At 37.5% G+C, this 72,089-nt stretch overlaps 3 protein-coding genes across 3 annotated transcripts; 2 read left to right on the top strand and 1 right to left on the bottom strand.

Annotated features, from left to right (window-relative positions):
* The first annotated feature begins 33,607 nt into the window (after positions 1–33,607).
* On the top strand, positions 33,608–40,186 carry LOC143594485 (chaperone protein ClpB4, mitochondrial-like). Its single transcript, XM_077073793.1, has 10 exons — positions 33,608–33,889; positions 35,095–35,313; positions 35,394–35,628; positions 35,719–35,914; positions 36,006–36,060; positions 36,836–36,986; positions 37,109–37,417; positions 37,504–37,769; positions 37,853–38,782; positions 39,703–40,186. The coding sequence occupies exons 1-10, from the start codon at positions 33,608–33,610 to the stop codon at positions 39,991–39,993; spliced, it is 2,934 nt and encodes a 977-aa protein (XP_076929908.1). The 3' UTR covers positions 39,994–40,186.
* Positions 40,187–53,522: 13,336 nt separating this feature from the next.
* Positions 53,523–55,075, top strand: LOC143594483 (U-box domain-containing protein 45-like). The gene is made up of 2 exons (XM_077073790.1): positions 53,523–53,854; positions 54,025–55,075. The coding sequence occupies exons 1-2, from the start codon at positions 53,523–53,525 to the stop codon at positions 54,944–54,946; spliced, it is 1,254 nt and encodes a 417-aa protein (XP_076929905.1). The 3' UTR covers positions 54,947–55,075.
* Positions 55,076–61,351: 6,276 nt separating this feature from the next.
* LOC143594484 (phospholipase D zeta 1-like) lies at positions 61,352–66,712 on the bottom strand. The gene is made up of 19 exons (XM_077073792.1): positions 66,527–66,712; positions 66,201–66,302; positions 65,729–65,853; positions 65,498–65,639; positions 65,244–65,414; positions 64,939–65,112; positions 64,622–64,864; positions 64,419–64,535; positions 64,202–64,341; positions 63,976–64,125; positions 63,742–63,898; positions 63,214–63,660; positions 63,018–63,128; positions 62,592–62,936; positions 62,402–62,503; positions 62,183–62,314; positions 62,044–62,109; positions 61,795–61,856; positions 61,352–61,698 (listed from the first exon to the last, which is right to left on the bottom strand). Exons 1-19 carry the CDS (start codon positions 66,683–66,685, stop codon positions 61,449–61,451), a joined length of 3,195 nt encoding a protein of 1,064 aa, XP_076929907.1. The 5' UTR covers positions 66,686–66,712; the 3' UTR covers positions 61,352–61,448.
* Positions 66,713–72,089: the final 5,377 nt, after the last annotated feature.

Raw genomic sequence — 72,089 nt, 5'->3', positions numbered from 1 at the left:
TTAAACTAAAAACAAAACTTTAATAAAAATCGGGTTTTAACCAAATGCGAGAAACGACTACCTAGGTAACGGAATCCTACTAGTTAAATTAATAGCTAACGAACTTGACTTGGTTGAAAAACAATATCTAAAAAAATATGACACTAAAGACAACTAAAGTATGCTAGATCGCCTCCCGGCCTCACCAACGACACTCTAGAACTCTAATGACATGTGAAGGTCAATTGTCAAAGGTTTGGATCACCTCCCGGTCTTACCTTACCTAAAAATACTATGGTACCCCAAAATCCAAATAACCTCCCGGTCTCTTCGAATACAATATATTAATATAAAGGGGGTATTTTTAATTAATTTGAACACGACTTGTATCACAATAATCTAAAGGGACCTAGGCTAACTCACTCCCATGTAATTAGTACCCAAACCCGCAAAAGACAAAGATGACACAACACTAAATTGCCTCCCGGCCTCTCTAGAGATAGAATAATAAAATCTAATCCGCTCTCTATAATTACTCCTACGATTTTTTCAACCATAAATCGCAAACAAGTTGAAGACACAAAGTAGACAACCTAATCAAGCATCTAACAATCACCAATGCCTATCAAACATAGGTGCAATAATTATTAAAGCAAAAATCGGATTCAATTATGCATATATATCGTGAACAAACCAATTAAAAACTTCACCATAACACTAAATCAACCAACGTCAAATAAAAATTCGTCAAACCATCAATATAACATAGTGCTCAACCAAAACCTAGGTAGTTAAAAATATTTAGCTACTCATAAAAAAGTATGACACAAAAATAATATACAAGTTACGGTTCATGACAAATAAAAATAATAATCTAGTAGGATACCTAGTTCCTTGTTTTCTTCAAAACTCAATCAACACAGTAATAATTGAGACCAATTGCTGGCAAGCTTCCGTTGACTTTTTTTTCTTTCTTTTCTTCGCGGCTCCTGCTTCTGTCTTTTTTTCTTGATTGGCGCCTCCGTATGATATCTCTAGGGTTTTTTTTTTCTTGTTTTTCTTTTTCGTTTTATTAATTCTCCCACCGACATAGAAAGCCCACCATTTAGTTTCGTGTAAGCCTTAAACTTTTTTTTTCTCAGCCCACATAATTATTAACTCACCATAAATTTCTTTGATCCAATCAAAATATCTTGTTTGCTAAAAAATACTCCACCACCGATCACAACATAATCTGCTAAAAGAATTGTGGTTAATAACAATTTAATAATTTATTTATGGTGCAAATAGTTTAAGCATTATTAAATCATTTTCTCAATTTCTAATTTAAACCTGTTTCTTATTATTTTATTAAAAAAAATAAAAATATATATTATTTATAACAAGTTTAAATTGTGGTACGTCAACAATTATACCGATGCATAAAGTATGTGTAATGCACCTATCAACCAAATGATCACTTAAAATAAATCGATATTACTCGTTTTAACTCATCGTCTTTTGAGACCCTATAAACCCACATATGAATCAATTAGGAGAAAATATCATAAAAGCCTAGCTCAAAATACTTGAAAGTATAGGAATATTTATACAATATTATAAATATTTTTCGACCACATCACTAAGCCTCGTCCTCACCAATTTCAATTACAATAGCCCCCGGGGCCTTATATTTACCAAAACCACCCTTAGGTAATCCCGAGAATAAAGAATTCCCAAATTACCCCCGGAAGTGCTAGGTGAGACGAATATGCGCGTTTATGAGTTGTTTAGGCACTTAACATCCAACTCAACCCTGTGTGGACCAAATTTGAAAAAATCACAGCCTACTAGCCCACACGACACTACACGAGTTAGATGTGTTGGTAACTCGCAAGCACAACGCACCAACTATCAACTAAACGCGAATTCACGTTGTACCTACCCGTTTGAGTAACCGACAACTAATTCAGCCCCAATGCTTAAAAAAAATTATTTTTCCACAGCCCATATATCAAACCGAAGCTACACAAACTGAATTGGTTGTTAATTCCTTCAAACCTCGCGCTAAACGCAACAATTTAACAATCTAGACAACCGAGCACTAGTTTTCAATTTATCAATTGATCAATCAAACGAGCTTCATAGCTCACGATACTAAAGTATAACATATATGACATACCTAGGAAGATGACGGAGCAAAACCTCACCTTAAACAGCCCCGACAAGAACACAATTGGACAGCCACCGGTTAAGCCTAAAACGAAAGTATCGATCAATAACGAGTATAACATGCAGATTTTAGCATGCAAAGATGTATTTTATTACATAGGAAAATCATAGGAATAAATTATGAAATTTTTACCAGAGTTGTATAAATGTCTTGGGTATCTACAAATTTTTTTATTATATTTTTCTAATTCACATAAAAATCATAAAAATTTCTCCAACATAGAAAGGTACGTGCAACTATTTCAGTGCGCAGCAAAAATGTTTTATTTGTTTAAAAATCTTTACCAAACCAAATTAAGCTATTCCAATTGGGTTGTAATATTAACTCAAAATGTGAACTTTCAGAAGTGGAATCAACAAATTTGGACTTATCGATAAAGAGTTATGATGTCGGGAAGACAGACCAGAAGTGGAATCAACCAATTTGGACTTATCAATAAAGAGTTATGATGTCGGGAAGACAGACCAGAATCCGTCACCCCGCATCAGCATTGACACACGATCTTATAAAATCATAAAAACCATTCAAATCTCATCCACAAATTACAAATTATACCTTTCTGGAAACTAAAATCAAAGTAGAACATCATACAATCAAGAATCGATCAAAAACAATCAATTTTCATCGAGTTACATACCAAACAATAAACGAGTACGAATCTATCAGAAACTGTTATAATCAAAACTCAACCCTAACATGTTCCACAAGGGGTTTAATGGTGCAAAGACTTATATTAGGGTAGGACTAACCTTGAATTAGAGTTTCACACCTTGATTATGGTTGGAAAAAGAAAAACAATGGAGCTTGGGGAGGCAGCAGGGTTGCCATTGGCTGGAGAAGGAAGAAAGGAGATTAGGTTTTTTTTTTTTGATATAATACATAGTTACACACTAGCCCCTCAATCTTGGAAGATGTAACAAGTTGGATAAAAAAGTTAATTAGTTTAACTTACGGGATTGTCAAGGAGGTCCCCGAAGTATGCCGGATTGATGTGCCTAAAGCGGTATATAAAAATAATGCTATAAATCAACCTAGCACAGCGAGTAATAAAAACCTAGAATACCCTAAACCAAACCACTAGCAACAGGCAAGTGAATATGGGAACTCCGGGAATATCGAACCCTAGAGACACTAATTAAATTAACGAACTTAGATTCTAAAAGCTAAATAAACTAATAATTAAGAAAAAGATTCTTTTTGGATTTTTATTTATTTATATTATAAAACTAATTATTAGTTAGACTAACTTAACCTAATAAATTAAACTTAAAATTCTAAGACTTAGACGAAAACACTAATGAGAAAGGCGTTACCTAGGCAAGGAATCCGAATTGTGATGACTCGGGCTTTTATCGGTTACGGGAAAATACTATTGGAACCGGGAATCTAAATATATGAACCCTAGGAAACCTAATGGATCCCTAATCACTCTCAAGGTGTCACCTAAGAGGAAATCCTAAAGATCATGTAAAAGCACCGGCTTATTAGCTCACCTGTCAGTTCACCAATTATGATTAATTACCCTAAAAAATAGCTAACCCGCCGGTTTCACTATCTCAATGCACCTAAGTACACGGGGTGGTCTAGAAGAGATTTAAAAGACACGGGTAAACCGTGAAACTGGGGAAAACTAGACAAACTTCCTGTCAGACAGTTCAACCTAAAACCCTAATAACAAAGACAAACCCGACAACTAATCACCCGTCAGATATCTAAGCAAGTAAGAATATAAACTTCTAATAATATGCTAAACAATCAGTTTCTATGGTGAATGAGCTCAATAAACCATAAACAAGTTGCAAACACACAGTAAACAACCCTAACATGCACCTATAATCGAAAGACATTCAATTAAGCGACATGTGAAACATTCAATCAAGCACAAATCAAAAGTAAATACGCATAAATAACATCCAATAAATCTGATCGAAACTTTTAATTAACCAAAATCCAATAAACAATTCCCGAAAACCGTTTAAACCCTTAATCAATCACAAAACATCAATCCAAGCCCAGATAACTAAAAAGGTTTAGCCAAGAATCATGCCCAAGAAAATAAAGTATATAAGTTCAACACCAAAGTTCATAATAAAAAATAATAGAATTAAAAGTAAGACAACCGTGTTTGGATGGGTAGATGTGAACCCAAACGCTCTCTACTCGAACCAATGCCTTTCTTTCTCTTTCTCTTTCTCTCCTTGCTTTGCGGCTGCTGTGTGTCACCAAAATCTTCTGTTCGTAGCCCTCCACGAAAAATATAATAATAATGTATATTAGATGGCGGCTCCAAGGATTTGGCTTCTGTCTCTCTCCAATCAAGCCCTCAGCTTCTGTCTCTCTGCCTTTCTTCTATGTAGGGCCGGCTAGGCTCTCTCACTTCCACCGAAAAATAGGATATATAATGCACAATGGGCCGCTTCTGTATTTCTCTTGTCCAAAGGTGCGTGGCCCTGCCCAAAACAAAAGAAAGACTTTATTAATAAATATTATTATTACTATTATATTATTATTATTATGAAACTTCACTTTATATGATATTTTCTTTCTTTTTTTTTCTTTTTAAGTATTTTATATAATTATGATTATAATAATAATTAGTATTATATATCAACTGCTCGACTCTTCATTCGTCGGTCTCAACTTTAGCAAAAGTGTTTCATTTTAGCCCATTGTCTATAGAAACCATTAAACTCACATCTGAACCAATATTAATAATATTCAATAAAAACTTGGCTCAAAATATCTAAAAATATAGGGAATATTTACATAATAATATGAATATTTTAGACCACATCAAATATCCCTACACTTAAATCTTTTTCGTCTCTGAAAAAGCTATTTTGTAATGGAATCATAATCGGAAAACTGATTTTCAAAACATTTAGGTTACTTTAATTAATAATAGATAAACGCAAAAACCGCGATTGCCGATATTGTTGTCCACTTAAACCTAGCCACCAACCTATCAAGCCCCCCATCATATTCAATGATTAAGTTCAAGTGATATCAATAAGCCTATGAGTCTCACACCTAAAGAGTTACAGATCCACTTACCCCCATCTCAAGCTTAATCAAGACAATATAAACCGGGTTGAAGCAAACTGGTTCAACCTATCACTGTAAGCTAAAAACCCTTTAATGGTAAGAAGAAAATGCACTTAGGTGGAATTTAGATGGATGAATGGTCAAATGAGGTCATACGAGCGATTCCTAATCTTAAAACTATATTAGCGGATTTCGGCCCAACATTGTTTCACCCGAGCTGCAACCCAGTATATGACGGTCTCAGGCCTCCACCCTTAGTATTTCCTAAAAATATTTATTGACTAAGAACTTTCGAGCCCCAATAGTGTATCCTCAGAGTCACCATCCCCTTGGTAACACGTAAGCTCTCGGCCCCGTCTAGTATGTGCCTTTTGGCCTCTTTTTCTATTACTTGTTTTTTTTTGTGAATGCTTCTTTGGCATTTGCATAACTTTCTCATTCACTTTTATTTTCAAAATATTGCACATCTTTGACATTCGTGCAACAAAATTTTGTGCTCTTAGGCATCTTTTACCTAAATATATAACTATTTTCTAAGCTCGTATAAAATTTGGACATGGCCGGGCGCCACCACTAGTTATTTACTTTCATAAAACATAGTGGCGTGCTAAATTTAAATGCATGCAATTCTCACCACCTCAAGGTTTAAAGATTAAGGTAATACTCGCTATGCCTTATTGAATTTTCAGCTTCACTACACCCCTCAAGATGAGAACCCACAAGCTTTATGACTATTAGGTTTATTAATAATAATCAGGAGAAACCTTTCAAGGCTAGTTGGGCCTACCAACACATCCCAAATTAAGTGCGCTTTCTATTTTTTGTATCTCATATATATTAGTAGTTTTAAAAACCAATCCCCAATTTTACTATCATTTTCCATTTTGTTGCAAAATATTTAATTCAAGGGACACTTTTTTTTTGTTTTTTTTTTTGGTTTTTTTTTATTTTTATATAAATATTTACTTTTTTTATATATTTTATTTTTTTATCTTTTTTTTATTTTATATTTTTTTAAGCTACCTAAAAAAACGTCAGTTTCCCATCCCCACACTTAAATTTCACATTGTCCTCAATGTGAGACAGGAAAAAGACAAAAATAAAGCAGATATAAAATAAAACAAAAAAAATAAAGAAAGAAAGAAAATGAAACAGACTCCCCTGGTAATAAGGCAATGATCTTCATGAATAATGTTCCATTAAAGCGACCGTATAGCATTTCATTCGCGGCCGCAGCTTTTGGGTCCCCTCTACCATCAAATAGTTCAGAACACCCGCGTCCGAATGGAGATTGAGTACGTACGAAAGCATCCAAACCTGCAAAACAAAGCTCAAAGCACCCAAAGCAGACATCAAACAGACTCTAAAACTTAAACTGACTCAAAATACAGAAATAAAAGAAAACAAATACCAACATATACAGACTCTACACTCGGGTATTCACCCGAGGTCCTATCCCTATCAAGCAATCAACCTAGGGATGTCGAGGCGAAACACGTCCTCCTCAACCGAATCAACCGACCCACCAATATAATGCTTTAACCTATGGCCGTTCACCTTCCATGCTCTTCCCTCCTGATCAACTAAGTCAACCACACCGTGCGGGAATGCTGCCTTCACCGTATAGGGACCTACCCATCTCGATCTAAGCTTACCTGGAAATAACTTCAGACGGGAATTATAAATCAACACCTGATCCCCACACTTGAACTCTTTCACCTTTTTCAACTTCCTATCATGCAACGCCTTCGTAAGTTCTTTATAACTCCACGACCTCACGTATGCATCATCTCTCAGCTCCTCTAGCTCATAAATTTGGAGATACCGGTTTTTCGCAGCCTGGGTCAGGTCTAGATTAACGGACCTCAACGCCCAATACGTTCTATGCTCTAACTCAACCGATAGATGACACGCTTTCCCGTAAACCATCCTAAAGGGTGTGGTCCCAATAGGCATTTTAAAAGCTGTGCAGAAAGCCCAAAACGCATCATCTAACTTATCGGACCAGTCCTTGCGGTTCTTGCCGACAGTTTTCTCTAGAATTCGCTTAACGCCTTGGTTTGCGTTCTCCACTTGCCCTATCGTCTGTGGGTGATAGGCGGTGGAAAACCGATGGGTGACCCCATACCGTGCCAACGTCTTCTCCATCTGGGCATTGCAAAAGTGCGTGCCCCTATCACTGATCAAGGCTTTGGGAGTACCAAACCGACAGAACAACCTCTTCAAGAATCCCACTACAACTCGGGCGTCATTAGTGGGCAAGGCTTGAGCCTCAACCCACTTGGAAACGTAATCGATAGCCACGAGAATGTATCGGTTCCCTCGAGAATAAGGGAACGGACCCATGAAATCAATGCCCCAAACATAGAAAACCTCACAAACTTGAATAGGGTTTTGGGGCTTCTCATTACGGGATGAGATGTTACCAGTGCCCTGACATGCGTCACACTGTCTGACAAACTCGTGTGAGTCTTTAAAAATCGACGGCCAATAAAAACCGGAATCTAGAACTTTCCTAGCAGTGGAAGATGGACCATGGTGGCCACCGGTTAAACCTTCATGACAATGCCTAAGAATCTCACGGCCCTCTTCCCTACTCACACACCTCCTCAACACTCGATCGGCGCCTACACGAAACAAATACGGTGAATCCCATATGTAATGATTGGCATCTGCGAAAAACTTCCTCCTCTGCTGATAACTCATGCCCTTGACCACCACTCCTTCAGCTAGATAATTTGCAATGTCGGAGAACCATGGCAGACCCTCCTCTTCAGCACTAACGTACAAGACTGGCTCGCTTTCAAATTTCACTCTCACCATCATCAATGACTCGTGGGGAAACCTATCCCTGATGGTGTCCTCTCTAATCTCCTCTCTCTTCGGATCTTCCAAACGTGACAAGTGATCCGCAGCAACATTCTCCGCTCCCTTTTTATCTCTAATCTCAATATCGAACTGGGAAAGCAAGAGAATCCATCATATCAGACGAGGTTTGGCATCTTTCTTGGCGAACAGGTATCGCAATGCCGCATGATCAGTATAAACGATGGTTTTGGACAGCACGAGATAAGAACGGAATTTGTCGAACGCGAAGACCACTGCTAGAAGCTCCTTCTCGGTAGTCGTGTAATTCTCCTGAGCATCATTGAGGGTCTTACTCGCGTAATAAATAGGGTGGAAGTGCTTGTCCTTCCGCTGACCTAGAACAGCCCCGACTGCAAAATCACTAGCGTCGCAAATGAGCTCGAAGGGTAAGCTCCAGTCGGGTGCTACTAAAATAGGGGCGTTAACCAACTGCCCCTTGAGAAACTCAAACGCCTTCAGACAATCAGCATCGAAGTCGAACGTGATGTCCTTCTCTAGAAGGCGATTCATGGGTCGGGTGATCTTAAAAAAATCTCTAATGAACCTACGATAAAAACCCGCATGCCCGAGAAAACTACGAACATATTTCACACTAGTCGGTGGAGGAAGTCTATTGATGGTGTCGATCTTAGCTCTATCTACCTCAATACCGTCTCGCGAAATCTTGTGCCCGAGCACAATGCCTTCAGTCACCATGAAGTGGCACTTCTCCCAATTCAGTATCAACTTCGTCTCTATGCACCGCTTCATCATCCTCTCAATATTAGAAAGACATTGATCGAAGGAGTCCCCGTATACCGAAAAATCATCCATGAAAACCTCCATAGAACTCTCGATCATGTCCTGGAATATCGCTACCATGCAACGATGGAATGTAGCTGGAGCATTACATAACCCGAAAGGCATACGTTTGTACGCGAAGGTACCGTATGGGCATGTAAAGATGGTACTTTCCTGATCCTCATACGCGACTGGGATCTGGAAATAACCTGAAAATCCATCAAGAAAGCAGTAGAACTGTCGTCCCGACAGACGCTCCAACATCTGATCGATGAACGCAAGAGGAAAACGGTCTTCCCTAGTAGCGTCGTTAAGCCTCCTGTAGTAAATGCAAACACGCCAACCTGTGACTGTCCTAGTCGGAATAAGCTCATTACGTTCGTTAGTGACAACTGTCATCCCTCCTTTCTTAGGAACGACCTGAACGGGACTCACCCATGAGGAATCAGAGATGGGATAAATCAGACCAGCATCGAGGAGTTTGATAACCTCCTTCTTGACCACCTCCGACATGTTAGGGTTGAGACTCCATTGAGATTGGATTACAGGCTTGTACTCATCCTCCATGAGTATCCTGTGCATGCAAAAGTTCGGGCTGATGCCCTGAATGTCCATCAGTTTCCACGCAATAGCCTGTTTGTGTGCCTTGAGCACATCAACCAACCTCGACTTCTCATCATCCGTCAACTAAGAAGAAATGATGACAGGCAAATCGGCCTCACCGTCCAAGAAAGCATACTCCAAATGAGGAGGTAGCTCTTTAAGCTCAAGGGACGGTGGTGCCTCAATCGATGGTCTCTCCTTCGGTCCCTCGGTGCTATCGGCAACCATGAACACCTCCGGGTATTCAGGAGGTGAGCTAGCAAGAACGCTCAGGTCGTGCTCTGGGGGAACATCAACCTCGTCCTCCTGATTGAGCAAATCTGCTCCAGAGATGTAGTCAAGACAGCGCTCGAACGGAGGCATGAACGTGTTAAGAAAGTAAACTGAATCGTCTTGACTACTGGAGTTCCTCATCGATTTGACGACATCGAAGGTGACGTTCTTCTCCCCTACACGAAGTGTAATTTTGCCGTCGAAGACGTCATCAGCGCTTTAGCAGTACGCTGGAAGGGTCGTCCCAAAATGAGCGGGACCTGATTGTCAGCCTCCATGTCAAGAATAACAAAATCAACGGGGAAAACGAATTTATCGACTTTAACGAGTACGTTTTCCACAATTCCCCACGGATATTTGACCGAACGGTCGGCCAAGGATAAACTCATGCGCGTCGGGACCGGCTCGCCAAGGTCTAGCTTTTTATATACAGAATATGGCATAAGATTTATGCTAGCACCTAAATCGGCCAACGCGTAGCTCTCAATCGAGCTGCCAAACAAACACGGGATCGTGAACTGTCCCGGGTCTGCTAATTTCTCCGGCAGCTTGTTCTGGACTACCGCAGAGCATCCTTCATTTAGACATATCATCGAAAGCCCCTCCAACTTCTTCTTGTTCGAAAGAAGATCTTTTAAGAATTTGGCATATTTGGGCATATGCTGGAGTGCTTCGACAAACGGAAGATTGATTTTAAGCTGTTTAAACATGTCTAAGAAATGTCCATATTCCTCCACATACTTCTGCCGCAGAAGACGAGCAGGATACGGAACTCGAGTAAGATCGACTTCGGGACTCTTCTTTTCTTCAATCTTCTTCTTAACGACCTTCTCCATAGGAGACTCACCGTTTGACGCGGTACTTGCTGGGGCTCGCCTCTCGTGCGTCCTCACGGGAGCCTCCATCTCTATCTTCTCGTCCACCGGCTCCTCATCATCTGCTGGCGGCTGCTCTCTATCGCCTCCTCTACTACTGCGGGTGGTCACCACCTTCAACTGTGCCTTCGGGTTAAACTCGGTACTTCCCTGAAACGCTCCGACCTGCTTATTAGGTAGCATATGTTTCATCATCTCATCCATCTTTAGAGACATCTCCAAGATTGACGACTGCTGGTTCTTCAATAAGGTGTCGTGCTCAACTAGCCTATTCTGTGTGATATTATCTCTGTCAATAAGTTGGGTAAGCATGGTAGATTGCTTAGTTAGAAACTCCTTAAGATCCGGATCCATACCATTGCTCTTCCCCGCACTCGAACTCCCTGCCACCTCTGTATCTCTAACCTGACGCTGCTCCTGCCTCGGCTGAAAGCCCTGAGCATTACCTCCCGACCTCCAACCATAGTTGGAGCTGTTCCTCCATCCTGGGTTCCCATAGGCATTCTGTCCTCTATTCTGATTTCCCAAGTAGTCCACCTGCTCCTGCTGATCAACCAGACAATCAACTGTGTCGTGCCCTCCTCGGCAGATCTCGCACCTATTAACGACCTTCTTCAAGTCCTTAATTTCCCTCTGCATTGCCTCTAAGGCAGCCGTGATGCTAGTATCATTCGAGACTTGATGGACGCCTCGTGTGGAAGAAGTGGTGGTTTTAGAAGTACCTCGGGCGGACGGTCCCTGCTGCTCGGCTAGGGCGAAGCTCTCAAACATTGACTCACACTCATCTATATCCAGGTTTTCTAACATGTTCCGTCCAACTGACGTGTTGAATCTCTGTTGCATTTCAAAGGTCAGCCCGTTATAGAATTTCTCGACTACGGCCCATTCAGACAGACCATGCTGGGGGCATCTACTAAGCAGATTATGGAACCTTTCCCAAGCCAAAGGGTATGACTCGTCAGGGTCCATGCGGAAGGAATAGATCTGATCACGAAGTCGTGAGGCTTTAGATGGCGGAAAATAGTGATGTGCTAAAAGTAGTTATATAAAAACACGCTAATCTAGACACTAAGTAATAAATTCTAGACTCTTAAACTTAACTAAACTACTAACCGGCAAGTGAACCAGTCGACTCTAGTATAGCTAAGTAAGTCCGGATATCGAACCCACGAGACTCTTTAAATTACGTTTACTAGCTAATTAGACTCGACTACAAAACACGACTTATTATTTATATTTGTTTAAAGGGGTTTTTATTTAAAATACTAAATTAATACTATAATTAAAACTATTTAAGAAAACAAATAAATTAAACGACAACAAAGTTTGTTATGAAAATAAGATGATGATGAGAAAACTACCTAGACTAGACTCCCCTAAATTTTGGTAATGAATTAACTCGGGAAAATATTTAGTTATGGACTGTGATCGTAAAATAGACACTTAAAAGAAAAACCAAATAGGACCCCTGACCCTTCTCAAGAGAAAGCCTATGGATTTTTAACAAGTTTTAACGCACACTAGTATTAAAAATCAAGTTCGCTTACGGTCACCCAATTGTTTACAATTTAGTTCCTTTATACGAAATCCTACCTTACAGCGCGGAAATCAAATGCAGTTTAATATATCGAATTGATTCAATAGACAATAATTAAATAATCAAACCTAGACGGACTCCTTACGAAGAACTAAATCTAGCAAGATCAAATAATAAAGATCTATCAATAACCTAGCACGTTACAGATTTAGGTTAGCAGCACACTTAGGTTTAAGTAATTAATAATTATTATTCCTATGATCTTAATGCATATCAATCATAAAATAGTCAAAAACACAAAGTAGATGACCTAATAGCAACCTATCATAATGACAAACAATAATCTAGGCAACTATGGAATAATAACAATTAATCAAACAATCCTAAATATCCATATGCATCAATTTAATATGATTAAACCTTTTACTAAATCATAAAAATCATAACGATAAATAAATCCCAAATCAAAACACAACGTCAAAATAGATTCATCATAAGCCTAGGTAGTCTATAATTTTTAGCCTAACATCATAAAATAAAACAAAACAATAATAAAGGAATTCATGGTGGAAAACAAAAGAAACGAAAGATTAAAGGCGATAAAACCCGTGGTCTTCGTTCTTGGATGATAAGCACGCCACCGTATGATTCCAAGCCTTCAAAACCTCCAAAAGATCACCTCTTGAGCTCCAAATTTTGTTTATGGTTTTCAGGTTATGATTAGGGTTAAGTTTATGGGTGTTTATATAGACTTTTAAGGCCCATAAACTTAAAATTAGTAGAAGATTCTGTAAATCTAAGCCCATAAACTTAATATTTGTAGAATATTCTATAAAACTGAGCCCAAAGTGCCGCGCGACGGGCCTTCTCCCATTTTGCTTGTTTTCGCCCTCTTTTTGACATGGTTGAAACCCGGAACCTAAAATATTCAAATAAATTAGTAATATACAAATTCAAATAAAAACCGAACGAAAACTAATAAAATATTATATTAAATATACAAGGGATTTATATATATTTAGCCTTATATCAAATACTTCTTTAGGAATTTATCTTGGAGTTCGTCCCAGGTAGTGATGGACCCAGGGGGAAGGTTTTCAAACCATGATGAAGCTCGACCCTCAAGAGAAAATGGATAAATATGAAGGTAGATAGAAGCACGAGTGGCGTTGGCGATATGAAAAGTGTCGCAGATGCAAGTGAATTTGTTTAGATGGCTCGGTGCGTCCTCGTCTTCTAGTCCGTGAAAAGGGGAAGAATTAGTGATAGAATTCATGACGTTGGGCGGAATATGCCAGTTACTAGCATTGGGCATCGCCGGACGTGTGATAGCAGACTGTCTCCCCATAACTCCCTCATTCGCTTTCGAGTGAACCGTACGCCTAGGAGGAATAGCGTCACCCATATCTAAAGTGGAATCTGAAACGTGTACCTTGCTTTCGTGTGGAGCATGTGTAATCTCCCGAAGCTCCCTACGGCGCTCACGAAAATCTCTATCGGGTTGGTCAGAAACAGTGAACTCTGGTGGTCCTAGTGAACGAGAACGTCGCATACGCTAAAAAACAGATAAAATAGTGAGAACCCAAACTTATCCCTAAAGCACACGAAGCACAGATAGCAATTAAGAGCAATTAAGCAATAAAATAAAATCTAATTATTTAAAATAAAACTAAAAACAAAGAAATAGAAAATAGAATCTAATTCGCCAATTACCAAGTGTCCCCGGCAACGGCGCCAAAAACTTGATGTGCCTAAAATAGTATATAAAAATAATGCTATAAATCAGCCTAGCACAGCGAGTAATAAAAACCTAGAATACCCTAAACCAAACCACTAGCAACAGGCAAGTGAACCTATCCGGTGTAGAATAGCTATGGGAACTCCGGGAATATCGAACCCTAGAGACACTAATTAAATTAACGAACTTAGATTCTAAAAGCTAAATAAACTAATAATTAAGAAAAAGATTCTTTTTGGATTTTTATTTATTTATATTATAAAACTAATTATTAGTTAGACTAACTTAACCTAATAAATTAAACTTAAAATTCTAAGACTTAGACGAAAACACTAATGAGAAAGGCGTTACCTAGGCAAGGAATCCGAATTGTGATGACTCGGGCTTTTATCGGTTACGGGAAAATACTATTGGAACCGGGAATCTAAATATATGAACCCTAGGAAACCTAATGGATCCCTAATCACTCTCAAGGTGTCACCTAAGAGGAAATCCTAAAGATCATGTAAAAGCACCGGCTTATTAGCTCACCTGTCAGTTCACCAATTATGATTAATTACCCTAAAAAATAGCTAACCCGCCGGTTTCACTATCTCAATGCACCTAAGTACACGGGGTGGTCTAGAAGAGATTTAAAAGACACGGGTAAACCGTGAAACTGGGGAAAACTAGACAAACTTCCTGTCAGACAGTTCAACCTAAAACCCTAATAACAAAGACAAACCCGACAACTAATCACCCGTCAGATATCTAAGCAAGTAAGAATATAAACTTCTAATAATATGCTAAACAATCAGTTTCTATGGTGAATGAGCTCAATAAACCATAAACAAGTTGCAAACACACAGTAAACAACCCTAACATGCACCTATAATCGAAAGACATTCAATTAAGCGACATGTGAAACATTCAATCAAGCACAAATCAAAAGTAAATACGCATAAATAACATCCAATAAATCTGATCGAAACTTTTAATTAACCAAAATCCAATAAACAATTCCCGAAAACCGTTTAAACCCTTAATCAATCACAAAACATCAATCCAAGCCCAGATAACTAAAAAGGTTTAGCCAAGAATCATGCCCAAGAAAATAAAGTATATAAGTTCAACACCAAAGTTCATAATAAAAAATAATAGAATTAAAAGTAAGACAACCGTGTTTGGATGGGTAGATGTGAACCCAAACGCTCTCTACTCGAACCAATGCCTTTCTTTCTCTTTCTCTTTCTCTCCTTGCTTTGCGGCTGCTGTGTGTCACCAAAATCTTCTGTTCGTAGCCCTCCACGAAAAATATAATAATAATGTATATTAGATGGCGGCTCCAAGGATTTGGCTTCTGTCTCTCTCCAATCAAGCCCTCAGCTTCTGTCTCTCTGCCTTTCTTCTATGTAGGGCCGGCTAGGCTCTCTCACTTCCACCGAAAAATAGGATATATAATGCACAATGGGCCGCTTCTGTATTTCTCTTGTCCAAAGGTGCGTGGCCCTGCCCAAAACAAAAGAAAGACTTTATTAATAAATATTATTATTACTATTATATTATTATTATTATTATTATTATTATGAAACTTCACTTTATATGATATTTTCTTTCTTTTTTTTTCTTTTTAAGTATTTTATATAATTATGATTATAATAATAATTAGTATTATATATCAACTGCTCGACTCTTCATTCGTCGGTCTCAACTTTAGCAAAAGTGTTTCATTTTAGCTCATTGTCTATAGAAACCATTAAACTCACATCTGAACCAATATTAATAGTATTCAATAAAAACTTGGCTCAAAATATCTAAAAGTATAGGGAATATTTACATAATAATATGTATATTTTAGACCACATCACGGATCAAACCCGAGAATTATACAAACTCTACAACGTGCATGCCGTTAAACGAAAATGTCGGGTGCTACATACTAATATAACAGTTTAAGTTATAAAGGGCGATGTTTTGGGAAAAGAGATGGATAAACGAACTTTTAAAATGTATTACAAGGCGCTAAATTAGAGAGATGAAACCCCGGCTTTTAAACAAACATTCATAAACGATTAAGCCGATTAACGAAATTTACGGGTGTTACATTAAGGCTCACGCCCAATCATTCACTAACATGGTAGCCCAGGTTTGAAACCTGCGGGAGATGGATATTTTACCCTTTTTTTTGTCAATTTTGTTAAGTTGACAATTTCATACCCCTAATTTTAACAATTTCGTTAAATTTAAGGCGAATTGGATTTTAATAATCTCAACTTAATGCAGTTGACCGATAATAATCCCAAATTAGAAAATAGCTGTCACCAGCCCCAACTTTCACACAATTTGTTTTTATTGAACCTCTGTTAAAAAAAACTTAATGACATTAAGTTTTTTCCAAGTTTCAAATTGATGTTTTAGGACTTTCGCTCGGAATGAGGATACGAATCGATTGACGTAAAACTTACCTTGAAACAGTGATCCAGACAATTTAATTTTTGTTAATTAAAAGTTTGCACACCGGAATTGAAGCATCCTTTAGTCGTTTGGACCACCGTTTTGATGTAAATTTTACATCAATCGTCTCGTATCCTCATTCCGAACGAAAGACCTAAAACATCAATTTTAAATTTGAAAAAAACTTAACGTCGTTAAGTTTTTATTTTTAACGGGGGTCCAATGAAAACAAACAGTGTGAAAGTTGGACCAGTGACATCTATTTTCAAAGTTAGGATTATTATCGGCCAACTACATTAAGTTGGGATTATTAAAATCCAATCTGCCTAAATTTAATAATAATAGCATGTACTTTTGATAAAAGAGGTCAGTTTGATAATATTTTTATCCATATTTCAATATAAATTTTAGTTAAGTCGTCTTCGTTTCTTCATGCACGACACATACCTTAGTGAGCGAACCAAACTGATTTAGTAATTTTATTATTTACCTAAATATTTGAAATTCAAAATTTTTATTGAAGTATTCTTGAAATGCTAAATTTGACACATTAGTTATACACATCGTTTACTATAGAGAATGACTATACTATAACGAACCGAACCGATACTGATTCTAGCTAATATTATATTATATACACACTCACACATAGTAAATAATAAAATTGACAATTAGTGATACCAACACAAAAAAAAAAAGAAAAGAAAAACAACTTTCTCCTATTGTTGAACTCGCAATCAACAGGTGCTATGGAGACATGTTTTGTGACATTCGCCTATTTTGTCGTATTTATAACCCGACCCATTTATATTTAATAAAAATTCATTCATTTATTTATTATTTCAATTTTTTATTATACGTTTGTCTTGTTTATGATTTGCAAGCACGAAATAAAAGCCGCGATTTATTCATTTATGTTTGTTAAAGTTTGTTTTGTTTTGTCCTCAGTTAGTTTGGTTAATCCTTTATTTATTTTGTTAGTTAGTTTGGTTAGTTCTTTTTTTTGTTTCCATCCACAAACCTCATGGACTTAGTAGAAATATTATCATAATCCTTCTTATTCCCACCTGGTCAAGATCGGGACATCAACACCCCTTTTACAATATTTTTATTTAAACATTTAATTTGATTTTTAACTCTTGGTATGTTACAACACAACGGTATAATTGTTAAGGATTCGGGTATTGAAAAACACACACAAACACAAATAATACTGCAAGAGAAAATAATAAACGATGATGACACACGAGATTTACGTGGTTCGGTCGGCTGACCTACATCCACGGGCTGCAACCAGGATACTTTTATTATTGATTTCTGCCTCACTAGTGATGAGGAATTACAAGTACAAGATATCTATTTATAATAACAAGATTAGGGTTAGCAACTTGTTCCCCAAGAAAACAATAACAGGCCTATAAATTAAAATCGGGTCATCCGTCTCTTTAATTAACTGCCAACAATTTAGTCTTCTAAAAGAACAGGCCCAACACCAATTGAGCCTCCATAACCCAACAATCTCTCACTTGGAGGCGATAATCTTCAAACTGCCTTCCACTATGATCACTTGTACCTCTTGTAATCTTCCTCGTCTTCCTGGTTGCAACTGCCTTCACATCAGTTAACCTGACTGTCCGTTGAAGCTCCCCCGAGCTCCAATACATCAGTCATGGCTACCACTGCCACTAACTCGTTCTCTATCCCTACCGGCTCCCACTTACACGAACTGCCGAATCCTGGAATACCTTGAGAACAAACAACACTCTCCATATTAAGCATGTAATCTTCTGGAGAGACTTTAACCGCTGAAATACCGGTTCTCTTAACCCACTGTCTGGTAACTCTGGCTAAAGCTTTGACTGGTCGACTGCCAGTGCTCCTACTGCCACAAAAACCCCTGACTGGTTTTTCTGAACCTTTTCTAGCGCGTTCAACCTGAATATGACATGTGGCTCTGGGTTTATCTCCTACAAAACAAACCTTCTTCTGCTCACTAAACTCTATGAACCGGACTTTGGTCTTCTTCTGAACTGGGTCGGTCACTCCCTCAGACGATAAACTGACCATATACAACGAACCCCTCTTTCTTCCTCGAGCTATGACAAGATTTCCCTTAACAACTTTCCACTGCCCATTCCCAATTTAACCTCATGCCCCTATTCATCCAACTGCCCAACATAAATCAACTTTTTCTTTAAGCTTGGAATCACTCTGACATCCTTCAAGGTCCATGAACCGACTGAAGTAACTAAATTCATGTCACCCATGCCCGTAATGTGACATCTGCCCCGATCCGACCCGACCCAGGTACCCGTTTCTCTGACCCGATCTCTCTTTTATTATTTAATATTTATACTTATATTTTACTTTTAATAATAATATATATTTTCCTTCCCGCCTCTTTCTCTCTCTTTCTTTCCGCCGTCCCGTCCCTCTTCCTTCTCTCTTTCCGCCTTCTTTTCCCTCTTGTCGCCGTCCCGCCCTTACGCCTTGTTTCCCTCTTCTCTTTGCTTGTCCTTTGGTTCTTCCCGCCTAAGGATGTCTGCAGCTCCACGCGCCAGACTCCTTACATGGAAGCCTGCGTGAAGACATCTTGTTCCTGCGATGCGTGAAGAGAACTCTTCTCGCAGCGCGCTAAGAATGCATGTTCTTCCCGCAATGCGCTAAGAATGTATGTTCTTCCCGCGATGCGCTTAGAATTCTTGTTCTTCACGCAGCACGCTAAGGATGTGATTCTTCCCGCAGTGCGCTAAGGAATGTTGTGCCAGCCTTCGCGCTCGCGCACTCAGCCTTCCCGCGCTTAACCCTTGTATCTTCTGTTTATTCCAGCCTGTATGCTTTTGTGTTGTCTTATCTTCTGTGCTGTTGACCTAACCTATCTAATGTCTGAATAGTTACTTTCGGCGCAGCATGCGTACCAACCCCCATTGGTTGGTAGAAAAAGTGACTGACATTATCTTTTGAGATCTGCTTTTGCCATGCTTGACCAGTACCTTTATCTGACCCGCCATGCCTGTTACTGTTCCCTGTCAGCTTTATCTTGCCCCCTGCAGCTGCCATATCTTTTGATATCTTTTGCTTTTGGAATCTTTTGCTTTTTGAGATCTTTTCCCCTTTTCTAGGGATTATGTCTCCTAGGGTTTTTCTATAAATAATAATAATATTTCATAACACATCACACACAAAACACTTAATCTCTCCTGTTCTCTTGCTCCTTGCTCTCTCTGCCGTCTTCCTCTCTGCCTCCGTCTTCCTCCTTGTTCTTCCTGCTTTTCCGGTAATATATATTATAATTTACTTATTAATTATGCTAACTTATAATCAAGACTTAAAACAAATCATTAAAACAATAATCTTATTTATAGGTTAACTTGTGCTTGTTTAAAGTTGGTTCTTGCTTTATCTATCACCGCATCGTTTATCATGTGAGTTATCTCGTATCTAATCCCTTTTTATTTTAAATGCTTTGGGATGTTCATGTGTTCATACAAAACTTGAGTCTTAAACTTGTTTATGAACTTTAGTCGCGCAGTATCCCATGTGTTGAGGACGTTTACTTGGCTGTCTATTTGTATGTGTGTATCATTAACCGCTTTGTTCGGCCTATTCCGCAGTTCCGTTGGTACCATTAGTTGAACACGGGAGACCTATCGTTTACGGCTTTCTTTGTTTACACTTGCACAGATGTTTTCTCGTTTTTATGCTCAATTGGGAGCATGGATTGAACTATGATCTATGAACTATCTTAGGCTTGATCACAATCTGATTACACCCTTGTTAAACTCTAGACATACACGTGTTGCGCGCAGATTTACTGTGATTATCTATGATTATCTATTAAACTTGATTTCTCACCAACACGCAAGTGTTTGACGTTTATTTTAACACATGTTCAGGTTTGCAGTAGCTGTTTTGGGAGCTTAAGGACACGTAGGAAGTTCTTTATTTTGGACCTAGATTAAAATGTATCAAGACAAGTTTTCGCCGTTCGAATATTATGATTTATAATATATTAATTTATGTTGTTTTAAGTTCTCTTGTTTACGTTGCGTATGCGCGAATGAATGTATTTATTAAATATTGACACCCAATAGTGTCACGAGTAATGAAACAATATGTGGCGCCCCGATGTATAATCCGCCTTTGGTCGGGGTGTTAAAGATTGGTATCAGAGCCAGGTTGACTTTAGGATAGGTGGTTAGACGTAACGGCCTAGAATACCTAAGAGTCCCTTCTCGCGCATGAGAGAAATCTCATGTTTGCGCGCTTATTGTTAATTACTCGTTATTTATGAATATGCTCGCGCTTGCGCAGTATATGATTTTATGTTTTATTTCGCGATATTTCGATTTTTGTTGAATTTCGATTTTTATTGATTTTACTTACATATTCGTTTGTTGAATTTGAAAATCCGAAAAGTCATGGTGATACATGAATAGTTGATTTTCAATTTCCATTTACGATTATGTTCTGAGGTTGGAGACTTGAAAAGTCATGGTGATACATGAATTGTCAACCTCCAATACTCATTTTCTTGTATATTTTATATTGAAGATTGGAAAGTCATGGTGATACATGAATCGTCAATCTCCAATACTCGTTTACTAGCTATTTTAAATTGAGAACTCGGAAAGTCACGGTGATACGTGAATTGTCGGTTCTTGATTCGAATTTGTTACCCTTATTAAGTCTGCATTTAAAGTCATTTATTTTACTTTAACTTTTGATAGTATCTAACTCTGCGAAACCAAGCTTTATAAGATTAAAACTTTGCGCTAAAACCAAGATATTAACTAAAATTTAAAACTTTTATAGAATGCCTCCGCTATCTCGCCGATTCCAGAGAAGAGAAGCCTCGCGCATGCGTAGACAGCAACGTTCCCAGGAAATGGCCGCCGCAATAGCCCAAGCTTTGAGCTAAAACAATGCTAATACCTCCAGTTATAACATTAAGTCCTTTAATGCGGGTAACCCTCCGAAGTTCACAGGTCTTGAAGGAGCTACCGTGATGCTCCAATGGCTTGAGAAGATTGAAAACACTTTCCTCCATACCCAATGCCCCTCAGAAAGACGAACCCTATATGCTTCCAGTGTCCTGGAATCCAGAGCGCTTACGTGGTGGAATGGAGTAGCTCATGCGCGTGGCGCAGAAGCTGCTTCCAGCATGCTCTGGGAGGAATTTAAGGAAATACTTACGCGAGAATTCTGCCCTCCCAACGAAGTTAAGCGCCTGGAGGAGGAATTTTGGAATCTTAAGCAGTACAGCGGTGAAGCGCGCGAGTACGCGACGCGCTTCCACGAGCTAAGCTTACTGGTCCCTCACCTTGTTACCCCTTCCCGCCGAGCCATCGAGAAATTCCTTGGGGGTCTCCCCATGGAAATTCAAGATTCTGTATGGGCCAGAAACCCAGTTACCCTCTCTGACGCCATCGAATTGGCCGCTGTGCTCAGCGACAACCATGTCAGAGCAGGAACCCTGTTCCTGCGGGGAACTGAGAAGACCAAACCCACCAAGACTGTCCCTGAACCAACAGAAACCAAACCAGAACCCTCAAACCATAACCAGAAACGTAGGCGCAGACAAGCCTATGCGCTTACCAACCCGCCCATTGTCCAGCAACCAATTTATCAACCAGTTTACGCGCCTAACCCACTGTCAACCTACCCAGCACCTCCTGTAGTCCACAACTATGCCTTAACCAATCCAGCACTTCCTGCCCCGCCAACTAAGAAACCTTACACAGGAAACCAACCCTTTTGCCCAACCTGTAGACTTCATCACCCACCTCAAGTCCCGTGTCGACAATGTAACCGATGTGGCCGCGTAGGTCACTCCGTTGAGTACTGTAGAACCCCTCCCTCCAATCCGATTGCGCCAACACCACCAGCCTACCCGCAGAACCCACAGCCAACTTACCAAAACCCACGACCCAGATCGTGCTTTAACTGCGGTGATCCAAGTCATTTCCGGAACGCGTGCCCAAGGCTACAAGTTCAGATTACTCAAGCGAATCCGGTGAACCAAATTTCGAACCAAGTGACGCGTGGCCGAGCTTTTAACATAACCGCGCACCAAGCGCAAGCGAATAACGACGTAGTTAATGGTACATTTTTACTTAACGGATTTTATGCATCTATGCTTTTTGATACTGGCGCCGATAGAAGTTTTATCTCTCGCGCCTTTGAGCGGAAGCTTGCGCGACCGCGCGATAACTTAAAAGAAGATTTTCCAGTTGAATTGGCTAATGGCGAAACTGTTTTAATAAACTCGGTAATTAAAGATTGCACGCTTAACCTTAACGAAAACGATTTTCTGATCGACCTCATCCCTATGCCTCTTGGAAGCTTTGATGTTATCATTGGTATGGACTGGCTCTCGAAGAATCGCGCCGAAGTTATTTGCGCCAAGAAATTGATTCGCATACCTCGAGAAAATGGTGATCTTCATATTTACGGCGAAAAACCCTCCAGTGGTCTTAAACTTATGTCTTGCGCCGAAGCCCAAAGACTCATGCGGAAGAAGTGTATTGCATTTCTAGCCCATGTGGTTAAACCCGATGAAGGAAAGAAGCTTCGCGATATCCCTGTTGTGCGTGATTTTCCTGAAGTTTTTCCTGATGATCTTCCTGGTATCCCTCCCGCTCGTGAAGTCGAGTTTCGTGTTGATCTTGTCCCTGGTGCTTCCCCCGTTGCTAAATCTCCTTACCGTCTTGCACCCGCTGAGATGCAAGAATTGGCCAGCCAACTTCAAGAGTTGACTGCTAAAGGATTCATTCGCCCTAGCTCTTCGCCCTGGGGTGCTCCGGTGTTGTTCGTTAAAAAGAAAGATGGATCGTTTCGCATGTGTATTGATTACCGCGAGTTGAACAAACTCACCATTAAAAACCGGTATCCCTTACCGCGTATTGACGACCTCTTTGATCAACTCCAAGGTGCCTCTTGTTTCTCGAAGATTGATCTCCGCTCTGGCTATCACCAGTTGCGCATCCGCGATGAAGATGTTCCGAAGACTGCTTTTCGTACTCGTTATGGCCATTTTGAATTCTTGGTCATGTCCTTCGGTTTAACCAACGCACCCGCCATTTTCATGGATCTTATGAATCGGGTGTGTAGGCCTTTCTTGGATAAATTCGTGATCGTGTTTATCGATGATGTTCTGGTGTATTCTAAGACCAAGGCCGAGCATGAGCAACATCTCCGATTGGTATTGCAAAAGCTTAGAGCCGAGCAACTCTATGCTAAGCTTTCCAAGTGTGAATTTTGGTCTGATGAAGTACAGTTTCTTGGTCATGTTGTAAACAAGATGGGTATTCATGTCGACCCATCCAAGATTGAAGCAATCAAGAACTGGATTACGCCATCCTCTCCTTCTGAGATCCGTTCCTTTCTGGGCTTAGCTGGTTATTACCGGCGTTTCATTTCGAACTTCTCAAAGATCGCTTTGCCTTTAACAGCTCTAACGCACAAAGGTAAACCGTATATTTGGGGCTCGAAGCAAGAAGAAGCCTTTCTGACGCTCAAGCGTTTGTTGTGTGAAGCTCCTGTTCTTGCGCTACCTGAGGGTAATGATGATTTTGTCGTGTATTGCGATGCATCCAACCAAGGTCTCGGTTGTGTTCTTATGCAACGAGGCAAGGTTATCGCTTACGCATCAAGGCAACTCAAGGTTCATGAAAAGAATTATACAACTCACGACCTCGAGCTTGGTGCAGTTGTTTTTGCCTTGAAGATCTGGAGACACTACCTTTATGGTACTAAGTGTATCCTCTACACTGACCATAAAAGCCTTCAGCATATCTTTGATCAAAAGGAACTTAACATGAGGCAACGCCGATGGAACGAACTCATCAGCGATTACGATTGTGAGATCCGGTATCATCCTGGTAAGGCTAATGTGGTAGCCGATGCGCTCAGCCGAAAACCCTGCCAACTTAACTGTATCTTGCCGCGCACCCAGCTTCACTTCGCGCCGATTCAAAGCAACCTTGAATCGCGTATTCGTGACGCGCAGCACGCATCCATCAGTAATGGTAACCTTCGCGCCGAGTTAGCGTGTGGCGCGGAAGCACTCTTTGTCCCTAATCTGAGTGGAATTCTCTGCTATCTCAATCGCATCTGGATCCCTTGTGATGAGAATCTTCGCGCTGATATCTTGAGTGAAGCGCACAAATCTCGATATTCTATTCATCCTGGCGCTGATAAGATGTACAAGGATTTGCGCATAACTTATTGGTGGCCCGGTATGAAGAAGGATATTGCTGTGTTCGTAGCTAGATGTCTGACTTGTTCTAAAGTGAAAGCTGAACACCAACGCCCATCTGGTTTGCTCGAACAACCAGAAATTCCTACGTGGAAATGGGAAGGTATAGCGATGGACTTTATTACCAAGTTACCTTTGACAGCAAGCAGACATGATAGCATTTGGGTAATAGTGGATCGATTGACTAAATCTGCTCACTTTCTGCCCATTCGTGAAAACTACCGTGTTGAGCATCTCGCGCAGCTTTATGTCAAGGAAATCGTCTGCCGCCATGGTACTCCTTTGAGCATCATATCCGATCGCGATGGCCGTTTTATATCTCGCTTTTGGAAATCTCTCCAATCTGCGCTAGGAACTCGCTTGGACATGAGTACGGCATATCATCCTCAGACTGACGGTCAGTCTGAGCGAACTATTCAAACTCTTGAGGATATGCTCCGATCTTGTGTTCTTGATTTTGGAGGTAATTGGGATTCACACCTGCCTTTGATCGAGTTTTCTTATAACAACAGCTATCATTCCAGTATCGGTATGGCCCCATTTGAAGCACTTTACGGTCGTAAATGCCGCTCCCCGATTTGTTGGAGCGAAGTGGGTGAAACTCAAATCACAGGACCCGAACTTGTTCAAGAGACAACCGATAAAATCGCCAAGATCCGTGATCATTTGCTGACTGCCAGAAGCCGACAGAAGAGTTACGCAGATCGTAGGCGAAAGCCTCTCGAATTTCAAGTTGGTGATCTTGTTCTCCTCAAAGTGTCGCCTTGGAAAGGTGTTGTCCGCTTTGGGAAGAAGGGTAAGCTTGCTCCTCGTTATGTTGGTCCATTCAAGATTCTCGCGCGTGTGGGAAAAGTTGCCTACAGACTTGACCTGCCGCTCGCGCTCAGTAATGTGCATCCAACGTTCCATGTTTCCAATCTCAGGAAGTGTTTAGCTGACGAGAACCTTCACATTCCACTTGATGAAGTTCAAGTTGATGAATCCATGCATTTCATTGAGAAGCCTGTTGAGATTATGGATCGCGAGGTTAAGCAAACCAAGCGCAGTCGTATCCCTATCGTGAAAGTTCGCTGGGAGTCCAAGCTCGGAGCCGAGTTTACATGGGAAAGGGAAGATCAAATGAAGATCAAGTACCCGCACCTGTTCTCTGCGCAACCTACTTCGAGATAAATTTCGGGACGAAATTTCTTAAAGTAGGGGAGACTGTGACATCTGCCCCGATCCGACCCGACCCAGGTACCCGTTTCTCTGACCCGATCTCTCTTTTATTATTTAATATTTATACTTATATTTTACTTTTAATAATAATATATATTTTCCTTCCCGCCTCTTTCTCTCTCTTTCTTTCCGCCGTCCCGTCCCTCTTCCTTCTCTCTTTCCGCCTTCTTTTCCCTCTTGTCGCCGTCCCGCCCTTACGCCTTGTTTCCCTCTTCTCTTTGCTTGTCCTTTGGTTCTTCCCGCCTAAGGATGTCTGCAGCTCCACGCGCCAGACTCCTTACATGGAAGCCTGCGTGAAGACATCTTGTTCCTGCGATGCGTGAAGAGAACTCTTCTCGCAGCGCGCTAAGAATGCATGTTCTTCCCGCAATGCGCTAAGAATGTATGTTCTTCCCGCGATGCGCTTAGAATTCTTGTTCTTCACGCAGCACGCTAAGGATGTGATTCTTCCCGCAGTGCGCTAAGGAATGTTGTGCCAGCCTTCGCGCTCGCGCACTCAGCCTTCCCGCGCTTAACCCTTGTATCTTCTGTTTATTCCAGCCTGTATGCTTTTGTGTTGTCTTATCTTCTGTGCTGTTGACCTAACCTATCTAATGTCTGAATAGTTACTTTCGGCGCAGCATGCGTACCAACCCCCATTGGTTGGTAGAAAAAGTGACTGACATTATCTTTTGAGATCTGCTTTTGCCATGCTTGACCAGTACCTTTATCTGACCCGCCATGCCTGTTACTGTTCCCTGTCAGCTTTATCTTGCCCCCTGCAGCTGCCATATCTTTTGATATCTTTTGCTTTTGGAATCTTTTGCTTTTTGAGATCTTTTCCCCTTTTCTAGGGATTATGTCTCCTAGGGTTTTTCTATAAATAATAATAATATTTCATAACACATCACACACAAAACACTTAATCTCTCCTGTTCTCTTGCTCCTTGCTCTCTCTGCCGTCTTCCTCTCTGCCTCCGTCTTCCTCCTTGTTCTTCCTGCTTTTCCGGTAATATATATTATAATTTACTTATTAATTATGCTAACTTATAATCAAGACTTAAAACAAATCATTAAAACAATAATCTTATTTATAGGTTAACTTGTGCTTGTTTAAAGTTGGTTCTTGCTTTATCTATCACCGCATCGTTTATCATGTGAGTTATCTCGTATCTAATCCCTTTTTATTTTAAATGCTTTGGGATGTTCATGTGTTCATACAAAACTTGAGTCTTAAACTTGTTTATGAACTTTAGTCGCGCAGTATCCCATGTGTTGAGGACGTTTACTTGGCTGTCTATTTGTATGTGTGTATCATTAACCGCTTTGTTCGGCCTATTCCGCAGTTCCGTTGGTACCATTAGTTGAACACGGGAGACCTATCGTTTACGGCTTTCTTTGTTTACACTTGCACAGATGTTTTCTCGTTTTTATGCTCAATTGGGAGCATGGATTGAACTATGATCTATGAACTATCTTAGGCTTGATCACAATCTGATTACACCCTTGTTAAACTCTAGACATACACGTGTTGCGCGCAGATTTACTGTGATTATCTATGATTATCTATTAAACTTGATTTCTCACCAACACGCAAGTGTTTGACGTTTATTTTAACACATGTTCAGGTTTGCAGTAGCTGTTTTGGGAGCTTAAGGACACGTAGGAAGTTCTTTATTTTGGACCTAGATTAAAATGTATCAAGACAAGTTTTCGCCGTTCGAATATTATGATTTATAATATATTAATTTATGTTGTTTTAAGTTCTCTTGTTTACGTTGCGTATGCGCGAATGAATGTATTTATTAAATATTGACACCCAATAGTGTCACGAGTAATGAAACAATATGTGGCGCCCCGATGTATAATCCGCCTTTGGTCGGGGTGTTAAACGTAACATCAAGAGCATCATTGTTCGCCAGTCTAACCTTACCAAAATCACCTTCCTTCAAATTCTGCAATTCTTCACTACTGTGGGTAGCATGAAATGAAGCACCAGAATCCATGACCCAGGAATCAATATTACCTTCAACACTAAGCACTAAAGCCTCATCATCTGAGTATTCTTCTGATGTGTTGACCTTTTCTTTTCATTCTTATCATTCGGACACCGATTCCTAAAGTGTCCCACCTCGTTACAGTTCCTACATACCACATCCTTCCGAGTCCTAGACTGACTCCTTTTCTTGTTTCCGCTCCCACTACCTCTGTTATTTTTTGTTCCTCTGCTGGCATGCATTAAATCACCTGATGATTCACCTGAATTTCTTCGTCTGACGTCTTTGCCTAGAATAAGATCCCGAATCCCATCAAAAGTGAATTCACTGGTAGAACTAGTAATCGCTGTAACAGTTCCCGACCAGCTATCAGGCAAGGATGATAACAGTAGTAGAGCCTGAACCTCATCCTCGAATTTTATACTAACCGACCCAAGTCTTGATAAAATCGAGTTAAAGTTGTTGATGTGCACTGTAACTGAAGTTCCTTCTTTCATCTTCGTGTTCACCAGTTCACGAATCAGGAAAACCTTATTAGCTGCTGAAGGCTTCTCGTACATATTAGACAAAGCATTCATTATCCCACACGCCGTGGTTTCCTTTAAGATGTTGAACGCAACATCCTTCGATAACGACAATCTAATAACTGCCTTGGCTTTCTTATCCAAAGTTTCCCACTCGTCTGGTTGTATCTTCTCTGGTCTTTCACCCAATACCATGTCCAAATCCTTCTGAACCAGCAAATCCTCCATTTGCATTTTCCACCAACCAAAGTCTTTACCATCAAACTTCTCAATCTGAAGTTTCCCACTCTCAGCCATTATCTCAAACTAAGAATTTCCGACTTTGGATCTAGGTAACAATATCAAGAAAAACTCGGACAAACAAAATAACCTCCGAAAATCACCACAAAACCACTCGGCTAAGCTGCCTGACAACCGCCAAAAAACCCGATGACCTAAACCCGTTGCACACTCACGAACCAATGCCAAACCTAAGCAATAATCAGAAACTGAAAAGAACAAGAAACGCATACCTGTTTTCTCCGGTTTCTTTCTGATCACTGATGGCTAAAAACAAAGCAAAAAAAAATTGCTTTTGATTTGTTGATCGATGTTCACTTGTTCACAATAAAAGAACAACCTTCCTTTTGTTGCAATATGGCGATGAAAGCAACAGAGACAAAAAAAGAACCACTGCCTTTTTAATAGATAAATATGGTGCTGTGTAAACTCACAAAAGACAAATAATGAAAATCAATTTCAATATCCTTTTGCCTTATCTTGGTGATGACCACAAATCGGTGGGGTTGTGAAGACCAACAACTTCGATAGAACCACCAGGATTTTAATGGCCGCTGCAAAAAAAAAAAAAGCCCTAGTTCGACCCCAAGTATCCTCTAGCTATTGTGTTTCTCCGGTGTGTAAACGTAACCTCGGCTCTGATACCACTTGTTAGGGATTCGGGTATTGAAAAACACACACAAACATAAATAATACTGCAAGAGAAAATAATAAACAAAGGTGACACACGAGATTTACGTGGTTCGGTCGGCTGACCTACGTCCACAGGCTGCAACCAGGATATTTTTATTATTGCTTTCTGCCTCACTCGTGATGAGGAATTACAAGTACAAGATATCTATTTATAATAACAAGATTAGGGTTAGCAACTTGTTCCCCAAAAAAACAATAACGGGCCTATAAATTAAAATCGGGTCATCCGCCTCTTTAATTAACTGCCAACAATTTAGTCTTCTAAAAGAACAGGCCCAACACCAATCGAGCCTCCATAACCCAACAATAATCACATGCTAGTGTTTAACGATATTAATCATTAGTTTAATTGTGTTTTAAGAACTCTAAATTGGTCATAAACAATGAAACGCAAACTGGACTTAATTTCTTCAAATTAGTTCGTATATATGAACGATTTCTATAAATTGAGACTTCTAAAACATTCTCTAGCCCTGCATGAATCATTTGGCAACATCAGTTTTACCAAACACACTCGCTGTAATCATTTTCAATTTTGGCCCGAGCTTGGAACGAACCAACCTCAAAACCTTTCAATTCTTCTTCTATCAGAGTAATTGTTTTGTGTTTGATGTTAGAAATCATGTCGTGATAATTAACCATCTATCAGTTTCAATTGATTAAGGGTTAATCACACTCAATTTGGGGAATTCATATTCAAGGGTTTATGTGAAAATTGGGGTTTTCTTTTTTCTAATTGTTGTTAAAAATAACATAAACCAGTTATTAACCAACTTATAAGTATGGTGCAAGTGGTTGTGTATTGTTTGTGTGGTTATGGGGACCCAGATTCGCATCTCCTCATGCCCACTTTATTCTTAAGTTTTATTTTAGTTTGTTTTATGATCAAACCCATGTTCGATCGTACCTTTAGACTAAAATTTATTTCATAGTTGACGATATACTTATTCGGTTTATATTTAATTGATGTTTACATAAACTATGCTCTTTTAAACCATTTAATATAAAGAAAATATAAAACCGTAATTTGTTAACGATATATTATTTTTAGTAGATATTATATAATATTCTTGACGCTTTTGTTTAAAACCGAACCAGCAACGAGCATAGTTAGTATATCATTATCATTATCATTATTATTACTACTACTACTACTACTATTATTCGTTTAATACGACACCGTTGACAAGCTTTTAAAATATTAAACTACATGCTCTTTCAGCGTGCCATTTATTAAACTATTATAGTTATTTATCGAACAATTATTGTTTACTTAATCGAATCCCCAAATTCGACACATGAAATTAAATCCCGAAAGTTGTCTTAGTTTCGTTTCGTTATTAATTTATTTTAGTCCTTATATATTTGATTAGGAAGACTTGTTTGAGAATCATCTAACCGTTCATTCAAAATCGTTCTTTGTTTATCCTCGCTCCAAGGCGAGTTTTTCATAACCCCTATTTACGCTTTATAATATTTTTGGGGGTGTAGCACATCTCAAATTTTATCCCGTTGGTTAAGCATTTGTTTACAAATCGATTCACATGTTCGTGTTGTTATTATTCATGCATATTGTTTATGATGTATACGTGTATTATGTGCAATGTGTTTACTGCTTTATGATGAGACGCAATCGCAAACACAAAGTGGGAGGGTCCGACATGACGTACTTGCGTCGTCTGACGTTTCGACTTTAGTCGTTACGTAGGGCGGTTCTCATTTCCCCTATTACTACGATTTCGGCCAAAGGAACGAGATGACGATATTATTGTTTTCATTTACTTTATGTTGAATTATATCGCATGGCGGTTGTTGAATCGCACTTACACACACACACACACACACACATACACACAAAACTTATGAAAGCTCACCAACATATTTTGTTGACAAATGTTATTATTTTAAACGTGCTACTGGTTGATACGATGAAGTGCGCGAGGATAATTAAATTAGTTTGACCTTAAGTTATTTAAACGAATAATATTTATGTTTTTGATGTATTGGTATTTGTTTTAGGGGGTGTTTGTGATTCCTTATTTTACCTCCTTATAACTTTTCATTAAGTTAATAAGTTACAAAAGTGTAACTTATTAACTTTTCTCTCTCACATCAAAAGCTATCCCAAATATCTTATTCCTTTTCAAAAAGTTAATAAGGTATAAGTCGGTGAAAATAAGCAATCCCAAACACCCCCTTATTATTTAACAATTTGTGTACTTGCGAATTTATGAAATAAAATAAATATATTGTCACTATTGATGGTGTTACGAGCTTATGAGTGATCTGTACATTGCACCTAGGCGTATTCCGTTTAAAGCCGGAGTGTTACATGCTTACCATTCGACCGAAGCTACCATTCATTATAACAACCTCATTTAAACCCTATATATGATCGCCTTCTGAAACACATGAAAAATATTAAAAAAAACCTGGGCTCAAACCCAAAACCTTCTGTATACTATACTGGGTAGCATGCCTTAGCAATTCGACTATGTCCTAAGCATGAGGTAGCTCCTAAGGTAGTTCAAAGCCAGATATTTAGATTTTTGGATATTTGATCGGATAGTGAACTGGATATTTGAAAATCTGGAAAAATTAATAATTTTGAAAAAAATTAAAGAATTAGTTTTAAAAATATTACATATATACGAAATATCCAAAATATTATCCGAAAATTATCCGAAATATCCAAAAATTATTGAAAATATCCGTAATATCCAAAAATTATCCGAAATTTATAAGTAATATTTATTATTTAATAATTAAAAAATATTTCAGATAGTTCGAATATGCGAACTATTCAAAAATTTACAAAATCACTATCCGAATCTGAATTATCGGAAATTTCGAATACTAAATTTTTGGATAGTTAGAATTTAGATTTTCGGATACATGCTAAGATTCTAATTTTTTTTAGAGTTAAGTGTCATATTGGTACATGTAGTTTGTTCAATTACGCAACTTTAGTACCGTTTTTGAATGCATTGCAAATGACTACCTCACTTTTCTAAAATTTGCAATTTTAGTACTTTTTTCTAACCCCATCTATTTTGTCTGTTAAGTCAGGGGCAAATTAGTAATTTTGATTATTTTGTTTATTTTCTCTTTGAACTAAGTGTCATTTTCATACCCGTGGTTTGTTTAATTACGCAACTTTAGTATCTTTTTTTTGAATTTATTGCAACTGAATACTTTTATTAGTTTTGGATGGATAGGCAAACCAAAAGATGCATTACATATTACAATTAAATGAACAGATTAACCCCCCCACTCACTGATCCTTCAAACCCTAACCATTGTTCATCTTTAAGTTCAATGAATTATGATATGGTGTTTTACCCATGTGACTCGTCAATCGTCGTTCATCTACAAGTTCAGTTGATGTTATACTAAGAGGTGCGAAGTTGTGTGGTTGTTATTTGGTTTGATCCTCTGATGTGTTAAAGAGATACTGTTATCATACCCGAACTTTTAAAAAAAAATCATTGCACATAAAATAATATGCAAGAAAAATGGCTAAGATGAATTTGGATCTTGAGCTACTAGAAGTAAATTGGCAATTAAGAACAACAGGCTAAAAAATATGGTATACATTTCATGATTGTTTTTCATCTTCTATCATGCATTTTAGTTACCTTTTAATTGTAGTATGTAATGTCTCTTTTGGTTAGCTTATCTATTCAAAACTAATCAAAGTATTCAGTTGCAATAAATTCAAAAAAAGGTACTAAAGTTGTATAATTGAACAAACCACAGGTATGAAAATGACACTTAGCTCAAAGAGAAAATAAATAAAATATTCGAAATTACTAATTTGCCCATGACTTAACAGACAAAATAGACGGGGTTAGAAAAAAGTACTAAAATTGCAAGTTTTAGAAAAATGAGGTAGCAATTTGCAATAACTTTAAAAACGATACTAAAGTACGTAACTGGACAAACCACCGGTACTAAAATGACACTTTAACTCTTTTTTTAACCCCCGTAGTCCCGTACTAGCTCCTAATTATCGTTAGACGTGCACAAATCAGTTTCGGCCCAAGCCGGTTCAAGTTGAAAGAGAAACCGGTCCAAAACCGGTTTTCCTTCGGTATGCAACCCACGCACGGTTCACGTGCAAACCTCCGAGAAGAACCGAGAGAGTTCAGAACCGAACAGGTGCTTCTAGAAACTTTATTCTTCTTCTCCAAGCTTCCAGTTTCCACTCATCATCTGTTCTCAAATCTCACCAATACTTTATTATCTTCAAGCTCTCATCTTCATAAACCAATTATTATTATTATTATTATTATTATTATTATTATTATTATTATGGCTGCTGTTGTGATTCGAAGGACCGTAAGACGCAGTCTTCTTTCGGCCATTGATGCGTCTCTCTGCACCTCCTCTCGCTCTCAATTACGACACCGTTTCACCACCATAGCCCTCGCAACCGATATATTATCTCCCTCTACATATTCGCACCTTACTACCAGGCCGACGGCATACGCCACCGATATTGCCTTCCTCCGCCATGCCGCTTTTATCCGAAACAGCCCGATAGCTCTCTCGAGTCCTCCTCGACGTTATTCCACTGCTGTTTCCGACTCATTGGTAACTCCACTAAATGTATTACTTGTAGACACTGTTCAAACTGTTTGATTGAGATAAACATTTATATATTCTGGAGTTATAGTTTAAAATTGGCGCCTTATTCTGTTAGAATTTGGTAGGATTTGTATTTATATTAACATATTGGAATTGGTATAAATGGTTTTTGAATCAGAATAGTTATGGTTTGATGTTATGTTCAATTAAAAATATAAACAGTTATTTGTGCCTTTTAGAACTAGGCAGGGACTGCATTTATCGTAACATGCTAAAGTTGTTATTATAAACGGTTTCTGAAACAGATTAAGAGCATGTTTGGGATTGAGTTTGAAAAATGCTTATTGATGTTTTTAAAAAGTCAATAAGTTAAAATGTGTTTGGCAATCACAAAAATCTTTTTTATTTTAGCTTTTTGAAAGGGTTAAAAAGCAGCTTTTCAAAAGCCTCAAATCCTGGCTTTTCAAAATGGCTTTTTGAAAAAACTAATAAGCCAATAAGCATATTTCAAACTCAATTCCAAACATGCTCTAATTATATTATAATTTGATGTGTTAAAAACAGTTACTGGTCCTGTTAGAACTTGGTAGGGATTGCTTTTATCATAACATAGTGGAAGGGTTATATACGGTTTTTGAATCAGAATATTTATTATAATTTTATGTTGTTAAAAATAATTATTGGTGCCATATTCTGTTATAATTCAGTAGGGATTGCGTTTAACGGCTTTTTTGAATCAGAATACTTATAATTTGATGGTTTTATTGTTAAAAACAGTTGCTCCTGCCATAATGTGCTAGAACTAGGATTACGTTATAAATGGTTTTCTGATTTTCTGAATCAGAATAATTATAGTTTGATGTGCATATTGTTAGAAACGGTTATTGGTGCTACATTCTGTTAGAGCTAAGTAGGGATTGTAATTATCATAACACACGGAAAATAAATGGTTTTTGAATCAGAATAGTTATGGTTTGATGTTTTTATATTGTTTAAAACGTTAGTTCCATCCTCAAGGTTACACTGGGATGGCATGGGTGGGGATTGTAGAATAATTATGTTTGATGTTTTTATTGTTAAAATAGTTATTGGTGCCATATTCTGTTTGAACTCGGTGGGCATTGCATTTATCATAACATACTGAGATTGTTATGAATGGTTTTTTAATCAGAATAGTTGTAATTTGATGTTTTTATTGTTATAAACATTAGTATACTCCTCAAAGTTACACGGAGATGGCATGGGAGGGGATTATTGGGGCTACAGAAGCAGCACAGCGTAATAAACAACAAATTATAGAATCTGAGCATTTGATGAAAGCTCTTTTGGAGCAAAAAGACGGGTTGGCGAGACGGATATTAACAAAAGCTGGATTAGACAACACATCAGTTTTACAAGCTACAGATGACTTTATAGCTCAACAACCAAAGGTATTGTTATAGGTTGTAACTCAGTGTGAGTTACTGAGTTGTTGAGTTCTGTTTATGATAATTTATGACTCGTTTTGCAGGTCAGTGACCCTAGTAATCCACGATTAGGGTTGAGTCTCGGTTCTTTATTGGAAAATGCTAAAAAGTTTAAGAAACAAATGGGAGATGACTTTATTTCTGTAGAACATCTTGTACTAGCATTCCCTTCAGATACCAGATTTGGAAAACAATTGTTTACAAATTTGAACTTAAGCGAGAAATCATTAAAGGATGCTGTTGAAGCGGTTCGTGGAAGTCAGAAAGTAACTGATCAAAGTATATAAATCACTTCTTCTGCATAAAAGATATAATAAATTAATTTAGTGCTTATTCTTCCTTTACCAAACTTATTTTATTATTGAACAGATCCTGAAGGGAAATATGAGGCACTTGAAAAATATGGTAGTGACTTGACTGAACTTGCTAGAAGGGGTAAACTTGACCCGGTTATAGGCCGAGATGATGAAATCAGGCGGTGTATTCAGATATTATCCAGAAGAACAAAAAATAATCCGGTTATTATTGGTGAGCCTGGTGTTGGGAAAACTGCAATTGCTGAAGGGTATGTTATTGTTACTGTTCTTGAATTTTGTATGTATTTATGTATTGGTGTACAGTAATTTATAGATTGTGAACATTTATGTATTATGCAGATTAGCTCAAAGAATTGTGCGTGGAGATGTCCCAGAAACTCTCAAGAACCGTAAGGTTAGAACAAGTTTTCAAGTTCTAATATTAAATATGGTTACTAAATTTGCGTTTATTAGGGATGTGCATAGGCCAGTTTTGGGCTAAAACCGAACCAAAAACTGAAGTTTTGGTTTTTGAGCTTTCGAAAACCATTTGGTTTTGGTATTTGATTCGGATTAGTTTCAGTTTTGAAATTTTGACACCGAAAAAGAGAATGATACTATTTTGCTAAATTCTTTACCTAAATTTCAGAATAAAAAATGAGTCTATAAACTCTATTCAGTTTAGCTTTTTTCATTTTTTTCATTTGGGCTTGAAATTCTTGGCCAAAAAGAAAGTCAGCTCAACAAAATGATTTGGGCCGAAATCTTTTTGTTGACTAAAAATATATTGATTATTATACATTTGGCTATTTATACATTTGGCTATTTATACATTTGGCTAAAATTTTTGGGTACACTATTAAATTCTTAAAAATTGCCTAAAATTCAAAATAATAAATGAAAGTTTATTAATTCTGTCTGGTTTTATTTTAATTACATGCAAAATTTAAAACTGAGCTTAAATTTTGGTTTTTACGAAAACATAAAACTAAATATTTAGTTTTTGTCCGCCTTTGGTTATTTCGGTTTTAATTGCGTGCAGAACCAAAACCGAACTGAAATTTCTGTTTTTACAATGACATTAAACCAAACCAATGTTTTTATTTGGTTTTGGTTATCTTTGTTCATTTTTTCAGTTTCATGCACACCGTTAAATGTCAAGTCACAATTTTTTTTGGTAATTTGAGCAGTTGATCTCTCTGGATATGGGTTCGTTGCTTGCTGGTGCTAAATTCAGAGGAGATTTTGAGGAACGCCTTAAAGCCGTTCTGAAAGAAGTCACAGCATCTAACGGGCAAATTGTTTTATTCATTGATGAAATCCACACAGTAGTCGGTGCAGGTAAACAGTTTTACTTTCTATTGTTGCTGCTATTATTATTATTATTATTATTATTATTATTATTATTATTATTATTATTATTATTATTATTTAAGAAAATATAATGGTTACTTGTGTTACAGGAGCTACTGGTGGAGCAATGGATGCTGGAAATCTACTAAAACCTATGTTGGGGCGAGGCGAGCTTCGGTGCATCGGAGCAACGACATTAAACGAGTACCGAAAATACATTGAAAAGGACCCGGCTCTCGAACGTAGATTTCAACAAGTGTTTTGTGATCAACCGTCTGTCGAGGACACAATTTCCATTCTTCGTGGGTTGCGTGAACGGTATGAACTGCATCACGGGGTCAAAATATCTGATGGTGCTCTCGTTTCCGCTGCTGTTCTTGCTGACCGTTACATAACTGAACGATTTTTACCCGACAAAGGTCATAACTTAAATCAATATTAAATGCTCCAGTTTATTGATTTAGAGCTTTGTTTTTTTTATTGATGCTAGTTTGTGGTTTTGCAGCTATTGATTTGGTAGATGAATCGGCTGCAAAATTAAAAATGGAGATTACTTCTAAGCCCACTGAGTTAGATGAGATCGACCGAGCTATTTTGAAGCTCGAGATGGAGCGATTATCTCTCAAAAATGACACCGATAAAGCATCTAAAGAACGGTTGACCAAACTTGAAGTCGATTTAGACACTCTGAAAGAGAAACAAAAGGCATTTAATGAGCAGTGGGAACGTGAAAAGTCTTTGATTACGCGCATTCGGTCAATCAAGGAAGAGGTAATTAATAATTAACAATATTAATATATTGTTTATTTATCATAAATTTGTATTAAATTTGTATTAGTTTTCTTTATATAAAGATTGATAGAGTAAACCAAGAAATGGAAGCTGCTGAACGGGATTATGATCTTAACCGAGCTGCAGAGCTCAAATATGGAACGTTAATGACACTTCAACGCCAGCTGGACGAAGCTGAGAGGAATCTTTATGATTACCAACATTCGGGGAAATCTTTGCTTCGTGAAGAAGTTACCGATATCGATATTGCTGAAATCGTGAGCAAATGGACGGGAATACCCTTATCAAATCTCCAACAATCTGAACGAGATAAACTTGTTTCACTCGAACAAGTTCTTCACAAACGAGTCATTGGTCAAGATATGGCAGTCAAATCCGTGGCAGATGCAATAAGACGGTCACGAGCCGGTCTTTCCGATCCAAACAAACCGATTGCAAGCTTCATGTTCATGGGTCCCACTGGTGTTGGTAAAACCGAGCTTGCAAAAGCGTTAGCGAGTTACCTTTTCAACACGGAAAACGCTCTTGTAAGAATCGATATGAGTGAATACATGGAGAAACACGCTGTCTCGCGGTTAGTCGGTGCACCCCCTGGCTATGTGGGATATGAAGAAGGCGGTCAGTTGACTGAAGCGGTTCGGCGAAGACCATACTCGGTTGTCCTTTTTGATGAAATTGAGAAAGCGCACCATGATGTTTTCAACATTCTGTTACAACTGTTAGATGATGGAAGAATAACCGATTCTCAAGGACGAACTGTTAGCTTTACAAATTCAGTTGTTATAATGACATCTAATATTGGGTCCCATTATATACTCGACACGCTACAAAGCGCACATGGTAGCAAGGATGCGGTGTACGATTTGATGAAGAAACAAGTGGTTGATTTAGCTAGACAAACTTTTAGGCCTGAGTTCATGAACCGGATTGATGAATATATTGTTTTCCAACCGCTTGATTCAACACAGATCAGAAATATTGTTGAAATTCAGGTACATTTATACAAAAAATGTGATTTATGTAATTAATAGTCTGGCACCTTGAAACTAAGGGTGTGTAAATGAGTTGGGCAAGCTGACCTCGATTCGTTTAACTTACGAGTTAAACGAGGGCTCGAGCGAGCCTGAGCCCGTTTAATCTCAAGCTTGGTTTGTTTAACTTGCGAGTTAAAACGAGTTAAACGAGGGCTCAAGCAAGCCTGAGCCCGTTTAATCTCGAGCTCGACTTGTTTAACTTGCGAGTTAAACAAGAGCTCAAGCAAGAAATGAGTAAAACAGCCAAAATCGTGCCGAAGAGGCTTTCTGTAAGTCCATTATGACGGTTCTGGAGGCTAGAATCGTCAGCTCGTTTCAAGCTCTATTTCTAAAGTGCGAGCTCAAGCGAGCCTGAGCTTCTACTATCTCTAGTTCAGCTCGTTTCAAGCTCTATATTTAAAGCATGAGCTCTAGCGAGCCTGAGTCATTTAAGCTAGAGCTCGGCTCGTTTAACTTACGAGTCAAGTGGGAGCTTGAGCTTGGCTCGTTTCTAGCTCTATTGCTATAGCGCGAGCTCAATTCATGAGTAGTTTTCAAGCTTGAGCTTGGCTTGGCATTTGTTTGTTGACTATTTATTAATTTTTAATATATTTTTTTTATGTAACATACTATTTAGTTGTTTTATCATGATTTTATAGATAATTATTATTGTGTGTGTGTGTGTGTGTATTTATATGGGCTTGTTTAGGCTCGTGAGCCGACTTGAGCTTCATAAGTGAAGTTGGGCTCGGGCCTGTTAATTAACAAGGTTATGCTTATGCTCTAGCTTTTTTAAGTTCACTAGTAAGCTTGAATAGGCTCAATTCAAGTAAATTGATCACGAGCGACTCGACTAGAAGAAAATGTGATTACTTCGTGTGTGTATTGTTGTATTGCAGTTGAATCGGGTAAAAGATAGACTTAAACAGAAGAAGATCGATCTTCGTTACACTGAAGAAGCTGCTGATTTTCTTGGGAAGCTCGGGTTTGACCCGAACTTTGGGGCACGGCCCGTGAAGAGGGTGATACAGCAGCTGGTTGAGAATGAGATATCGATGGGGATACTGCGAGGAGATTTTAATGAGGATGATACTGTAATTGTTGACGTGTCGGCGACAGCTAAGGATGGTGTTTATATCAGGAAATTAGAGAGGCAATCGGGTGTGGAGGAGTTGGTTGCAAGTAATTGAATAAAGGGCATATGAGTTGTTTGTTCATACATGGTTTTGGTGTAGTAGTAGTTACATAATTGAGAGGTTGTTTTTGTTATGAAACTTTATGCTGCTGTCTGAACATCTTCTTCACTTGCAAAATGGGGGTGGGATGTTTTTTTCCAGTTGCTAAATACTTAGCAAGTTTGCTACTAACTGATGCTTTGCTCTGTTATAACTTATAAGTTAACAACAAAATAAGATATAGGTGAATAATTCATTGCTGTCTCATTTGTGCATTAACTTTTTAATAATTAATATTGCTTAATAAGACAGAATTTTAGATATAATATAACTTTATTTTAATTCTTTTATCATAAATGGATGATTTCACTATTAGTTTTTGTGTCATGTTCACATAATAGTTTTGGTACCTAAATTTCAGAACTTACACCTCTTAAGAGCATTACCAACTTCACCATTAGTTTTTATGTCAAGTTCACATTATAGTTTTGGTACCTATAATTCACAATTACACCAGAGTATACCCAACAGCTCTTCAAAATTATGGGAGAGGGTTTGATGGGGTTATGAGTGGTTGTGAGTAGAGGTGCACAAAAAATCTGAGCTCGAAACTGAACCTGAAAAGAATACACTGAACCGATTTTTTTTATATCCGGGTTTTTAATACCCGAACATGTACCCGACCCTATTCGTAGGGTACGGATAGCGTATGCATTTCAATACCAAAACCCGAAACCAGAACCAGACCTGATTTATACCTGGTAATATCTGAAAACCAGAACCGATTTTTTCAAATACCTGATTTATACCTGAAATTACCCGAAGAATACCTCTAAAAAGTGCAACCCCTTAAAAAACCCAATCTATATCCGAAATATACCGGAAAACGCCCGTAAAAACCCGAAAATAGGTTTTTTCAGTTCCCTGAAATAAGGTATTTAAATACCCGGTTCTATACCCGACCAGAACCAGATGCATAGGGTGTTATTTTTAAAGACAATACCCGAACCCGACCCGGGTATTGCTAATGCCCGATTTTCCTATACCCGGTCATACTCGAAACAGGGTATTTGAAAAACCGATTTGTGCACCTTTAGCTGTGAGTGCAAATTATAAGGTGAAGAGATCTCACACCTTATAATTTCGGATATAGATTGGGTTTTTTAATTTGCAAATTATAGTGCAAATTAAACCAAAGTTAAACAACCTAAAGATGATCGAATAAGACACAAGGGCACGCCTACATACCATTATCAATATAACCATGAAGAGAAGAAATCTCACACCTTTCCTCCTCCTCCTCCTCTTCTTTTTTTTTTCTATTAATAATCACAAGGGTAAAAAGGTAGTTTTGCACCCGTTTAACATAACTTTTAACACACGTACATCTGTTGTTACTTAAAAGTGACCACTAAGTAAACTGTAAGGACGATATATATATGTAATTGTTTTTATAGTTAAAGAAGAAAAAGAAATTTAATCACAGCATAGAGATGATCCTTGTAATTTACTCAAAAATAGTAAGTGCTAGGCTTAACTATTTAAATTTATTGGGATTAAATTAGGTATACAAACAAATATCTGTTAGAATATCAAATATATAAAATAATTATTGAAAAAATGTAATAAATTTATTTCTCTCTTCTTATTGTGATACATGTTACAAGAAATTCATATGCTTTTTCTCATAATTGGATATTTGGATGTTTATAATTCATATAGTCTTCTTGCTTGTGCTCTCTTTTTATAAGTTTGTACTACCTTACGCCCCTCTAAAAGATAAGAAAAGTAAAGTAAATAATGTTAGTGATGGTTAAAGGAGATAGAAAGTGACGTGGTGGTCTAAATTTTCACAAGAGACATATATAACCTATCTGGTCTTTCGCATTTTCAAACAAAACATGCTATTGATTAATGTTAAAAAAAATCTTCAAGGCTAGACATTTCAAATGTCACAAACGAGCCACGTTAGGTACATTAGATAACTTTCAAACACCCATTTTATCCTCTAAGAGCATTCACAATCCGTCCATCAAATTTAGTGAGTGGGGCTTTTATAATATAGGGAGTGATTTAGGGTGTTATGAGTGGAGGCGAGATAAAATACAGTGATTTTTCTGTATATTTGAAAATTTCTTGTTGCACCCTATAAATTTTTTAACATATTTTGAAAGTGGATGTCAGTGAAAGAGAGAGAAAAGATATGTGACATTCGTGACAAAACTGGATACACCTCAGTATTTACATGACGAATAAGCGATTAACCGCTTATTGCGTATCGAACAAACGATTAACCAAACGGGTCTGGTTATAACCCAGATATCTTGGGGGGGGGCCATCTATAAGTGATATACGTTTAATATAAGCTAGCATATTAATATTATGGCCTTAGTTCGATAGCAAACCAGTTAAACGAAAGCATGCTCGTTTAACTACCCGCTATAGATTTAAACGCGAAAGATAGTTACAAACCAAGCATTGTATCATCCGTTAAGCTGAAAAAGACTTACCAAACATTTATGTGAAATGTTTTAAGCGATCCATGAAAATATTTTTGAATTTTACAAACGTATACTATGTTTTTATAAATTTATACAAAAATATCCGAGAAACATTCGTTTTCGCGTTGTTTGTCGTACCCGATATGTTTTTCGCGCCAAAAACCGAACCCGAAATAAATTTGGACTTGACATTTCACATTTGAGCACGTAAATTGAGACAAATGGGCCAAAATAAGCCCAAAAGTGGGCCAACCCAATTTCCAGCCGCAAATATGTAACCTCCCCTAGTGTACCAATTGTTTTATATATATGGCCAAGATATTTTGCACACTTATTTTGATGCATTCTGGATATAATCTCACGGTTCTTCACAAACCTTCAAGAAAACATAAGGTATTTTAAATTTTTGATCATTAATTCATGAATTAATCTTGTTTAACATTATATAAACATAGTTTGATTACCAAAAATCATTCCTAACCATACAAAAATCATAAAAATGGTATAAAAACGTGTTTTGATCATACACATGGTTAGGAATCATAATCATACTCTTTTTTTGCCATAAACACGGATTAGAGGGTTTAAACGGCGTTTTTACGGTTCAAAAGTTCGGTTTTATACCCTAGCCGAAACCCTAAGTTAAGGGGATGTTGTGTTAATGAAACTTTCTTGGTCTATGATATATGACCTGTATCTAGCTTGTATAGAAGCACAAGAATCCGAAAACTTGATTAGAAGGGTCAAAACAAATCAAAACCGCTAAGGTAATACCGAAACACTCGATTACGGGCTATTTAGGATTCGATTGTGATGTGCATAATTTTAGGTCATGAAAATATGCAGGGACATCAGGGATCATATCATTGAGTCCCTGTTTAAATTTGGTAATTTCTTGACCATCCGAGAATATTTGCAAATTTATTACCGAATTGAGACGTTTATTTAGAAAAAATAGTTAAAATACTTGAAAAATTATGAAAATATTTAGAGAACTCAGATTTGGTATATTTTGATCACACATGAAATTTGGGAGCATTTGGAAAAGCCTATATAGGCTTTATGCATTTGCGTTCATATGAGTTTTTATAGTCGTTCTTAGCCCAAAACGAATATTGAAAAAGGTTGTTACATTCTATAATTGATACAGATCATCATCATCATCATCATCATCATCGTACTCAGTATATCCCACCAATAGCAATGCTATGGTAGGGTCTGAGGAGGGTAAGATGTAGACAGCCTTACCTCTATCCCATAGGGATAGAGAGGCTGCTTCCGGTGAGACCCCGGCTCGATAGTAGTTTTGAATCAAGCCTTGGACATAAGACACATAACACTCAATCATCGGGACACCGGCTGATTGGTGCTGTGCCCTTGTCTTTCGGCTATCAACGCCACCACATGATGCCTGATTAACCTTCCGCCACTTTTAACGTTATTTTCACGTGATTAGTAAAATAACGTCAAAATTAGTGCAATTTTACTTTTGCCCACCCAAGGGTTCACACATATATACATTATATGTGCGCACCGCAAGCAGGGCGTAATGTATATATGATACAGATAAATGAATTTTTATAATTGATACAGATGATTTTGGAATATAATTTAAACATCCAGGAATTTTTGTGGAATTTTCGGAAATTGTTTGTTATAAACGGATGATTTTCGGGCTAAATATAGCAGGTAAATGAATTTTTATAAATTAATAAACCAATAAATAATTCCAGAAATATTTTTATAAAAATCTACATATTTTATTTGATAGGTGGCTAAAGTTTCATAATTTAATGATTAACGGTTAATTAATTATGCTAATTTGAAAATTAAACAAATTCAATTCTGATAAAAACCGGCAAGTTCGTGATTAACGAACCTGCGGGAATATCAGAACACCAAGAGTGATCAAAAATCATATTCTTGGATTAATTATGTAAAAACGAACATTTTTATGAGAAACCTGGGCAATCTGGATAGATTGTGCGCGTTTCTCCTCAAATCAAACTGAATAAACGGAAACGGGCCCCATAGTGAATCAGGAACCCCAATGTGTGATCTTTCTTTATAAGTTAATTATTTTATCGACCAACCCATTTACCCAAGCTTACTTCCCCATAACTATTTTCTAAACGCATAAACGAACAACTTGGCCAGCTGGGAAAACAGGAAACCTAAGCCAAGTTCGGTTTTAGGTATTAGAAATTGAACAACATCACAATCTAGGCCTACTGACACTTTCTGGATGTAACAGCTATATCCAGACTAGCTACACAGACCGATTTAGTATTGAGATTATAATAATATTAAAATATTAATATTATTATAATATTAATTATAGGGACTAAGTGATAGCAAGGGATACGAACCCCGAGCTGACCTCGCACTGAGTGCCTACAAAACAGTGAGTTTCATGACCCCTCTCTTTAAACAGTTTTACGAACTTTTGGGATGAAAAGCATGTTTGATTACATATACATATCAATATACTCTGAATTGTTTGATGATGGGAATTATCTAAGTGCTAACACACGAAAGTCCCCACGAACACAGTGATTAACTTCGAGCCGGTGGCTTGTGAATAGTACTATTGGTTTGACAAACCCAAAAGGAATCGGCCTGGTTGCCGTGTCACATAGCGCCGTTTGCACATGACCATACTTATACAAACAGGCTATGTAGTGTTAGACATAGCTACCGGGGCATGTTGTGGGCGGAAGGGAAGCGACAGTGGTTGATTGGGCGTGGGAAATAGATGCACGCAGCACAGACAGTCAAGGCTTCACTGTAGCTTAGCATAATTACATCATAAACATACAAAAAACGTACTTGTGAACGTACATACATACATACTTGCGTATTTACAAACTGTGATTGTTGTACGCACAACTGATTTCTTGAAACTCGTGAAACTCACCAACTAAATGTAGTTGACCCGTTTTAACATGTTTTTCAGCTACTGGATTGGATTAGAACGTCAATGTGCTACGTGTTTGACTTCCGATCAATGCTGGGTGAATTGATGCAAGTGTGCTAATAGAAAGTAAAGCCGCTTAACGGGCTTGATTTAGTTTGTATCACCTAGTTGTAAACAAAGTTAGATCGATGTAAAATATTGTAAACTAGTTTGTATTATTCTTTATAAACAATGTGGTTGATACCAGAGGTGTCTGTTACATTTCCGTTTTACGCTTCCGCAAATCCATTAACGGGGTGTGACAAGATAATAATAAATGTATAATAAAGTATTATTTAATTGAGAATGAGAGAGAAGATATGGTGTATTTTAGTATAATTTTGGATTTTAAGATAAGGGAAGGGATGAGAATGCTCTAACACTACATCATTTTTCGATCAAACACCCACAACATAATATTATGTGTGTGTGTGTGTGTGTGTGTGTGTGTGTGTGTAGGATTCGGTTCATGTGAGAACCATTTGGTAATTGAGAAATTTGAAAACAATTTTGGACCACAAAAAAAAAACTCTTTTTAAGAAAAATAAAAAAATTTATAAACAAAAAAAAGGCGAAAATAAAAAAAGTAAAAAACCTAAAAAAAAAATTATCTTTCATCCCGGTTTCATAATATATATATATATATATATATATATATATATATATCGGTTTAGCAAAATTATACATATACGTATAATATGTATTTTTAAATTTTATACATATTATTCTTTATACACATTGTACAAGTAAAATAAATGATAATATGTATATGTGTACATTATGTAAATTGAGATAAATTGAGATTAAATAAAAATATACATATGTGTTTAATTAGTTTTTTTTTATTTTTTATGAAACCGGGATGAAAATAAAAATTTTGTTTTTTTTACTTTTTAAAAGTTTTTGTTTTTTTTCGTCTTAATTTTTTTATATAATTTTTAGGGGGTTTTTTTGGCTCAAAATAGTTCTCAAAGTTCATAAATTTTAAAAGTTCTCTTAGATTATATATATATATATATATATATATATATATATATATATATATATATAATATAGATAAAGGATCCAATACAATAATCATTTATCGTACATTACGCATGCGACACTTTGAACCGTTGACTTTCAGAAATTCAAAAATCACAATTACACTCATTTATCCGTCCCTCTCCCTCAATCCGTCTCCACCACCACTCGCCGACATAATCACACCTCCTTCACCATCACCACTTCAATTGAACTGAACTAAAATACACCATTTGCAGACACCCATTTGCAAAACTTTAAATACGTTCCAGATTTGTTCATATAATGAAATCAATGGTCGATTGATGATTTCTTGATGATATTACGAGATTATATAAAGTGATTTTAGCGTTCAATTTCATGCTACGGATAGTTTAATTTCAGATCTGAGCTTCTGAACGTTTAAAGGTTTGTCTAGAACATTTAATTTCATATATGAGCTCTGATTAGGGTTCTGAACTTCTAAACTTTTTTGTTCTGAACTTCTAAACAGAACTTCTAAATTTTTTTGTTCTGAACATTTAACTTGAACGTATAAAGGTGTTCATTTTTGGTCAGAACGTTTAACTTGAACGTTTAAAGGTGTTCGCTTTTTGTCAGAACGTTTGAAGGTGTTCGTTTTTCGTCAGAACGTTTAACTTGAACGTTTAAAGGTGTTCATTTTTGGTCAGAACGTTTAACTTGAACGTTTAAAGGTGTTCCTTTTGGGTCAGAACGTTTAACTTGAACGTTTAAATGTGTTCGTTTTTGGTCAGGACGAGTGTCTTCAGTTTTGTTTAGAACGTTTAAACGTGATATTTTGAACCGTAATCAGAGCTCAATTGAGTATAGTATTCTGCAATTTCATAATCGACTGATGAATCTAAATTCTTCTACACATCAATTTGATTGATTAAATTATCATTTTTTGATCAATTTTGAAGATTCTTGATGTTCAATGACGTTTCATTTTGATTTTGGTTTTTGACTTTAGAGATTTCAAACTTTAAGCTTTGATTAGGCTTTAGAAATTAGACGAGATAGAGTGATGAGTTCAGAATTTGGATCAGAATGGATTTGTAATCGACGATTTTAATCATGAACTAGTTTGGGTTATTTACAAAACTGCCACCGCATGTTTTTTAATCCAACGCTCTGGAAGGTCGCGTACGTAATGTACGATAAGATATTATTGTACAATAACACACCCCTATATATATATATAGAGAGAGAGAGAGAGGCTATAGTTTTGGCGTTTGAGGCGTCTGGAATTTCGAATGTGAGGCTGACGAGTTCCACAACGGGCTGCATGCTTTGTTTGAAAATGCGGAAGTCTAGATAGATTATTTCTCTTGTAAAAATTTTGGACCACCACGTTCGAAACTTTTTATCTCCTTTAACCTTCTTTAACATTATTTACTTTTCTTATCTTTTGATGGGACATATGATGGTAAAAACTTAAAAAGAGAACACAAGCAGGAAGACATTTCAAATGTCACAAAGTGCCACGTTATGCACATTAGATACATTCCAAACACTCATTTCTCCTCCAACACTACATTATCTTTCGATCAAACATCCACAACGGCTTTGGCATTTGAGGCATCTGCAATTTCGAATGCGAGGCTAACGAGTTCCAAAGCGCGCCGCCCTTTTTTGAGCCATGTAGGTCGTCTGAATTTTTTAGATATGGAGCACGTTAAGGGTGCATGGACTAAGAGCTAAACACCCATATACGCAACCAGTCAGTTGCACATTATATTTTCATAATATTTAAAGCACTATTTTCTCTAATTTCATACAAACATCCTTACAAATTCTTACATTTTCAAATCATCACCAACTTTATATTTATTTTTATTTTTGCTTAACCAATTTAATATAACTTAATACAAAAAGAATATTCTGTCAGTAAAACAATTTATACAAACGGTGTAAAAGTTTTAAATAAATAGTGCTATTAAAGTAAATACGCTATATATATATATATTTTAAAAGTTTGAGATTAAATCTAAAAAAAATAGCGATCACGTGACCGTTGGGACGTGACACCAAAACAAAAATAAAGATGGAGTGCATAAGGAGGTGATGCCCTTGTTGCTTTGCACTACACAGAGTAGTGCGTTATCAAGCCCATATGACAAATTAAGGGTCCACTCCACAACGGGTAGCCTAAGTACACGTACTCAAATATAATCTATGTATTATGATTTATGAATAGATAATAATACGCTTTAGCTTGAATCATATTGGTCTATCACTTAAAGCATCTCTATTGTGGCATGCATGCTTTTGTTTTAAACCGTCAACTCAGCATGCCATATCAGATTTTAAACAAATATACAAAACCCTTTATTTCTCTCCTAGTGGTTATTACTCATTCTTGTTTTAAACAGCAATCTCATCATCTACTTTTCCCTTTATCTAATCTATATCAATATCTTTTATAATTAATTATTTTATATATCTTATATATTTAAATAAACTAAGTAATAAAAAACCACATAAAATAATTGCTAGAAAGTAAAACATTAAAATTAAAGGTAAAGCATACAAAATTTTTAAAAAACATACCTAAAAAAACATATTTAAACCTAAACAGTAACTAAACTAGGCTATGACGTTTTCTTATCGCCTCACATATCTTCTCGTGTGTGTTAGTGTTTTCAGGTCCATATTCGATTTGTCCATTAAAAGAATTTGTCTTTTTTTATTTTAAAGAAACTGAAATATTTGACCGGTGAATGTATCCATGGTTTCCTCTAGTTTTTTTTTTTTTTTTGTTAATATATGGTTGTCAAGCATGTATGTGTGGGCGCGGATATATATATATATATATATATATATATATATATATATATATATATATATATATATATAAATGAAAACCCATTTGAGTTGTGAAAACTCTAGAAACTCATTCTCAACCACATGTTTTTAATTAATGTTTAAATCTTGTGGTCCACAATTAAAGTGAATAAAAATGTAAATATAAATATAACTTTTTCTCTCTTTTGAACACGTATATAAAAATTAGTAAAAAAATGTTAAAAAATAGCAAAACCTTTTTTTTTATGTTTCGATGTTTTGTATTAAATGTTACAACATATATTACATGTAACAAAAAAAAACGATGTTACATAGGGTTTTTGCGGGTTTTCACAACTCAAATAGGTTTTTATTTTAACCTTACCCTATATATATATATATATAGGCTTAAGTTCAGGAGAGAAATGAAATTACTGTGAGAAATGTGATAAATGAATATGAACCACTAATTTTATTTTATGTCTTAAATGTTTAAAAATAAATGAAGAAATGTAAATGCAACAATAAATGCTTCTTCTCTCTTCAATTAATACAACTAATATAACCATAATAAATCCCTCTCTTTTCAATTAATACAATTAATATAACCAAAATAACTTCTCTCTAATTAATAAATATCAAAACATAATATTTTTTTTTCAATTGATATACTTAGAAAAATTATTGTTAATAAATAACAATAAAAAAATATCATACAAATGTGTTCATTAAATATAAACAATAAATATACAACATACACAAAATTATATAGCATACACTTGTTTTGAGCAATAAAAACGTACAACATACAAAAAGTATACAACTTACATATGTAATTCGACATCAACAATTATATAAACTAGAAAAAGATACACACATCCTATATGTGTGTAGGTTATATGTTTTTCGTGTGTAGGTAATATGTTTTCTTATTCTTAGAACAAGTGTATGTTACATATTTTTGTGTAGGTTGTATATTTTTTATTGAAATTTAATGCTAACATATGTAAGATAATTTTTGTATTATTCATCACAATGTATCTATGTGTTGATGGATATTGATATATTGACTTGAAAGAAATTGGTTTTGGATAGAAAAAATATTTAATGTATGAATAAATTGTATTTAAATGTGTAGGATAAAATTTTCGAGTGTAGGTTATATGTTTTTCGTGTGTAGGTTATACGTTTTCGTGTGCGTGTGTAGTTTATTAATGCTGAATTTTGTGTGTTGGCTATATGTTTTTCGTGTGTAGGTTATATGTTTTCTTATTCTTAGAACAAGTGTAGGTTATATGTTTTTGTGTAGGTTGTGTATTTTTTTGTTGATATTTAATGTAAACAAGTATAAGATAGTTTTTTGTACTATTAATCACAATGTAAATACGTGTTGATGGATATTAATATATTGAGTTGAAAAAAATTGGTTTTTAATAAAAATAAATTTTAATGTATGAATAAATTGTAGTTGTGTAGGATAAAAATTAAAGAGAGAAAAAAATAAGTTATAAAAATAAATGAATTTTTAATATTTTCCAATTATAATAATTTGATTAGTTATATTAATTAAATAGATAATTATTATATTTATTAGTTATATTAATTGAAGAGAGAGCATGCATTAATACTTTCCTCATTTATCTTTAAACATTTAAAACCTAAATTAAAATTAGTGGCCCATATTCATTTCTCACATTTCTCACAATAATTTCATTTCTCTCCTGAACCATCCCCTATATATATATATATATATATATATATATATATATATATATATAGATATAGAGAGAGAGAGAGAGAGATAGAGTAGATTATGTTAAAAAAAATATAGATTAACTAGTGTTCTTTAGGAAGCCATTAATGTGAATAAAGAAGTCGCTGGATTACTTAGGCTTTATTTTATTAATGAAAAAAATTAATAACTATTTATTGCTTAATTTATTACTAATATATATAAACTATAACTTTGGTGTCGCCAAGTACTCTATTGGACCACTTGACGGCACCGTATTAGTCAGCGAATTTGGTGGATTGTTTATTTTAGTTAAGTTACCATAACGAGTGTAAAGAAAACCGATCAAATGTTAATTTTTTTTTTGTTTTAGTTCCGGTACCATAACGAAGTTGACGGAAACCGACCAAATTCGAGTATACTTGCCGTCTCAACGTCTGTGACTGACAACGCTCGGGTTTTACCAACGCACAAGTTTATCGTCTGACGCCTTCGTCCCCCGCCCCCCATTGGCCATTGGTCCACCTTTATATTTATATTTTTTAGCTCCAATACCGTAACGAGCATAATCAAAGCCGACCGAATTCGTGTCAAATTACTGCCACAATGGCTGAGGCCGACAACACTTGTGTTTTACACCGCCCAGGTTTGCTGACCAAATAAACATCGTTTTAAATATTTGTTTTTTATATATTAATCTTTTTATATGTTAATTTGACGGATTAATTTTTTGAGCTTTAACGCTCAAACGTTACCAACGAATTTTTGTACTATAACGAGCGTAATTGATACTGACCAAATTCGCATAGACTCATCATCGTAACGCTCAGGTTTTACCAACGCCTGGGTTTCAACGCTGAACTTTTGTCAAAGCGCCGGGTAGAAGAACTAGTTTAATATAAATTTAATATGAATGTGCCCATCTCATGTGTTTGTTTATGTTTGTGTTTACAAAATTTTGGGAGAATTTGATACCACTCTGAATCGAATGGGGGAAGTGTGTAAATTCAAACATGTGTCACATCATTCCATTGGAGATGTTTTTATTGTAATTCAACAACTTATTTGGATTTCATGACTTAGTGAAGTGGCATACCAGTTTGAATTTTGAGGAGAGAAAATAGTTTGAAATGATCAAAAGGACACTTTTCTAAAGAGTCTATATTATTAGCCTTGTGTTGTTACTTGTTAGCCATCAAGTTTCTGTTTGGGGGTTCACCAAATACATGGATAACATTGTGTTTGTTTTCTTCTTCCAATTTTGTTTCTTGTTTTAGTGGGCAGATGGAGGGAAGTAAACTTTTTCTATGTCAATATTATATAATAATATAAAATAACGGTATTTAAAAACTTTACTTACCATGCTAATATTTTATAACAATTATTCATGAATGAATTGGTTCATTTAGAGGGAAAAAAATATGTGGTCATATATTTTAATATTTTATAAAAAGTTCCAAAATAAATATTAAACTTAAATTTACTCTTGATAAAATAAACCAAGTTTTAAATATTTATTAATATGATATCCAAAAATATCCATAGGAGATGCAACTTTGTTTTTTTTAAGTGGCTAGGATATTTAGGACAGTCTAATAATATGTTCTTGGTGTGGAACAATCTTCTGAGTAGTGGTTACTTGAGACAGCTTTTAGGGGGGAAATATATTGATAAACCAAAATATTTTTGATACTCTTTAACTAAGCATGTTTCCTATTTAAAATAAGTTTTATTTATATATATTTTCTATTATATATGTTTTTATATTTTTCACCGATAATCACATCAATTTTTCCAATTAGTAAACTAATGGTTAATGAGCTTTGGTTTAACTGACATGAGAAGAAAAATAAAGATTTGAACTAAAGATCAAAAGATTTCAAGTTAGAATATGATATCAACTGTGTTTTATCGCAGTGAACATTCGGGTTGCAGACTTGTTCCCATTGTGGGGTTGATTTGGATGGAAAATTTAGATGCAAAGTTTGTATCACAAACCCTGTAACGAACTTCTTGGTGTGGGACCTCTCTCTCGTTGCCTCACATCATATATATAACATGCATATTATATATATATATATAATCTTAATAAGTTTTTAATGAGATTTGTGAAGTTTTGGTGTCATGAAAAAACATAAAATTTCTTAGGCAAAGTTTGGAATCTGATATGAATATGATCAAACATTTGAAGTAGGGTGTGGATTTTATTTAGTAGTGTACGTGCCTATAGTCTTTCCCTTTATTAATACTTTGGTTTCTATGTTTCAACATCATTCTGCAATATGGTCTGTCTTGTTCAAAAAAAAACTTCACCTTTAACACTTTACTTGTACACTCACACTACTCCTGAATTCCACGTACCACTGCCATGTGAGTATCTGACCTGACATGACATCAAAGTATTCACAGATGCTCATAACTACAATAATGTACCACTGATTTCAATCAAAAAACCAAAATGAAAAACAATCACGGACACCGACATACCTCCGGCGACGGCAACTTCAGCCTCTGGTCATCCTGCCTCCGCAAAATCATCAACACCATGCGCTGCGGCTGCGGCTGCGGCCGCAAAACTATCAAGTCTCCGGAATGCAGATCAGATACGATTAAACGCAACGGTAGCCTGAATACTATCAAGTCGCCGGAGGAAAAGATCACGGCGGTGGAAGAGGCGGTGAAGTGGTTACGTGGCGGCGGGGTGCTACGAGGAGCGAAGGAAGTGAGGGAGCTAGCGAAAGCGGATTCCAAAGCGAGGACGAAACTCGCATTGCTCGGAGCGATTCCACCGCTTGTTGCAATGCTTGAAACTGAAGACCTTGATTCTCAAATATCTGCTCTCTATGCTCTTCTTAATATTGGAATTGGAAATGATGAGTAAGTTGTTGTTTATGTTTAAATTATCGCATTGATTAATCGAATAATCGAAGTAAATATTGAATTAGGGTTTAGAATATTCGAATTAATGTTTGTCTGTTCGTTGCCCGTTTGCCTTCTGTATCGAGGTAAACACCAACTAAAATTTAATGTTTATAATTTAATTTCAGGAATAAATCCGCCATTGTTGAAGCAGGAGTAGTGCATAAGATGCTCAAGTTAGTTGAGTCTCCAAGTTCACCTAATCCGGATTTAACAGCGGTAATTATCGCTAATTTTCTTGGATTAAGTGCGCTTGATTCGAATAAATCCATCATTGGGTCATCCGGAGCCATCTCATTCTTGATCAAGACCCTAAAGAGCTTGATTGAGGCGAACACGGGTGACATTAGTTCACAAGTGATTCAAGATTGTTTGAGGGCACTCTACAATCTATCGATTTTGGTGACGAATGTTTCGCTCATGGTCGAGGTCAATGGTTTTGTAACGTTTCTGTTGACCACAGTTGGGGGAGATACTGAGATAAGTGATAGAATACTTTCGATTCTGACTAATGTTGTGTCAACGCCTGAGGGTCGACACGTGGTTAGTAGTGTTGACGATGTGTTTACGATCTTGGTGGATGTTTTAAGTTGGATGGATTCGCCTTCTTGTCAAGAAAAAGCGATATATGTTCTAATGGTGATGGCTTACAAGTCGAGTGAAGATCAACAAGCCATGATCGCGGTGGGAATCATGTCGTCGTTACTTGAGTTAACTCTTTTAGGTAGCGCTTTAGCACAAAAACGATCGTCTAGGACTCTGGAAATCTTGAGGGACAAGAAAGGGAAACAAGTTTCTGAAAATAGTGGAGGAGGTGGAGGGGCGACTTTATCAGCGCCCCTCTGTGGGTCCGGTGACGATGCTGACTCACTAGACTCACCAAATGGTTTTTCAAGTAAGAATGCGGTAAAACATTTGGTGGAACAAAGCTTGCACAACAATATGAGGAAGATTGTGAAAAGGGCAAATTTACGACAAGAGTTTTTATCGGTTGAGCGTTACAAGTCATCGGTAGCTTCATTTTCGTCCTCCAAAAGCTTACCATTTTGAGACGAGTTTGATGGTTAAATTAGATTTTTTTTTTTTTCAAATAATTGTATGGTTTGTTAGGGCATGATGCCAAATTTTGTATTGCTTTTTAAGGAATAGCTAGGATGACCAATGTTTTGGAAAAGTACATGTGCATGGTACACTTTGATATCTTATTTCAACTTGTACTCATTAAAAACCAGTTTGTACCGATAAACTAGAGAAAAGAACTTGACTAAAATGGTTTTATATTATTTGGATCAATCGATCAAAAACCAAATCCAACTACTAACCAAATGGTATGTATATATTTTTTAAACTGTAATATGTAAAGCCTTTATGTTATTACATAACCGTCTTATTCTTGTACGGTTTTATACGTAAAATTGGTATTGTAACAATAGGCGCATATATCATATATGTATATACTACAACACTACAGGAAGATAATATTAGCAGCCTTTGGATTTTGCCGATGCTGACAAAGGATGAATTAGGAGTTAGGAAAACAACTGCCTCTAAGAAGTGCTTTACAAAAATTCAGATACAAATTAACGAGTAATAGTATGATTAGAATCGATACGAATCTTTCTTTTAATATGAGTTTTATTTTAAATTGTTTATATTTTCTGTCTTGGAATTTTCAACTATGAATGTGGATCTTGATTCTGCTACAGACACCCACGCTTTATATACGAATTTAAAATATATTAAAATATTCCATTTTGACCTTTTATCGGTAATTTTATAATGATCAACATCAAAATTTCACAAAAATAATAAAAATATAGATATGATAGTAATATTAACCATTAGGATTAAACAATTTGTATTTATTAATAATAGCTTTATCAAAATAAAAAAGGTTTGTAAGCAAAATAAGTTTGGATTGAGCCGTGTAGTTTTAAAATTTTCCGGTTTGGGTTATGACCAAAATGAGCTATTGTACATGTCATTTTTGAAAATAATCATTAAAATTGAAATAATATACTTTTTTTGGCCAGTTAATGACGTAATTTGTGAGGTGCCAACAACAAATGGCGTCGTCGACAAAGATGCATATGGTGATGTGATGGTTTGTGCCAAACTGCCAATGCTGGCAGCGGCATTGTAGGTGATGTCGTGTTGGTTTGGTGTTGACGGTGGTAGTCATAGCAGGGCCAGTGATAATGGTTGCTAAGACGATGTGACAATAATTTTATTTTTATAGTTTATTTAGAATCTACATTTTGCACAAAATATATTGAATACTTTTTTAAATAATGTTTGTTACTTTTATTAATTCAAATAACTACTAAAGATCTTGTAAAATATAAAAATAATCCCTCTGAGATATATGATATTGAGTACAATGCAATTCTAATTTGGAAAAATTAGATTTTAATAATCCCAACTTTCTGTTATTGGCCGATAATAATCCCAACTTAGTTTATTCCCACTAGTGATCTCAAATTTTAAAAAGTTGGCTCTTAATGGTCATCCGTTAAAAAAAACCTAACAGCGTTAAGTTTTTTTCGAATTTCAAACTGATTTTTTAGGGCTTTTGATCGGAAGGAGGATAGAGTCGATTAACGTAAAACTTAGCTCGAGATGATGCTTCAAATGGTTTGATTAGTGCTTCAAATCTGGTGCTTTAACTTCAAATTAACAAAAATTAAGTTGTTTGGAGTATCGTTTCGAGCTAAGTTTTACATCAATCGACTCGTATTCTTCTTCCGATCAAAAACCCTAAAAAATCAGTTTGAAATTCGGAAAAAAAAACTTAACACCGTTAGGTTTTTTTTAACTGGGGACCATTGAGAGCAAATTTTTTTAAATTTGGGACCCCTAGTGGGAATAAACTAAGTTAGGATTATTATCGGCCAATAACAGTAAGTTGGGATTATTAAAATCCAATTTTCCTTCTAATTTTAAGTAGTTATTTTAAATTGATATTAAGTAATGTGTAAGTTAAAGATGCTAAAATCTAATTAACTTAAAACATTTAAGTTTGCTTACTTAAAGTTAGTTATAAGTATTTAATTTTCACAAAATATAAACTTATTTATTTACAATGGTTAATGTTTCTTCATAGAAAAATTATTTACCTGAAATCATTTACATATCTTGAGGTATATTTATAAAAAAAATTAAAAGGGTAATAATTAATATTTGACTAGTGAGAGGGAGTATTCGCTCTTTTTTTCGAAAAAATTTCATATAATAGTAATCAAGTTTTAAAGGTTTTTGATTAAGTCATTCATACCAATGTTTCTCAAATCAGGTCACTAAATTTTTAAATTTTATTTCACAGATCATTTTGTGCGTCAAGAAAACAATGAAGGATAAGATGTGGAAGTCGGAATTTGTAATATATATAGTTGAATTTAAAAAATAAAAAAAAACATTAATAATATTAAATTTTAAAAATAAAAAATAAGGTTCATGTCATCACTCAATATCAACATAAAAAATAAAGATACAAATATTTCTTATATGAAACAAAAAAGAAAAATGCTAAAATACATGTTAAAATCTTTAATTTAATAAAATATGAAAGTTAAGTGACTTAATCGTATCACTTATTAAACTTCAGTGACTTAATTGGAACACATTTGTATATTTAAAAAAAACCTTCCGCGTCAGATTCTTTATTTTATCTTTATTGCACTCACAAACATTTAATTTATTAGTATACCTCTTTTTATGCACTCAAAAAAATATTATAGATGGTGAATAGTAGTCTCTAAATATAATGTATTAAAGTACAATCTCGGAAAATTATCTATAAAATAGATGATGGGATAGAGATACGAATTTGAGATTTTATTTTTTGAAAAATTTCTTTAAATTATAGGTGCATTGGCTTTTATTAATCTCAACTACCATCTTTTAGTCGTTGCCCGGTCCCAATTAACGAATTAGTAATAGCGATATCACCTTTTATCATATCTGTTCCCAATAATCCGCGATTAACAGAATTCTAACGCCATTAGTTGCAAGTCGTCAGAAAAACGTTTTCAGCCGGGCAAACGTTTTTGGGCGGAAAACCCAACATTTTCGTCCCAAACATCTTTGTACCCATGCATCGTACCTCTAGGAATCTTTTTATAGTAACAGCCCCAATTATTGAGGTGTCGTCGGAATTGGTTAGTGGTGCTCAAGTGCCTGGCAGTGGCTTGTTGGTGGTGAGTCAATTGGTGGTGGTGGCGGTGTTCAATTGAGTAATCTGGAAGAAAATATGACTTTTCCGGCCAAAAGCGTTTTTTTAGGCAACCTGCAAGTAACGACGTTAAGATTCGTTAGTTGCAGGCCCTTGGGAACAAATACGTTAAACGATGAGACCGTCTGCAACCAATTCGTTAGTTGCATGGGACCGGCAACGACCAAAAGATAATAGTTAGGATTAATAAAAACTAATATACCTAAAATATAAAAACAATAGAATGCGTCATACACTCGTACATCAAACAAATAATGCTAAATCATGATTACTAGATAGAAAACCAAGAGATGTAATCACTGTAGAGAATTTCTCAAACCAAGCACGATGGGCTTGTTTGAGGCCATATAATGTTTTTCGAAGCCGGAAGACTTCATCGGGCTTATAAGCAATACTTGTGGGAGGAGTCATGTAGACCTCTTCATGAAGATCACCATTCAGAGAGGCATTCTTGACATCCATTTGACAAATTTTCCATTGACGAACAAAGGCAACGGCTATAAGAGTACGAACTTTAGTCATTTTTGCCATCGGGGCAAATGTCTCCTCATAATCCATACCATACTTTTGTGAATATCCTTTTGCTACAAGTTTGACCTTATATCTTTCAATAGACCCATCAGACTTCCTTTTAATATTGTATACCCAACGACAACCATTTGCATTTTTACCAGCATGTAGTGGAACCAAATCCCATGTATGCGTTTGATGAAGAGCGGTGAGTTCTTCAGCATAGCATTCTGCCATAGTGGATTAGAGATAGCCTTTCTATATGATTCAAGTTCAGATAGATGATGTATATTTGTGATAAAGGATGCAAACGAAGCCGAGTAAGTAGAGTAAGCAAAATCTGGTAGTTTAGTGGACTTACATTCACGAGAGGACCTCCTAGGAGGTGGGGCTGTCTCAACAAACGAAGGAGTTATCGCAAGCACAATTGGACTTATAGTAGTGTCAGATGATGTATGGGTGTCTTGAACTGACCCATCAGGTTCAGTACATGTAGCCAAAATGTTAGACGATGGCGACACATCAATATCATAATCAAAAGGATCAATATTCCGAATATCTGACTTTGTTACGTTGTCCGATTTGGATGGAATCAAATAGAACGGAATATGCTCTAGGAACATCACATGCCTCGAAACGTATAGCTTCTTACTCACAGGATCAAAACAACGATATCCTTTCTGACCAATGCCGTAATATGGAAGTTCACCGCATAGTTTTTTAAATGGTGACATCCCAGAACTATGAAAAGTAGGGATCTGATTAATCACAGGTTGGAAGTTAGGAGCGCTGCTCCAAAAATAAAAAATACTTGGAACATCAATGGATAGGAAAAATGCGCGAGTAGTCTCCATAAGATGACGATGTTTTCTTTCAGCAACGCCGTTCTACTCATAAAAAGTGGTGAAATTGGAGATAAAGGAAAAAAAAAAAGATGACAAATATGATGGCATATGATGTGAGGCACCAGAATCCAAAATCCATAAGGATGGCGAAATACATGAGGTACCTGATGAAAACATGCTTGGATGAGACATAGGTGCTGACATGGCAGTAGGGTTAGCAGCAAGGAACTGACGAAATTGCTCAAAGACTTGCGGACCTAATATAGAAGGCGGCAAGTTGGTAGTCTAAATTTCATTATTTACCGATGATACAGCAACAGCGGTGAACTGTGATGGATGTGATGCCCATGAAGATGGACCAGATACAGCGGATGAGCGAGACTGAAACTGACCACTTGGCTTATTCTGTTGTGGTGGCTTTTGTTGTTGTTTTTCCCTATTAAGTAACAACGAACACTGAGATTTCCAATGATTTTTTTCATCAAAAGCAACTTTAGCACCTTATTTAGACTGAGTTGAAGCTGGAGATCGTTGTGCTCTAGTCTGATCATTTTGAACAGCAAACATAACAGGAGTAGTAGTTACTTTCGACCCCTTATCAAGCTGAGACTTTATACGAGTCTCTTCTGCAATCAGCTCAAGAACAACTGAATCGACTTTCAGAAGAGGAGATCGACGGGGGATTATTCCACATAATCCTTCAAAATCAGAACGTAATGCCATAAAAATTGTGCAGAACGCTGATCTTCCCTTATAGCAAGGTAAGGGATAAACACCTTTAGTTCTGCAGACTCCGTAAACGCCAATTGATCCCATAATTCTGACATAGCTCCATAAAAATCCTGAATACTCATATCATTTTGTTGGAGAGAGCGAATATCATATTCCAATTGCTATTGCTTTGCAAAATTTGACTGAGTATACAATCCTTCCAAATGATCCCAAACTTCCTTTGCCGCGTCATACTTGGCTAGCTGAATGCCAATTGACTGACTAACCGAATTATTAACCCAAGTGATAACATTAGAGTTATTAATTTCCAATGTATCAAGTAACAATGCATACTCATCAGGTTTAGACTTTTCTGCAGGCTTACCTTTAGAACCGGTGACATAACCCCACACATGTTTTTCCACAAAGGAAGTTCTTCATCACATAACTCCAATAGGCATAGTTTTTACCATCAAGCTGAGTACTAATAGATTGAAGAGAATCATCCTTTCTAGTCATATTGCCAATACGAAACAAAACCACTACGATCCGATACTAAATATAAGCCCAATACAAACGTTAATACACCAGAAGTGACAATAATAGCAAATATGAACCAACAACGAGCGAACACAAATACGAACCTGGAGAGCGATTATAAACAAATATCTAACAAATGAAGCAACAGCTATACCCACCAAAAAGTTATCTCCAAATAAATAAATTATACTGCTACTATTACTCTCAAACCAAAGTGGAGTTTGCCATAGAAAAATTCATCTCCAACAAACGAGAACAATTGAAAAAAAAAAACAAAATTTAATACTATGTGGCGACCACATATCTTCAACAATCACTTGTACCATCGGATCGAAAGCATCTTTGATACCATGCTAATTGATAAACATGTACAAAGAATGTGGCTAGGGTTTATTACTAATGAGTAAGAAAAATATTACATAAACAAATAAAGAAAAGACAATATGTAGGAAAGTATTCTAGGTTAACCGGCTAAATGGGCTAAGAACTAAGTCCAATGTCCAAAATAAACGAGTCCATACTTTATTATGTTAACATATATAAACAAACCGAAACTCTCAATAGGATCAATACAAGCATCTTTTACAAAATAATTGGACGCGTGTATAAATATCATCTATACAAGTATATCAAAGCCCGATATAAATATCATGTATGCCTCTTATGTTGTATCTTCTCTAGCCCGAAACAAGAAACAAACAAGATAACAACCGGATTAATGGAAAACTTGAGGTGATGCGTAGTACTCGCTTTCTTTAAAAACGGGCCTTAAATCTTCTTTGCACATAAAATCGGTAGGGAAACAAACAAGATGCCCTCTCACACCCTCTAATCTAACCGTTGGATCAATACTCTTCATAGTCCCAATTTGATGTAATTCCAACTTCTTTGGAGCTATTCCTAGGTCAATTGTTGTATGTCCTGATTTTCCTTTTAATTCACCCATTCCTTGCCTCAAAGATGCCCTGTGTTATTTTTCCAAAGTATATGAATAAATGAATTGAAGACCAGAATAAAACCAAAAAATGGAGAATGAAAAGGGGTAAAATGAAATATTGTACCTTGAATGTATAAAATCATTAGGGAGGCATGAGAAAACATCTTGGTAGATCATGCTATTATTCTGTCATTAGGAAAGTATTGAAAAGTGTAAGCATAAAAAATATAAACCAATACTAAAAAAACGGTGAGTTGGGTAACAGGTCAAAACAAGTCATTTATTGGTACTTTAAATTCTTAACATTTTTTTATTGTCTAATATGATTCTAAAGAGTTTGTATTTCAATGATCACTAACTATTCGATTATTACCTTTGCGGTTGCCATCCATATGTCTTTGTAGGTAGAATCAATCACAGGGTCAGCTATTTTATTGATCTAGGAAGACAAAACAAAATCATAATAAGATACTCTTACTTGAAAATTAATATCATACAAAACTAAGAACAACCTCAGTACTATGAAGACCAAGGTGTTCAGACCATAGTGAAAGCCTAAGACTTAATGCGAATTTTCCAGCCCTATATGGGTTGCCTCCCATATAAGATTCAACAACTTCTTTATCTTCAATAAGCACTCCAATCTGTACAAATTATATTACAACCAACTTAAAAATAAATTTAATTCAAACAGAATGAGAGTGTCAAAAAAGAAAAATTGTAGTAATTACCTCGGAGTCGCGTAATCCAAGTAAACTTCTGTCATTAATATTAGCTGATCCAACAATGGCTGTTTTATCATCTATAATCATAATCTTGCTATGCACATATACCTGCATTAGCATACCACCTATAAATATACCTAAATATTTACTAAATATTAAAAGAAATGCAACAAGAAATATGGGCTTAAAAAGATACCAGGCTGGTGGCGAGAAGCCCGTCTTCAGAAATTTTACCATAAGACCGAAGCCCATAAAAAGATATGTAGTCATGAACTTTGGGACCGATACGATCAGAAAGAGTATGCAATATAGAATTGGGCCCTCTTGATATTGTTCTATATTGCCAGTGCATAATAGCTCTTACAGATGCTGCACCAGCATCATCTAGTCCACCCTGGAACCCGGGTAATAATGGAATAACAACAATAACCCGAAAACGCTGATTTTCATTATGCGCTTGTAATATACGTTTGTACAAAGATTCCAACACGCGGTTTCGTATGATATCGTCTCCAGAAAGACCCGAGATGAAAAATTGGTTCTGGGTACCAAAGATAAATGTCAATAGTGCGTCTACAAAAGTCAGACTATTAAAATATGCAACAAGTTTATAATGTATGACCTCAATGTAAACCAAGTGTTCGGCTTTCTCAATAAGTGCACAATAAGCATTGTGAATGCTTTCTTCAACTTGACTTGTTCCGGCTGACCACAGACTCACACTTCTTATAATCTATATAGAATATATGAAACTTAAGAAAACATTATTAGTATGAAAATATTAATATACAAAAGTTGGGGATTTAATTAAAGTTGACCTGGCAGCGACATGTGACACGGGGACCAACTTGTCCCGTTTCATCTGATGAGCCGGCTCGGTTCAAATTGGACCGCCCTTGCTCATCAACAAAGCCTCTCATTGGCATGTAAGAAACCAAAGGTTCAAATTTTGATTTTCTAAAAGAAAATGGAGCCCGAGGCGGCCTGCTGGGCTGGCCATGAGCATTGTGGGCTTTACTCGGCCCGTTCTGTTTTGGATGCGCACTAGAAGTTTCTAGTCCATCAGCTTCTTGAGGGATTAGTAATGGGATGTCTTGAAAAGCCGAAAAAGATGGTAACGAATTTTGTCGGTTTATTGCTTTCGTTATATCCATGTTTTCAGTTCTTCCATCTTGTTCTCTGTTGTTACCCATGTAATGTGGAATAACCATGTGTTGATGTGGCATAAGCAGTGGAATTGTTTGCTCATAGGGAGCTTTACTTCTCTAGAATAATTATAATCATAACCAAGGTTAGATCATAAAAACAGTAACAAACTTTAACCTTAAATGTTACTTTAACAAAACCTTGGCGTAATTCCAACGCTGAACAAAGTGTCGAGCAATATCTCGACATGGTGGGCCCCACAACGCACAGTGAACATCATGCCAAGGCATACGAGGATACCTTTCACGATTCAGCTCGTCTTTTAGAGTATCTTCCCATGAATTAGGTTCTGATTCCCTGTAAAGTTAGGATATTAGGCATTTATATCATAATTTCTTAACCGGCTCATATTCAAATAGCAAAAATAAAACTACCTAGGGTTATAATAATCTTTTCCAGGCCATATCATAGGCGGATGATCACCCACTTTGTGCTCATACGAGTCATAACGACCAAAGCAAAGATCTAGTCCACCAATGAAGCAAACCTCATGATCAACAATCACCAATTTCTCATGATGGGACCTATATTATTATACCATAGGTAGAATATTAGTTTTAAATATCAGCATGAACAATAATGTGAGACGTAGAATGTTACCATAAATAGACACCACTCGAAAAATGGTCCGGATGGCGTAGAACTCTGATGTTCTCATGAAGTGCAGCAAGCTTTTTCTTACTATAAAAGCTATTAATTTTAAGAGCAAGAGCTAGCTCTTTATACATCAGAATATAAATCTGCATTAAAGATACATATTTTCATAAATCTGCAATAAACATAATATATAAATGTTGATGTGGCATTGGTATCCTACCTGGACCCCTTGCTTGGCTTTTGTCTCCAGTAAATTATCTAGGCGAGAAGAGGCATTGGAATGAAAAGGACGTCGTAAATAAAGATCTGGGCATAACCACCACCCGCACATAAATATCTGCACGAAACCAATAATCGGTTAAAACTCTTTTGAACTGATTATGGTAACTAGTAACATGAAATTAAGTAACTTTGAGTGAAAACCTCTGATTTGGCATCTTCAATTGCTAAAGCAATTGCATCAAAAGCCGCACGACCATCAACGAACCACTGAGCTTGACTATCATCGTCAGTCAGGCCCCGGGGTGGTGCAAATGACACGAACCGGTGAGGGTGGCACCACCCCTCGGGTGGCCGAAGCCCGACATCATTAATTGCTGTAACCCATGATCTTGCTTTAGCTTTACTTCTACTTCTTAGTATTATCCTCCGGTTTCCACTTGCAACCTAATGCCATTTTAGTTAATAAGGATAAGCATCAACATCCTAATTAGTTAAGTTAATAATCATATTATGCTTGCCTCAAACGAATGGCGTAAAGGGTTACGATCGTTTACTTCTTTTGCTAATGACACCTGGCCCTCACCCGTCCCATGTGGAGACGGTAGAACATCAATTACAATAATATCCAACGGGTCCTTGTCGAATGGATCTTTTAGCAAGGCCAAAAATCCAGGTTTCAGCACAGCCCAAACCTGCAGGTATTATGTATTATTAATAAACTATACATTATGGATTAAATGAAGATAATTACGAAACCTAATCAAATCATATCCTTTAATAATTACAATAAGCCATAACTAATATATTCTGTCAGCCGCGATACCTGTTGCCAGTTGTCATTACAACAATTGAACCAATGACAAACTGAACATAGTCTACTGTCATCATTTCCTGGTATTTTTGGTAAATGTTTCACAAACACGTATTCTTCTTTATGTTTAGACCCGTATTCGGGACAAAAAGATAACTTAGAAGCCTCCATAAACCTGCAAACCTGCAATAAGCATTTTACTCGCGCATTAATAACAATATGATCATAAGCCGATGTTGTCACACCGCCTTTTAGACAAACTTTACCTCTCTAGAATTTGCAATGTCTAGATTGCCAAGAAAATGATTCATGTACCCCTGCATTGCTGTCATGGCGCGGTCTGACATGGAATGCTGCCTGCCAAGTGGCGGCCGGATCATTGGCAGTGCTGCTCTTGAGGGAACATCTCTGAACAAAAAACCACCTGTAAGAACTATGATCATTACAGCAAGAAAGGATGAATCATCAGTACCAATCTTGAAAACTCTAGAAGTCACCTGTTTCTGACACTGTCATCGTTGTTCACGGGTGTGACGTCATCGTCGGGATCATCGTCATCATCATGATCATGCACAACTTGTGTATGATCCATTAATCCTATGTTATGAAGCCATTCTTTGACCTTCATAAGGAAGAACACAAATAAAGTAAAAATAATTGTTTCCCACAGCTTTAAAATGCAACAGGAATTGTTCATTACAAAACTCTAAATTATTTCGAGAACAAAAAGAACAAACTTAAATGTTAATATGCTTTTAAACTTGTAAATTTAAATGTTTACCCATGTTTAACTGATGTGTGGGAAATATAGCCTATGCATGAATTGCACATGTCAAGGTTTTGTGAATAAATAAACTTTGTTTATATTAATCTTGTAGAATATTAGAATAGATGAATAAACATTGCACTTCAACTATTTATTTATGTAAAAAAAAATTGTGATAAATTATAAAATTAACTTAAACTCACCTGTTCTTGTTTTTCATAGATTTCTTCAATAATGGCACGTTTTTTCAAAGCAAAGTGCAGATAAAACACATGTGAAGCCTTCTTCACCAGTTGCCACTTGAACTGACACACATAAATGGGCGTTTAATTCCAATATCCAATCTAGGTTAAGAAATTAAATATCATAACAACCACATTCATAATTAAAAACCTATGAGTCTCAAACTATCAAGATCTCATCAGGAGCATGTTGCATGAATAGAAACTGACCAATGCCATGCATTATTAGGGATTCTAAAGACGTGATTACAAATTAATGTTATTCATAATATAATATAAAGCAAGACCTGTTTGTATTGAAAGTCAATAGTGTAAGCAAGAAGAACGGGGCTAATAATATCACTCGGATCATGACGAGATACTTGAACGATTGTGGCCTTTGGTAGCTCGTCGAAAATGCGACTAGGCTCGGGCGGGTTCGAGAAGAACGATGGCTCCGATTGCATTTGCACGTAACGCGTTGATTGGTCCGATGCCATTGTAATATTGTACGTATTGTGTTCCAGAATTCCGATCAAAACATTAATGCCATAATTGTATGGGATGAAAAGTGGTAGCTCGGTGAAAAGTATGGAAAGTGATTCCGAATGTGTTCCGGAGCACTTTGTACGTTGGTGTCATGGTATGGAGTGGATTTTGGATGACTTCCGATCTTTACGTGTGGTATAGTTGGGTCGGGTAATGTTGGTAGTTACAAGTAAGATATGGTTTGTTGCATTCAACGATTATTTGCACCAGGGCCTACTGTATCAGCTAGTCTTTTTTCCTCATCTTTGTTTTAAGGATTTATTTATATATTACTTTTTTTTCTAAAGGTAATTGTACAAATGGTTTATGTGGTTTAATAATATTTATATACTACGCTTTTACATAATTGGTTCTCGAGAATGAAAAATTGTGAATTTAGTCCAACCCTTTGTGAGTGGGTTGCACTTTCAGCCTCGAGTGTTCATTATTTAATGTTGACCACATCTTCTTATTGGAACCCACTAACCCATCTTCTGCATTTTATTTCTTTGGAAAACCCTAATCTACTCTCATGCAACCAGTCCTTGAAGCTTCATAAAATTGACCACCATCATGCATAGTTGTAGATCGGAGGTGTAAATGAAGGTGGAAACGTTAATGCAAGCTACTGAAGAGGTAGGTCCCAGCAGGGCTCAGTTGGTCCCGCATGACTCACCTTGAACAGGGATGTCTGCGCAAAGACCATCTACTCCCGCAGGACCCACCATGCTCAGAGAAGCCTACGCGCAGTATGCAAGCTGCATACGCAGGGAAAAGCCTCCCAATGGTAAAGTAACCCGCCTGTTCCCGCAGTTGCGGATACAAGCCATCAGGGAAGGCTACCCGCACAGCATAGCTACACGCATAAGGCTTAACACTTACAAATATTCAGTGTCACCTGAAAGAATGAGCAAAGGCGGGAGGGGGAAAACTCCCGCCAAAATGGGCCAGTCCGTATGATGGAGGATCTTTTGCGTGATACCTGGCGAGGTAAAGACAAAAGATCTGACCAAGAATGCGACAGCTCACTGACAGCAGCGTGGCAGACAGCACGCCACTGCACTGTGACCAATAGCCGCCGCCTGCTCACCAACTCCTGCCAGAGCACGTGCCTAGCCTGCAGTTGGTAGAAGACGAAGAGTGCACGGCACGCCTGCTCTATGTCAGACGCTACCTGTCCACCACTCACAGGCAAGGCACGTGCATAGGTTACAGTTGGTAGCGTGTTGGGCCGGCTAAACCCCTTGGATACCCACCTTCGGCTATAAAAGACAGCAAATGGTATTATCATTTCATCATCTACTATCTCGTATAACTTACTTGATAACTGCTCTAATAGTATTCATATACTTTTATATTCAAAGAGCAATATAGACTGATTCTCACGCCGGAGGGTGGTCACAAGGAGGAACCCCCCCCTTCTCAGTGACGAGCTTACGGTGTCTGTTTTGCAGGTTCCCTGAAGTACAACTTACTCTGCTGGACCTAACCTTCGTGGGAAACATTACTTAGCCCCCAGATTACCTATAATCTGCCCGGGGTCACTTAGTGTTTCTTCATTGGCGCCATCCGTGCATAAAAGCTAGAACTACATCTTTCTCCAGTTTTTCAAAACTTCCAAGATGACTAGAGAAACTCCGGTAACCACAACCCCAGCCACTGGGGTAAACACCGGCAACACAATGTTTACAAACACTACCCCAGCCACCCAAGCTGGGGGAAGTGAAGTACATTTTACGAACACTACCCCAGTCACTCATGTAGGGGCAAGTGGAGTAAATATTCCACTGGGATTCACTGATGCCCAGCTGGAAAAACGAACTCGAGCCCCTCGCCAAACACTTGATCAAGTGAAGGCATGGGCCGAGGCACGTCAAAGAGAATTTCAGGCTGAGTTGGAAGAACGCTTGCGTTCAGTCCAACAAGCTGAGGAATTCGGTAGTACTCGCCAGCACCTCAACATGAGTAGTGAGTGCGAGTACTCAGACGACGAGAGGGAAGACTCCGACACCGACGCGAACCCTCGCCATAGGGCGAAAGGGAAGCGTAAGGAAACGGACCCCCAGCCAAAAAGGAATTTTGGGGAAGCATTCCAACCAGTCACGGAGAAAAGCTCGCGTGACTTCTCCAAGGCCTTTAGACCTACTGCCACAAACGCAGGAAGGTCAAAATTTGCTAGGGACATTGCAGAAGCAATCGCCCCGAGGAGTGCCAAACAAATGTCCAACATTGGCACATACGATGGTCTATCCGACCCAGATGACCATCTGAACAGGTTCATTGCGGGGGCAACCGTCAGTAACTGGACGGAGCCCACGTGGTGCTACATGTTCCAGATGACTCTGGTAGGAGCAGCCAGAGCATGGTTTGACCGTTTACCGGTCCACCACATTTATGACTGGGCAGACTTCCAGAACAAGTTCAGTCAACAGTTTAGTCAACAGAGGAAGCACACTGAGGAGCAGTGGACGATCCTCAACTGTGTGAGAGAAGAGGATGAATCCTTACTGGACTTCATCACCCGCTTCAACTCCAAGAAGCTGAGTCTGGGCAACGTCAGCGAAGACCTCGTTCGCCGCCGCTTTCATTCAGGGCGCTGAGTACCCAGAACTTATCCGCACTTTGACGGGTAAAGACGGCATGCCATCCACATGGGATGCCATAATGACGGCAGCCAAGCGCTTTGCCGAAACGGAGAAACAGCTGGGAAGAGATCTCCCCCAGAATACAAACCTCTACACACAGAGGACAAGGGAGAACAATGTGAGAGCCGCCCTGCTAAACAAAAAGAGGCGGCAAGGTATTTGGCAGTCAAGGATTAACTTTGACACCCCCTCAAGCTCTCGCCCTCTGGTTGGCGGAAGGGACAACACGCACCCTTCCAACCGGAAGAACCGTTGGACGCCACTCACCAAGAGCGTCACGGAGATATTTGCCACGGAAAAACTGCCATGGCCAAAAGCCCCAGCGATCCGACAGAAACCCAATGCGGATCAAAGCAAGTCTTGTGACTTCCATGGGACAAAGGGCCACAGCACTGAGGAGTGCACATCCTTGAGGGACATCGTCGAGACATTCGTCAAGGATGGGAGGTTGCAACACCTCGTGGCATCTATCAAGAAAGGGGAAGAAACGACAACAGGTACAGGGGTAACGGACGAAAGCCCGTCGACATCAGCATCAACATGGTCCATGGTAAGGTCAGAGGAAGAAAGAGACCGATGACCGAGCCATGCGCATGGAAGGAAGCAGAACTGCGCTTCCCGCGAGTGCCGGGAGGCCCAAACAAAGAAGGCCCCATTGTCATTAAAAGCCAGCTGGGGCACTACATCACCTCCCGCACACTCGTTGACAATGGCGCATCGTCGACAGTGATGTACAGGCAGTTCTTCGACAAGCTCGACGATGAAGACAAGGAACGCCTGGAGACGGTCTACGCTTCAATGGAGGGGTTTGACGGCAGCATGAACACTCCCTTGGGCATCCTATCTTTCCCCGTCACTCTCACCGATGGGAATTATTCACGCACGGAGGATGTGGATTTTGTTGTAATGAAAAAACCACATCATACGTATGACATCCTATTCGGGAGAGACGGGATGGCAAGATTCAACGCCGTGGTATCCTCAGTCCACGGCATGATGGGATGGCCAACAACTGACGGCGTAGCGATGATCACGGGCATTCCCCAGGTATGCATCGCATCTGTCTCTTCTAAACCCAAACCGAAGATGGCCAAACAAACCATCACTGAACCTGAACAGTGGGCATTCAATGGGAAATATCCTGATCAGGCCGTTACCATTGGCCCGACAATTGTTGATCCAACACGCACCTTACTCAAGCGCTTACTGCAGCGAAACGCAGACATCTTCGCGTGGACACCAGCCGACATGACTGGTGTACCCCGGAGTAAGGCAGAGCATAAGCTCAAATGCGATCCGGCCGTTACGCCGATCGTACAAAAGCGCAGAGTAATGGGGCCGAGCAAACCAACGCGTGCAGAACCCAAGTCAAGGAACTCCTTGATGCGGGCATCGTGCGCGTTAGCAAATATCAAACGTGGGTTGCAAATCCCGTAATGGTACCGAAGAATAACAAACAATGGCGCATGTGCATAGATTTCAAAGATTTGAACAAAGCATGCCCCAAAGATTGTTATCCGTTACCAGAAATTGATCTCAAGGTGGATTCGGTGGCACCATTTCGCCTTAAATGCTTCTTGGATGCGTATAAGGGGTACCATCAAATCCACATGGCTGTAGATGACCAGGACAAAACCGCCTTTCGGACGCCCGATGGCACATTTTGTTATAAAATGATGCCATTCGGACTTAAGAACGCCGGGTCCACGTACCAACGACTAATGGACAAAGAGTTTCACGCCCAAATTGGGAGAAACTTGGAAGTCTATATGGATGATTTGGTCATCAAAAGCCCCGAGCCAGAGGCGATGTTGAAAGACATTGAGGAAACTTTCAACACGCTCAGAAAGATAAACATGAAGCTCAACCCGAGCAAGTGTTCATTTGGGGTGGAAGAAGGGAAGTTCTTGGGAGTCATTATTACTAAAGATGGCTTCAGAGCGAACCCTGAAAAAGTCGAAGCCATTGTCAAAATGGAATCACCTACCACCATAAAACAGGCTCAAACACTGAACGGACGACTAGTCGCGCTTAACCGCTTTTTGGCAAACCATGCGGATAGGTCGTTCCCATTTGTGTCAACACTAAGAAATTGTTTAAAGAAAACGCACTTCCGCTGGACACCAGAAGCGGAAGCAGCTTTCCAGGAGATTCGATCACGCCTGATCGAACTCCCAACACTCACAGCACCACAAGCGGGAGAGGAGTTAATCCTATACCTCTCCGCAACAGATAGAGCAACCGGGGCAGTCCTGCTTGTAGAACGAAAAGGCATCCAGATGCCAATCTATTATGTTAGCCGCGTGCTGGCAGACGCGGAAACCCGGTACTCTACCCTGGAAAAACTGGTCTTGGCACTTATACACGCTTCACGCAGGTTGAGACGATATTTCCAGGGTCACCCAATCACTATTCTCACCAACTTCAAACTCTCAAATGTTCTAGGCAAACCCGAGTTATCGGGACGCCTAGCCAAATGGGCAATTGAATTGGGAGAATATGCGATTCAATACAAGCCGAGACCAGCCATTAAAGGCCAGGTCCTGGCTGATTTTATTGCAGAAGTCCCCGCTGCGCGGGAGAAAGAGTGCCAGGAGGAGGTTCAACCCTCCCCAGCACACGAAATCGATGAGGTCTGGCGACTCTACACTGATGGAGCAGCTAGTAACGAGGGTTCAGGCGCAGGGTTAAAATTAAC

Source organism: Bidens hawaiensis, unplaced genomic scaffold (genome assembly GCF_021521415.1).
Source record: "Bidens hawaiensis isolate Kalapana, Puna unplaced genomic scaffold, B.hawaiensis_p1.1 tig00043690_1, whole genome shotgun sequence".
Classification (NCBI taxonomy): domain Eukaryota; kingdom Viridiplantae; phylum Streptophyta; class Magnoliopsida; order Asterales; family Asteraceae; genus Bidens; species Bidens hawaiensis.
This window is presented reverse-complemented; position numbering and strand designations above follow the sequence as displayed.

What these genes read in the sequence shown, in the direction of transcription:
- LOC143594485 (XM_077073793.1), top strand. Translation starts at nt 33,608, where the DNA reads ATGGCTGCTGTTGTGATTCGAAGGACCGTAAGACGCAGTCTTCTTTCG. An exon ending in TTATAGCTCAACAACCAAAG is followed by an intron (nt 35,314 to 35,393) that starts GTATTGTTATAG and finishes CTCGTTTTGCAG; the next exon opens with GTCAGTGACCCTAGTAATCC. An exon ending in GAAATATTGTTGAAATTCAG is followed by an intron (nt 38,783 to 39,702) that starts GTACATTTATAC and finishes GTTGTATTGCAG; the next exon opens with TTGAATCGGGTAAAAGATAG.
- LOC143594483 (XM_077073790.1), top strand. Translation starts at nt 53,523, where the DNA reads ATGCGCTGCGGCTGCGGCTGCGGCCGCAAAACTATCAAGTCTCCGGAA. An exon ending in ATTGGAATTGGAAATGATGA is followed by an intron (nt 53,855 to 54,024) that starts GTAAGTTGTTGT and finishes ATTTAATTTCAG; the next exon opens with GAATAAATCCGCCATTGTTG.
- LOC143594484 (XM_077073792.1), bottom strand. Translation starts at nt 66,685, where the DNA reads ATGCAATCGGAGCCATCGTTCTTCTCGAACCCGCCCGAGCCTAGTCGC. An exon ending in AAGCCAAGCAAGGGGTCCAG is followed by an intron (nt 64,342 to 64,418) that starts GTAGGATACCAA and finishes TCTTTAATGCAG; the next exon opens with ATTTATATTCTGATGTATAA. An exon ending in AAAGATTATTATAACCCTAG is followed by an intron (nt 63,899 to 63,975) that starts GTAGTTTTATTT and finishes CTAACTTTACAG; the next exon opens with GGAATCAGAACCTAATTCAT.